General features: G+C 37.7%; 2 pseudogenes; both read left to right on the top strand.

Moving 5' to 3' along the window:
- Positions 1-671: 671 nt before the first annotated feature.
- On the top strand, positions 672-34154 carry LOC130462915 (cysteine-rich receptor-like protein kinase 10; annotated as a pseudogene).
- A 2270-nt stretch (positions 34155-36424) lies between these two features.
- On the top strand, positions 36425-55560 carry LOC110779108 (cysteine-rich receptor-like protein kinase 44; annotated as a pseudogene).
- Positions 55561-72089: the final 16529 nt, after the last annotated feature.

The raw sequence follows: 72089 nt of genomic DNA on the forward strand, positions 1-72089 counted from the left end.
TAGAAACAAAATAAAAAATAAACACGGGTCCTAAATAATTTGTGAAATTTGTAAGAAGTTATCAATATTATTAAGGAATACATCAACAACATTTGTTTTGATAAGGAAAGAAAATCCGGATGGATACCTAAAATCATCATTTCAGATGAATTACAACGACTCTGAGTAAATTTGACAGTGAATGAGGAGAAAATACATCAACAACATTGATTGGAAGAATTTCGGATATGAAATTTCATATACCATTTTAGATTCCCAAAAAGAGTGACATTCAAGAACAGAAGAAGTATGTCCAAAATAAAAGTTTTGCAAGATCCCATTTAATTCTTAATTTTAGCATATGTTTGTAAAGATTCTCAAACTAACAATAATAAGAATCAAGATAACACTGATATTTATAGGAAGAATCAAACAAATAGTAAGCTAGGTGCAATTATATTTCAATTATATTTGGTTCACTATTTACAATATTTGCATCAAGAATGATGCTCTCATAAATTTTCTTTCAAGGAAAATACTAGGGCTTCTCTAGGGTTTGCCTTGTGGAGCCTATTTTTTCCTTCTTCTCATCAAGAAGTGAGATTATCGACCCTGGTTAATTGGATTACATTCCTCAATTTATCCCTTTGTAGCGTGGATTTTTTGATCATCTTGGCAGATTATCGAGAGTTATGGCGGATAGCTTGGAGTTGAAACTCAAGGGGATGACGTTGACGGAGGAAGAGGAGGAAATTATTGTATGCGAAGAGGATGAAGATGATATTATCTCTGAACAATTGAGACTCTGCTTGGTGGGGAAGCTACTCACGCGAAACCCTTTTAGTATTGAGGCCATGAAGAACACGTTGAGGTCAGCCTGGAGACTTAGTAAAGGTACTAGTATAGGACCCGTGCGATGCACGGTTTACAAATTTTTAACTTTAAGTGCGAAGTTAAATTAGTTTAGAAAAAAAAGTGAATTTTTCATTCTCATTTACACCCGTCACCCGTAATTTCATGATAGGTATAAAAATCAATTAACATCCTATACTATCTCTTTTTTTTCTTATCGTGTTACCCGTACCCATTTGATTACATGCCTCATTAGTCTTTATTAGAGATGGATAGTGAGTCGGGTCTGACCTAGCCCATCCTGACACAGCCCATAGTGGGTAACGTGGGCCCACTTATGATCCATGACACAATGTGTCGTGGGTCGAGTTTTTTCAACACAATCCATTTCGACCGACCCCATCGAACTCGACACAGCCCACCACGGCAACCCGACCCATCCAACCTAACACCTGAACCCAACCTACCCAATACACGAACTCAACCCACCGAACCATTTCTAATTTAAACTATTTTGTATGTTTAAAATGCTAAAAAAAAAAAAAAACTTTTATTGTTTAAATAAACATTAACCACATTTATGTGAGTATGTGAATAACATATATTAATTCATTTAAAATCATATAAAATATGTAACTTTTTTACGCTTAAAAAATCGTCTAAACCCACCTAACCCACATCAGATCCTAAAACTCGTCTAAACCCACCAGACCCACCTAATACACCTGACCCATCGGAGTCAAATTTGGCCTAAACATGTCGTACCCACCAAACCCATCGGACCCACTCGACACGCACAGCCCACCACGACCCTTGTAACCCACGACCCATCATGTACTTTGTCCATTTTTTCTGACACAACCCACGACTCAACCCATCCTGATTTAACCATGGAGGTTTGTGTGTTAATTATCCCCGCCCCATGACCCACCAAACTCACTCATGAGCCATCCAACACGCCACGTTGGTCATCTCTAGTTATTATCCCACTATAATGCATTTTATCCGAAATTTCTTTACCTTACAAAGTAACTTTAAAATTTAAATTAATATGAATCTATATAAACTGTGCAGTATATCTACTTACTTTTGAAAATGTTGAACTTATTGTATTAACAAAATATTTTATTAACTATTAAAATTATGGAAATATTCGGAACAAATGATTATAACTTATATTACATATGTGTTTTCTTCACCCTTGAAAAAAAGTTATATGTTCAGATATTATGTTTTTTTTTAATTGTGTTACCTGTATAATTTTGTTGCCCACCTCATTTTGTTAGTTGCTCTATTTCAAGTTTACTCTATTGAAATCAGTTATGATCAAATCCAATAAGTTTCATTAGTTCTATTAGATTTAATTAAGTCCAAATCCAATAAGTTTAGATAAATTTAAATTCATTTTAATTAATGATGGATAAATTTGTTATTGCCCTCATTCAGTGTATTTTATCAAAAAAAAAAACAAAAAAACAAATAAGGGTACATACACATAAATATTTTCATCTCCACTCATCACATATGTCAAACCTAGCCCTAGACGGTTGGACTCGACATTATTTTTTGGTAAGAGAGTTTTGAATTTTAAACTCTATTCACAATTTGGTTGTCTAGTTACACTATAGTTTAGACACATATACCTTATAGATATTCTCCTAATTTTAATGATGCATAAATTTGTTATTGCCTCATTCGGTGTCTAATTTTAAAAAGAAAAACAAATAAGGGTACATAAAAAAAACTTATTTTCATCTTCATTCATCACATGTGTCAATCACAGTGTTATCCTCGTCCACCCTTCACTTCGATAGTCATTTTATATTTACATCATTACCTGCTCACTTAACACCTAGTCCACTATTTACATTATTCAGCTAGTCATGAATTTGGGGCTGGTCGAGGTCTCCACACTCGTACTCCTCTAAACTTCTCATCCCTATCCCCGTCACCCACGATAGGAAATGTACTCACCCCTCCCAATCTCCTTCTGAACGGGTAAAAAATAAAACTCATCCCCGTTCTATTACCCACACGCGTATCCACACTCGCCTCAAACTCACCCCTGGACTCAACATTGTTTTCTTTGATAAGAGAGTTTTGAATTTAAAAATTATACTATAGAGTCTTGTACAATTCCAGGGTCTTATTCGAATAATTGAGTAAATAAAAAAAATATTATAATTATACTCTCTCCTCCGAATTTAATTGTTGCAATAGTCTTTTCACGAAGTTTATGTGATAAGTTATTGTAAGCTTATACATTATAATTTAATAGAAAAATATGTATGATGGGAGATGTTGGGAATTTATTTTTATAGAATTCAAGTATAAGAAAGGCAAATCTAGGGGCAACATAGCTCCACATCGATTTCCTTTATCCGAAATTGTGCGCAAAGATTTTTCATTAGATCATAACGTAAAATAAAGGCAATTATATTACCTATCAAATAAATAAAAGACAAAGAGACTAATTAAATTAAATTAAATTAAATAACTCTTAAAAAAAATTCATTTAAAAGATTAAGTAACTATTAAATAAAAGGATAAGTAGAAATTATAAATTCGAGAAAGAAAAGATACAAACTTATTAAATGTTAATTTTTCAATAAACATGTTTTACTTAACCTTGATAAATACTACTTCGATACTAATGCAAAGGTAAATATATATTTGCTATACATATTCGCAATTCATATAGGACACATATTTTAAATAAAATTGACAATGCATACAATTGGTCATTAGTAAATCCCACCCGCTTGGGACAAATTCACAATGGTGGAAGTCTCCCAACAACCCGCACCAATTGACGATTTGACATTTCTGTATTCAATCGATAATCTGCTTTACTGGCCTCTCGGCTAACTTTTAAATATATTTACATAAATTTATTATTAAAACTATTTGTATTATTAGATATAATATATACTGATAAAAGTATTTAAAAGTGACTATATTATTAGGATTAGGCGAGTGTTCTCCAATTCAATAAATCAAAACTCTCCATATCACCATAAATTCAAACTCGCCATATCACCAAGATCGGTACATGTTATCATTTGACACTCACACCAACACCAAATCTCTATTTATTATCCATTTTAGGCAATCATCTATTTTATCTTCATCAACAATCCAATCTAAAATTCAAGTCCTCATCATCATCAAGGTGTGATACACATTTGTATATTAATTTTTCCCGAAATTATATATAATGATATTGCAATCGATCGCTTACAATTTAATTTGATAATTTCGAATAAAATAAATTGATGAATAAGTTAAATGCAATTTCCCAATCATATATCATGTTTAGTTCAACGTATTTTGACGTATCACACAAAAGTAAGACAATTTCGAATAAAATAAGTTCACGCGAAGTAACTTGAGATAAAATAAGTTCAGATAGATTAATTCAAACAAAGTAGGTTGAACGAAATTAAATAGAGTTTTACTACGTAATTAAATTTTTATAGACTATGACTCCCAATATATTTTTTAAGGATAGAACACTTATTTTCACGGTTGCCAGTAAGTAATTTTAGCTAATAATATTTTGTAGTATTTTGTAAATATCTATTAAGACGGTCCAACAAAATATTACATGACTATGTGCACATAAAGTATTAATAATCAACAAAAAACAGAGAAAGTAAAGTGTGTGAATATAATAGGTAGTGTAAAAATCAAAGAGTTGCATATAAAAAATTGAGATATTACTTAGTTATATCTGGTTTTTTTCATATGCGGAATATTTTTTTGAATAAAAAGATTGTTGAAAAGGTTAAATATGTTATTTTTTCCTTATTAGTTTTAGGATGCATGACTTTTCTATATTAAAAAGAATCTATTTAGGTGAAAATGTAAAAATGAAAATAATGTGGAGGTCAAGGAAGATATGTTGGCGTTAACAAATATCTTAAAAGTATTCATTGATTATAGGGATTCATAGCTAAGACATTTAGTCAACTTTCGTAGCCAAAAATGAAAATATACAGTGGTTTTTATTTTAATTATCATATTAAAAGAGAGGCCAATCAATGAGTGACATTTGTCATCACTACATTGATTTCTTCTCTTTTAGTATAATATATAGATAGATGGTGGTTCGAGAAATCGATCGTAATATTTTTATGTTCCAATTCTTTATGCTCTCTGTTCTTGCCGCACGACGGTTTGTTATCGGGTTCAAATTTTAATCGGGTTACTGTTTTCGAGACGGTTCGGGTTCAGATTCGGGTTGAATATTATCGGATCGGATTGAATATCGGGTTCCAGCTTACGGGTTATTCATAATACGGATTGGATTAACCCAACGGATTCAACGGTTTGGGTTGAGAATTGACAGCTCTAGTGAATATTGTTACATTAATCTCAAAAAATGCTTTCATTAGTAATGAAATTTCATGTTTTGATAATGCGATAAATGTTTGTATAGGGAAAAGAATCTCAGCGACTGTGATTATTGCCATCGTCATTCCCATAGTGGCTATCTTTGTGGCACTACTTGTAATTTGCATTTATTGCACCAAATACAAGAAAACTAAGAAATATGACACTGCTGAAACTGGTAAGCTGGTTATATTCCCTATCTATCGTCAAACCAAGATGAAAAAGAAATACTGTACTTTCATGGCTAATTTATACTTCGTGTATGTTTTCTTTGGACATGATGATATTGAAGGTGAAGGTTTCACAACCGTCGAGTCATTGCAATTTGATCTAGCAACGCTTCAGTCTGCAACAAATAACTTTTCAATTGATGATAAATTGGGGGAAGGCGGATTTGGCGGTGTCTATAAGGTAAGATTTGCATAAGCTAACTCTAGCTCTCGTGTCCACAATAGTACAGAGATCGGGATAATGTGACTACTAAGTTAAATTAAATGATTTAGTACGTTTAATCAATAAGGTATTGCATGATCTAATGGTTAAGACAGAGAGAATGTGTTTAATGGTATCAGGTTTGAATCACTACAAAACTTTGTATCTTTTATGACAACCTAATAACGACGGGTAAAATTCTGATGCAAAAGAGCTTTTGCGCCGGGGATAAGAACTCAACAACGACTGGAACAACCGTCGCAAATGTTACGACGGTTTAACGACGGGATTTTCCATTAACGACGGCCCTCTTTTATGACGGGTTCGCGACGGAAAGTCCCGTCGTTAATCAACAATTATTGACCTTTAGCGACGGGATTTTCTGCGTTAATAGTACAATTTCTTGTAGTGACATCTTGTGTATTTGTATTTCTCTTGTGGTTCATTCTCAGCAAAATAAAAATTGATTTAGAAGGTTTACGTTTTATTGCACAGGGTACACTATCAAACGGACAACGGATAGCAGTGAAGAGATTGTCTATAAACTCTAGTCAAGGACTACAAGAATTCAAAAATGAAATCTTAGTAGTAGCCAAACTACAACACAAAAATTTGGTGAGGCTATTGGGATTTTGTTTCGAAGGGCAAGAAAAGTTACTGGTTTATGAATATATGACCAACAAGAGCCTTGCCAATTTTCTTTACGGTACAATTATACATTTCATTACTTGCATATCTGTTTAGAACTTTTCTTTCGTTCTAATTTTTACATTGTTTTTTAAGCACAACAATTGTAATGTACAGATCCTTGTTAATAATAATGCAAAGTTTTTTATTTACTTAGAAAATAATTATGTGGAGGAAACAGTGTTTATCACTGGCGCACCGTGGCAAATGCATCTTTGCCGCACCCGACTTGTGGGATATGCTGACATTGATTGAGATTTGCATTGCTTTGTTTTTATAATTCCCTAATGATGACGTAGGCTTGGTGGAAGACTTTTAATTATATCAAGATTCTCCCACAAAGTTATCAGACCATCCAATTCCTATTTGTTAGATGATAAATCATCATGGTGCGGCTGGGATCTCCGTTTCCCATACGGAGTATATATATTGTTATAATAAAAACATATATTAGATTAACCCAAAAACACAATACCAAAAAAACACAAACCCTAAACCCTATTAAAGATCTGAGCAGTTATTGAGCAGTTCCATCTTCTGAGTTCGGGTGCACGAATTTAGAGGAGGAGGATTGTGTTAACCTTGGGGGGCGTTCGTCACTTGAGAGCCTGTACCGGTAGTGGCGAAATTCGCTTCTAAGTCAGTGTCCTTCATACCACTACACAGTCATTGTAATCCGGATATTATCAATCAAGTAAAGTTATTAAATTTCTCTTATTTATTTGATTTCAATACACTACAACATAAACGATCAAAAGCAACGCCCTATAACCGTTGCAAAAAGGCAAAAAACCGTTGCAATATGCCTATTGCAACGGTCTTCCAACCGTTGTTGTTGCTCGCGTTGCATTAGGTCAAATGCAACGGTTCTTTTCACCTATTGCAATGGCCTTCCACACTACACTATTGACCGTTGCAATAGTCCTATTTCAACGGCGTTTTACTCATAATGCAACGGCCTTTGCATTTCACTAAGAACCGTTGCATTACATTTATGCAACCATCATCCAGACCTAATGCAAAGGTCTTTCTATTTGCTAGAAACCATTGCATTAGGTTTAGCAACTACTCTTTTGTGATAATGCAACGCCTATATTAAGCACAGGTCAAATCCCTGAAATTTCAAATTTGATCTAATTCTAATTATAATAAGAAAAAACAAAAATTAATGACCATAAAAATTTAATTTCATTAAAAAGATTAATAATATCTACATGTCCAATGGTTTGGCAATATACAAAAAGTAGTACTACGTTAGTACTACGGTAGTACTTACATAAATAACCTAAAAAAAAGAATATTATATACTCTCATTTTACATTGGTTGAGAGTTGAGATCTTGAGATCACCAAAATATTACCATAAGAGCTAACTAATTACACATGTAAGATACACCACCAAACTCTGTTTCTGCCTAGCTTGTAAAATCCATTTGTTCTTCACAAACCTTAAAATAATAATTAATACTTAGAAAATAAGGGCATCAGATACTACTCCATCTCCAAAGAGATAAAAATGATAATAAACATGTGTCTCAAAGTTAAAAAAGACAATGGATCCAAGGCTAATAAACATGATAACTAACTACACTCCTATGATCCGTGCAATATACTATTAAATATATGTTAATATTATTGGTGACACAAGCAGCTATGTGATTATTACAAAAAGCTACAACTCCATTAATAAGTGATCTAATGGGAGCCTACAAACTAATACCTGTATGATCTTGAAGCCTCAATAATAATGTTACTCATGTGGTACCACATATCATTCGGAAAAAAAATCAAGCCCACCTGTATGATAAGTAGTAAATTGTACAGTACTCTTAATTATCTTACCATGCATCAAAAAGAATAAATGACTCACTGTACCAAATTAAAGATCTATTTCATAGAACCAAAAACGACATTGTTTTCATCGACCTTTGCTTCTCTATACACTAAAAATCCCTTTTTATTGCATTTTTATTAGAGACAGTGCCAAAAGAAAAGACTCTACAACGCCGAAATGCAGTAAGATAGATTCTTGCTATCATATGCTTGTGCATAATGTAACATGTAAGAGATGAGAGCCCAAAAGCAAATAAACCATATCCAATAATCCAAACGGGAATAATACCTTATTCTTCTTATTTCTATGAAAGTCTTTCAAATCTTCATCAACATCTTATTTCCTCTCCTGCAATTAGAAAGGGTAAGAAAAATAGATTTCAATATAACTACAAAACACAATGGATGGAAAACAAAAGTCCTTATCCTTCCCTCGCAAGAAATCAACAAACCGATTATACTCCATACATCCGTATTACGGGTGCAACTGAAATATGTAATCTTACAATTACCAAGATAGTTAGCATTACAATATTCAGACTCTGAAATTTATAAGGGACATTAACAACAGAGTTAAGAGAAACGAACAACAAGACAAAAAACAAATAAACCTAGAGTTCAATTTATGGTTCTACTGGTTGCTAGAAGGCAGAACACAAACTAAATTGCAATAGAGTATTATATTGTGCCTATTTGCCTAACAAGGTAAACCAAGGAACTAAAGACACTTAGAGCCTTCAAGGATCCAACAGATTAGTAACAACAATGAGAAATTTCCTAACAATTGATAATGCATAAGCTTCCCTGCCAGCTGAATAAGCAACGCAAATCCGTTAACAAATCAATTTTTGCTCCACGTTTTATTGTAAAAATATTATTGCAGATTTTCTTTTTACATGATATGATTTAAAAATTTTGCATAATCCTAAAAATAATAAAATAGTATAAAGCAAGAGAAAGTTTAACATACAGTCATGTAACAACTCTACACAAATCATTCCATGTTCCATTCCCAATAGACATATGATCATTAATGAGCAACAGTAAAACAAATTTCACCACTAACTTTAATATTCATCATATATTTGTCTCTGCTCTAATTTGCAGATCAGTTTGGTAGTTTTGTACCAATTAAAATGATAAGAAATAAAAGGAGCAACCTCGTGTGCCGGTCTAACAGATAAGAAGCAATCAAAAGGGCCCTTCTACTGAATCTACGCTCCAAAAGATATGGACAAGTATGTCTAACTCTACTACAAAGTTAATGTGAACAAATCAGATCAAAGGCAACCAAAGGGCTTTTTATCCCAAGTTAAATTCTTGGAAGGCCCCTTAATATCATAATACTACTTAACCTAGCTGTTTATTTCTAGGTCACTCTGGTCTAGTGGTAAAAACTAAAGGTCCCCTCCCTTTAAATTGTTATATCACAACAGGTAGAAAGAAATAGTAGTATAATTAAACTTCTAGTTGTATACGAGCAGAATTGTAGAATCCATCAACTAAGAGTTTTTTGTTGGTCATATTTAGGCTAAAATAAGGCATTTTTTATTGGTTTTCCCCAAAATTTATGTACATTTAAGGCTCATTTGTTCGTGAACCTTAAATGAAGAACTTCAAATTACTATAAATGCCTCAATTGTAAAGGCATCCACATTATTCACATAATTGTCTTTTAACACTAGAAATAAATTAAAAAAAAAAATCTCTGATCCGAATGCCTGCATGAGTTGATTGTCATGACGTTTATTTATCATATAATCATTCCCTAGTTAGTAATCATAAGCTTAACTTTGGAAAAAATGAAACAAACAAATTATCCCACATCATCTCTAGGCTAACATTCAGATACCTTATGTAATGCTAATCAGGCAATGTGTTTGCCAATAATAGATTCCAAGTTTCCAACCAACATAATCAATGGACTCCTGCTTCTTTTAAAACATACCACAAACAGTAGCACACAACTCAAAGCTAACATAATTAGCACACCAAAGAATTGACATACTTTATGTTAGGTTATGATACATATGACAATTCATAAATCATGCGGAAAAACCATAAACCCAGGAAAACATATTATTTACACATAATCATTTAGCATAGATTAGATGCATACTATTTGTTGCGTGCCTTCCCTAGCTGCGCCCGAACCGAACAAGAACAAGTCTTTAGGACTCCAAGTGTCGTCCCTCCGTAGATAGTCCACAGCACGTCCGGATCCGCCTTAAGATTGACCAACTAGAATCGCCCTTAAGGTACTATTATTTTCGGCACTTTATAGGCAAATGTGTGACTGAATTTTTCTCTCAAAAACTCACTTTGAATACTTTGAAACTTGTGTTATAAATTGTGAGCCCTAGCCTCATATTTATAGCGGTATGGAAAGGGAATCGAAATCCTATTCAGATACAAATTAATCAAACCTAGAATCCTACAAGAACTCTAATTTAATTAATTTATCAAATAGAATTAGGAATTTAATCATTAACCGAACTCTGCATGTTTTAGGAAACGTGCACGAACACAAACACTTGCACACACACGCACGGCAGCCACGATGGGCCCCATGCGTGAGCGCGAGCAGCAGCCCACTCAGCGCCCGCGCGCTCTGCGCGCTGCGCGTGCTGTGCGCGCTGTGCGCGCTGCGCGCTGCGCGCAGCCTGCTGGGCCTGGCCTTGCGCTGGGCCTGGCGTTGCTGTTTGTGCGGCGCGCTTTGGCTTGCTGGGAGATGGCCTGGCTTCGTGCTGGGCCTCGTCCGGCAGGCCTCGTCCGATGCTTATTCGTACGATGCGCTTCCGATTCAATTTTCCGATTCCGGAATTTATTTCCGATACGAACAATATTTAATATTTCCGATTCCGGAATTAATTTCCGTTTCGAACAAATATTTAATATTTCCGTTTCCGGAATTATTTTCCGATTCCGGTAATATTTCCGATTCTGACAATATTTCCGTTTCCGGCAATATTTCCGATTCTGGCAATATTTCCATTTCCGATAATATTTTCCGACACGTACCATGTTTCCGTTTCCGGCAACATCTACGACTTGGATAATATTTATATTTCCGATACGATCCATATTTCCGTTTCCGGCAATATCATCGTTTCCGGAGTATTCATTCCTTGCCTGTGACGATCTTAGCTCCCACTGAAACCAAGATCCGTCGGTTCCGAATATTCATAGATGGAGTATTTAATGCTATTAAATACTTGATCCGTTTACGTACTATTTGTGTGAACCTACGGGTTCAGTCAAGAGTAAGCTGTGGATTAATATCATTAATTCCACTTGAACTGAAGCGGCCTCTAGCTAGGCATTCAGCTCACTTGATCTTACTGAATTATTAACTTGTTAATTAATACTGAACCGCATTTATTAGACTTAACATAGAATGCATACTTGGACCAAGGGCATTATTTCCTTCAGTCTCCCACTTGTCCTTAGGGACAAGTGTGCATTTCCTAATTCCTTTGTCGCTCGATTCTTGCTCTTGAACATAAGGTAAGAGTTGTCATCCTTATTATGTCCAGAGGTGTTCCTCGGTTTCAGAGTTCAACTGATCAAATAAACAGATAATCATAGCCTATGATTCATCCGAGCACGGCCATGCATTTCACAGTTTCTAGCTCTCCGAGTGGCCTTGTACAACTTTTAAGCATCTCATCCCGATTTATGGGAGGACAATCCCAATCTTGCGATCTTGAGATTAGACTTCGTTTGATAGGTGATTACCTGAGCGTTGCCTTTATAGCCTCCTTTTACGGTGCGACGGTTGGTCAACGTCAAAGCAACCAGTTCTCAAACAAGTAATCTTCAAATCACTCAGGTATTGAGGATTTAGTGTCTAATAATTTAATGAAATTTACTTATGACAGACTTTCATCTCTTACAGTAAAGTTTCATAGGTCTCGTCCGATACTAGTCTTCCCAAAGTAAGTATCTATGCAAATGATTATGACATTGCCATGTCCACATAGTTCAAGAAACAGAACTACTAGTCATCTTGCATTCTAATCGTCTAACGTTTTCTATGCGTCCAATTTTATAGAAAACTCCGATTAGGGACCATTTTCAACCTTTGACATTCAAGTTCACTTGATAGACATTTCTTAGTCACAGGACTGGTCCTGACAGTCTATCTTGAATATATCGTCAAATTGAAGGGACTCATCATTTAATAAACCACAAATTAAATGGATAAATGAATTCTTTTCATTTATTGTGAATGATTAACCAATAATGTTTTACAAAGATTTAAACTCTAAAACTTTAAAACATTAAACAGAGACATCAAAGCCATTCTCCAATATGCTTGATTCCCATAGCTGCAGTGTGCGAGTTGTGCTTCGCCTGCGGCAGAGGTTTAGTTAATGGATCTGATATGTTGTCATCAGTTCCAATTTTGCTTATCTCGACTTCTTTTCTTTCAACGAACTCTCGTAGAAGGTGAAATCTACGAAGTACATGCTTGACTCTCTGGTGGTGTCTAGGCTCTTTTGCCTGTGCAATAGCTCCGTTATTATCACAATACAGGGCTATTGGTCCTTTAATGGAGGGGACTACACCAAGTTCTCCTATGAACTTCCTTAGCCATATAGCTTCCTTTGCTGCTTCATGTGCAGCAATGTACTCCGCTTCAGTTGTAGAATCCGCAATGGTGCTTTGCTTAGCACTTTTCCAGCTTACTGCTCCTCCGTTGAGGCAGAAGACAAACCCAGACTGTGATCTGAAATCATCTTTGTCGGTTTGGAAACTTGCGTCCGTATAGCCTTTAACAATTAATTCATCATCTCCACCATAGACCAGGAAGTCATCTTTGTGCCTTTTCAGGTACTTCAGAATGTTCTTGGCAGCAGTCCAATGCGCCTCTCCTGGGTCTGACTGGTATCTGCTCGTAGCACTGAGTGCGTACGCAACATCCGGGCGTGTACATATCATAGCATACATTATTGAACCAATCAATGATGCATATGGAATCCCATTCATTCGTCTACGCTCATCAAGTGTTTTTGGGCACTGAGTCTTGCTTAGAGTCATTCCATGAGACATGGGTAGGTAGCCTCGCTTGGAGTCCGCCATCTTGAACCTATCAAGCACCTTATTGATATAAGTGCTTTGACTAAGTCCAATCATCTTTTTAGATCTATCTCTGTAAATCTTGATGCCCAATATGTACTGTGCTTCTCCTAGATCCTTCATCGAAAAACATTTCCCAAGCCAAATCTTGACAGAGTTCAACATAGGAATGTCATTTCCGATAAGCAATATGTCGTCGACATATAATACTAGGAAAGCAATTTTGCTCCCACTGACCTTCTTGTATACACAAGATTCGTCCGCGTTCTTGATGAAACCAAAGTCACTGACTGCTTCATCAAAACGTATATTCCAGCTCCTGGATGCCTGCTTCAATCCGTAGATTGACTTCTTTAGCTTGCATACCTTTTTAGCATTCTTTGGATCCTCAAAACCTTCAGGCTGTGTCATAAACACAGTTTCTGTTAAAACGCCGTTTAAGAAAGCAGTTTTGACATCCATCTGCCATATTTCGTAATCGTAATATGCAGCGATTGCTAACATTATTCGAATAGACTTTAGCATTGCAACTGGTGAAAAGGTTTCATCGTAATCCACACCGTGGACTTGCCTGTAACCTTTTGCAACCAATCTAGCTTTGAAAACTTCAAGTTTCCCATCCTTGTCCTTTTTCAGTTTGAAAACCCATTTGCTTCCAATGGCTTGGTAGCCATCTGGCAAATCGACCAAATCCCATACTTGGTTTTCAGACATGGAGTCTAATTCAGATTGCATGGCTTCTTGCCATTGCTTGGAGCTAGGGCTCGTCATAGCTTGCTTGTAAGTCGCAGGTTCATCACTTTCAAGTAATAGAACGTCATAGCTCTCGTTCGTCAAAATACCTAAGTACATTTCCGGTTGAGATCTATATCTTTGCGATCTACGCGGGGTAACATTTCTAGATTGACCATGATTCTCACCAGATTCTTCTAAAGATCTCTGAGTTTCATCCTGAATGTCATCTTGAGCATTCTCTAGAGTTTGTTGTTCGACTCGAATTTCTTCGAGGTCTACTTTTCTCCCACTTGTCATTTTGGAAATGTGATCCTTCTCCAAAAAGACACCATCTCGAGCAACAAACACTTTGTTCTCAGATGTATTGTAGAAGTAATACCCCTTTGTTTCCTTTGGATAGCCCACAAGGATACATTTGTCGGATTTTGGATGAAGTTTGTCTGAAATTAATCGTTTGACGTATACTTCACATCCCCAAATCTTAAGAAAAGACACATTTGGAGGCTTTCCAAACCATAATTCGTATGGAGTCTTTTCGACAGCTTTAGACGGAGCTCTATTTATAGTGAGTGCAGCTGTATTTAGTGCATGTCCCCAAAATTCTAATGGAAGTTCGGCCTGACCCATCATTGACCTGACCATGTCTAGCAAGGTTCTGTTCCTCCGTTCTGACACACCGTTCCATTGTGGTGTTCCAGGAGGAGTCAATTCTGATAGAATTCCACATTCTTTCAGATGGTCATCAAATTCATAGCTCAGATATTCACCGCCTCTATCAGACCGCAGTGCCTTAATCTTCTTGCCTAATTGATTCTCTACTTCACTCTGAAATTCCTTGAATTTGTCAAAGGATTCAGACTTATGCTTCATTAGGTAGACATAACCATACCTACTGAAGTCATCAGTGAAAGTGATAAAGTAGCTGAAACCACCTCTAGCATTTGTACTCATTGGTCCACATACATCTGTATGGATTAAACCCAATAGTTCATTTGCTCTTTCTCCAACTTTAGAGAAAGGTTGCTTCGTCATTTTGCCAAGTAAACACGATTCGCATTTACCATAATCCTCTAAGTCAAATGGTTCTAGAATTCCTTCCCTTTGAAGTCTTTCTAAGCGTTTCAAGTTTATATGGCCTAATCGACAATGCCACAGATAGGTGAGATCTGAATCATCCTTTTTGGCCTTTTTGGTATTTATGTTATATACTTGTTTGTCGTGATCTAATAAATAAAGTCCATTGACTAATCTAGCAGATCCATAAAACATCTCTTTAAAATAAAACGAACAACTATTGTCTTTTATTATAAAGGAAAATCCCTTAGCATCTAAGCAAGAAATTGAAATGATGTTTTTAGTAAGACTTGGAACATGGAAACATTCTTCCAGTTCCAAAACTAGCCCGGAGGGCAACGACAAATAGTAAGTTCCTACAGCTAATGCAGCAATCCGTGCTCCATTTCCCACTCGTAGGTCGACTTCACCCTTGCTTAACTTTCTACTTCTTCTTAGTCCCTGTGGATTGGAACATAAGTGTGAGCCACAACCTGTATCTAATACCCAAGAAGTTGAATTAGCAAGTATACAGTCTATAACGAAAATACCTGAAGATGGAACGACTGTTCCGTTCTTCTGATCTTCCTTTAGCTTTGGACATTCTCTTTTGTAATGGCCTATTCCATCACAATAAAGACAGCTTGATGTGGACTTGTCCTGCTTTGATTTAGCATTGCCCTTGGACTTTCCACCTTTCTTGAATGGTCTCTTTCTAGCCTTGAGTAAATCTTTGGCTTCACAGTCCAGTACTATTTCAGCCTTTCTGACAAGGTGAATAAATTCTGCAACTGTTTCTTCTCTTGGTTCACTTAGGTATAGTTGCTTGAAGCGACCAAACCCACTGTGTAGTGAATTGAGCAAGACAGAGACTGCCATCCTTTCGCTTATTGGTGTTCCTAGTAGACTTAGGCGATCAAAATATGAACACATAAGATCCACATGGAACCTCAGTGGGACGCCTACCCTTTGTTTAGTGCGAAGGAGCTGAACATGTGTTTCTTGGACCTCCATCCTATAACACCTGTTGGGAGAACTAACCTTTAGACCAGACATTGATTCAATCAACTCATGGACGTTCAGGTCCCTGTCCTCCGTACTTCCACGACAGATATCCCTCAGATTCTTGATGAGCGTAAAAGGTTCATAGGCTACAAACCTTCTAGCCCAATCATCAGGGATATTGTTCAGCATGAGACTCATAACCTTTTTGAGATCCGCATCCCAGGCGTAAAATCTCTCAGGGGTCATGTCTCTGGCATAGTAGCTTGGCATGGGATGTGACAGTACATACTCAAGTCCATTGAGTTTGACTATTTCAACTAGCTTAGCTTCCCATTCAAGAAAATTTGTCAGGTTCAGCTTGACCATAAGCTCAGAACCCATGATGATGTTTTGATTGTTGTTTGCCATATTAAAACTACAATTGAAAAGAATAAACAAATAAATAACCATTCACAGTTCCTCTTAATAAACTTAAATTCTAGCATACATGCATAATTCAATGTTTATTAAGCATTTTATTCAAATTATGTGTTCCGGCAGGTGTGAATAAAATGATTCCAAGATCCTAAAATCATTGAAGAACTAAGCACAGTTTGTCGACTTAATCCTAGAACATCTTAGGTAAGCAAAAGCCTTTTGCTAATAGTCTAGAAACTATTCTTGGTTGATAGGTACGTCTAAGAACTTATTAGGTAAACCTATCGATTTTGCCACGACATAAAAGGACTCCTTACTTATATCGTTGAGTTTCACCAAAACTAACATGTACTCACAATTATTTGTGTACCTTGCCCCTTTAGGACCAATAAGTAACACCTCGCTGAGCGAAAACTATTACTAGATTGATGTAAAGGATATCCAAGCAAGTGTATATTTTGGCATGGCACCTTTTAACTCAATTTTTAAGTTTGGAACTTAAGGCTCTTACTATGTTGGTTAGATTTTAAGTGAACTAAAATCCTTAATCATGCAACATAATCAAGCTTTTGATCTCATGCATTTTAAGACATATTTAAAGCAATAAATAACTTAAAACATGCATAAGATATTTGTGATCTAGTATGGCCCGACTTCATCTTGAAGCTTTGACTTCAAAGTCCGTCTTGAAAATCTCCGTGGGAGGCACCATTTTCTTCAAATAGGATAAGCTATAACTAATTACAACTATTTGATGGTTCGCAGACCATATTTGAATTGAAAAATAACTTTGGTACTTTAGACCAATTACATTCAAATTAATGGTACGCAGACCATATTTTCTATCCTATTTGGGCCATACTAGTCACTTCATAACCTGCAAAACAGTACATATACAATATATACCATTCACCCATTCATTATCATGAATGGCCCACATAGCTGGTTAGTAAAACACATTATGCATCACGTAAAAATTTGCAGCAATTAATCAAGGGCACCAATAATCTACCAATTATTCAGTCCTTATTAATTCTAATCAAGTTGTTTTAACCTTAAGGATTTGTAGACCTAATCAAGAGTTTATGACCAAAAAAAACGCTCCCACTTAAACCAATAAATTCATATGCTTTACCAATTTTAAACATAAAAATGTATTTCTAGTCTAACCGGAAACATACAAATTTAATTAAAATTTAAAGCTCATATAAATTTATAATTGAATCCAAAAAGTTTATTTTAATTTCAGTCGCATTTAAATTAATTCATGATTTTAATTTTAGTAAAATAATTAGAATAAATAACATTTATTATAATTATAATATTCAAAATTAAAATCCAAGAAAATAATTTAAATTATTAATTTTAAAATTAATTAAAATTACGTGAACTTAAATTTTCAAATTAAACATTCAAAACGATCTAATCGTAACGCAAACACCCTACGCGTTGCACGCCCATGGGCCGCACGCACACAGCCATTGCTGGCCATGTGCGCGCAGCCCATGCGCTCGTCGCATAGCTGCTGCATCCCTATCGCAAGCCTCCGCACGCATTGGTGCTCGCTGCGCGCGCCAGCGCTCATCGCACGCGGGCTATCGCTCGCAGTGCGCGCGCGACATCGCTCGCTGGGCGCGCGAGCCATCGCTCGCTGGGCGCGCGACATCGCTCGCTGGGCGGGCGACATCGCTCGCTGTGCGCGCGAGCAATGCTAGGCGCAGCGCTCGTGGCACGCGAGCTTGCGCTCGCTGCGCGCGAGGCTGCGCGCTCTTGTGCGAGGCAGCGCGCGTTGTGGCGCAGCTCGCTTGCTGCCCACACGCGACTGCCTTGGCTCGCCCTACGCCCATGCCCATTCGTCCATTGGTCGTGGCACACGACACAAGGCAGGGGTGCTGCCTTGTGCTCGTGCACTACGCCCTTGCTCATTGCATTCGTGCCGCACGGGCGACGAGCTCCCTTGCTCGTCGTCGCATGCCCGCATTATACAACACCCCTTAAGGGTAACACGAAGCGTCCATTGCTTCGTGCGTGCAAGTTATATGAACGAATCGCATAAAAATTTAAAATTTATATTTAAAATTAATGACAAATTAATAAATAATATTAATTTCATAATTTTAGGGCGAAAAATCGAAAATTTATTATCCAATTGATTTCCGATTGTTATGGATTCAAGTCTAGGTCATAAAAATTTAAAATTTATCGTAAATTTACAATTTTTATGGTGGTTTTTAATCATAGGTTTCTAATTAAATTACAATTAATTATGAAAATCAAATTAAATCTAAATTATTCTAATTTTCAACAAATTAATCATAATTACAAATTAGATTGCATAATTAACAAGACTAGGCATTCAAACTTGTTAAACATATGCAGTAGGTCAATCAAAAATTCAAGATTTATCAACAAGAATCGCAAATATTTAATTTAACATCTTAAATTTACGAAATTTTGCATTCGAAAAACTAAAACCTTCGAAAAGTCATAGTTAGGCTTCGAATTTGAGAATTCTGGGTTCGGCAGAAAAATACTGTTTTTGTCAAAATTTTAGAATGCCTTTTACATGCGGAATTGACACAAAAATCACTCAATTCGGATGAGTAACGAAGAAACTGCCGAAAAACTGCGTACGTATAATTAAATAAACGCAATTTGCAATTAATTAACAATTACGAAAATTAATCACCCCTTTTAATTCTTGCAAATTTGTAATATTTAACCATGTTCATGCAATTTAGATTATGAAAATAATAAGGGGCTCGTGATACCACTGTTAGGTTATGATACATATGACAATTCATAAATCATGCGGAAAAACCATAAACCCAGGAAAACATATTATTTACACATAATCATTTAGCATAGATTAGATGCATACTCTTTGTTGCGTGCCTTCCCTAGCTGCGCCCGAACCGAACAAGAACAAGTCTTTAGGACTCCAAGTGTCGTCCCTCCGTAGATAGTCCACAGCACGTCCGGATCCGCCTTAAGATTGACCAACTAGAATCGCTCTTAAGGTACTATTATTTTCGGCACTTTATAGGCAAATGTGTGACTGAATTTTTCTCTCAAAAACTCACTTTGAATACTTTGAAACTTGTGTTATAAATTGTGATCCCTAGCCTCATATTTATAGCGGTATGGAAAGGGAATCGAAATCCTATTCAGATACAAATTAATCAAACCTAGAATCCTACAAGAACTCTAATTTAATTAATTTATCAAATAGAATTAGGAATTTAATCATTAACCGAACTCTGCATGTTTTAGGAAACGTGCACGAACACAAACACTTGCACACACACGCACGGCAGCCACGATGGGCCCCATGCGTGCGCGCGAGCAGCAGCCCACTCAGCGCCCGCGCGCGCTGCGCGCTGCGCGTGCTGTGCGCGCTGTGCGCGCTGCGCGCTGCGCGCAGCCTGCTGGGCCTGGCCTTGCGCTGGGCCTGGCGTTGCTGTTTGTGCGGCGCGCTTTGGCTTGCTGGGCGATGGCCTGGCTTCGTGCTGGGCCTCGTCCGGCAGGCCTCGTCCGATGCTTATTCGTACGATGCGCTTCCGATTAAATTTTCCGATTCCGGAATTTATTTCCGATACGAACAATATTTAATATTTCCGATTCCGGAATTAATTTCCGTTTCGAACAAATATTTAATATTTCCGTTTCCGGAATTATTTTCCGATTCCGGTAATATTTCCGATTCTGACAATATTTCCGTTTCCGGCAATATTTCCGATTCTGGCAATATTTCCATTTCCGATAATATTTTCCGACACGTACCATGTTTCCGTTTCCGGCAACATCTACGACTTGGATAATATTTATATTTCCGATACGATCCATATTTCCGTTTCCGGCAATATCATCGTTTCCGGAGTATTCATTCCTTGCCTGTGACGATCTTAGCTCCCACTGAAACCAAGATCCGTCGGTTCCGAATATTCATAGATGGAGTATTTAATGCTATTAAATACTTGATCCGTTTACGTACTATTTGTGTGACCCTACGGGTTCAGTCAAGAGTAAGCTGTGGATTAATATCATTAATTCCACTTGAACTGAAGCGGCCTCTAGCTAGGCATTCAGCTCACTTGATCTTACTGAATTATTAACTTGTTAATTAATACTGAACCGCATTTATTAGACTTAACATAGAATGCATACTTGGACCAAGGGCATTATTTCCTTCACTTTATCTGCTCATAAACCAAATAAACCTATCAAGCAAGCCAGGTTCAGTCCAATGTATAAGGAGTCCGGATTATAAGCCAACCAAAAAGGAGTCAAGAGTACGCAATCGTACAACCTAACCAATGTATAAGGAGTCCGGATTTGGTCAAGGCATACACATCCTTACTAGTTAAAGGCTAACCAAATACAGGAAGGCATATGCAGCCTCCCCATTTAAAGGATATTACCCTAACAACCTCGATCAATTCTCAAATAATAACATTTAAAAAATAGGAAATACAGAAGCAATAGCAATGGCAATCGTAAGAAGGATAGATCAACAACTGAACAACATACAACCAAAGTTGCATAAACCAACCAAAAAGATCATTAATTACACATCCAACTATTAAAGTTCATAAAAGCACCGTATACAGACTAATAGAAACATAAATTAAACAAAACATTACTCTATTAAGTATAAACCCAAGAAAAAGCCCGAGTTAATATCCAATATTGATCAATCTCACACACACAAACAACAAAACCCGGAAAAGAACACAAACCTTAGGCAAAGGAGGCACCACCATAGCTTAAGGCTCATTTACACTCCCAATTTTGAACTAATGAGCCTAAGTTATCATTTAAAGCCTTTTACATGTTTTATGCGGCACACTAAAGGTATCTAAGACTAATTCGTATCTATTTATGTACATTTAAGGCTCATTTGTTCGGTATAGGTCATATTTAGCCCAAATTGGCATTTTCGCTCCCAACTTTGAACTAATGAGCTTAAGTTATCATTTTAAACCTTTAAATAAACATTATTCAAATCCAACTAATTAATAGCTAAAACAGAAAAAACCTCACTAAATAACCAATGTAATTATTCAACTAATTATTCAAATCCGAAGCCCAAACCTATAAATTTACAAACCCCCTAATATTCTACTATGTTTGAATTAATAAACATATTCTACAAACAAACCCGAAGCCCCAAATCTACAAATATACCAGATTCTAAAAGTAAAAAGTATAAATAAATATCACTTCATGACCATACTCATATATATATATATATATATATATATATATATATATATATATATATATATATATATATATATATATATATATATATATATATATATATATATATATATATTTATTATAAAGGACTTATAACCAAACACAACAACCCACTAATCTTCTACTAAATTGGATTAATTAATCACTAATCCTAGAAGTCTCTGCCTTGCAAACCAAAGACTAACACTTGAAAGAATTAACCAATAGATAATCAAACTAATACTCAAACTAATACTTGAAGTCTCTGCCTTGCAAACCACTTCATTCTTCATCTCCATAGACAATCAAACTAATACTTGAAAGAATTAAGCCAACGTAAATAATAATCATAAAAAAGGAACAAGGTTACCTTGGTTGGGTGAGGGAGCCGCGCGCAAATGGGGTAGAGGAGCCGGCCAGCGTTGGAGACGACACTTCCCTGTGCGTTTTAAAGTTACCTAAAAAGTTAGGGTTTTGAAAAATTGAACCACGATAAATGAAGCAAAAGGAACAAAGATTACCTGGTTGGGTGTGTCGAGGACTCGCGAGAAAGATGTTGATGGCGGCGTCGGTGGGGGTGGGGTGGGGTGGCGGCGTCGGTGAGGGTGGCTGCTACGGGTTCTAGTTCTTCGCTGCTACGGAGGACGCTGATGGGCTTCTTTAACCTTTCAATAAGAGTCATTGATTCAATATTAGAAAATAGAAGATAATATTAGGGAAACTAAAAATTAACACTGAAACAAATTAAAGAGGAAAGAAAAAGAACGAACTTGTATGAGAGCAAAACGAACAGCTATGGGTGAGGACACGAGGTGGTGGAGAATGCTGGAGATTGAACTACGGGAGTGACGACTGGTGAAGACGATTAGGTAAAAGGTGAAGGGAGGGTTTGGGACTTGAGAGAGATTTCTGAAAAGAGGGTTCTGGAAAATATCCTATGTGCACGTGTCTCGATTTGTCCGTCCTTACCACGATAACCGTTTCAATAGCTAAATCCATAGTTGCATTTGAGGGGCTATTACAACGGTCTACAAATACCCGTTGCAAAATACCGTTGCGTTAAATATAACCGTTGCATGACCTGTTGCAATAATATAAACCGTTGCATTAGATCGTTGCGATAGCTTTAACCGTTGCACTTGCCTGTTGCATTAGCTTTAACCGTTGCAATGTACCATTGCATTTGCTCGTTTATGTTGTAGTGATAGCCTTTATTTCTTACAATTTAGAAGCGAATTTTTACTATTGAAATCATGTCTGGATTACCGCAATCTCGTTTGATGTTGGATCTGTCAAAATTGGAACCACTCGATGGGACTAATTATAAGAGGTGGTCTCAAAAATTGCTGATTTATTTTGAACAAGCTGATATTGATTATGTGTTGTTCAATGATCGTCCTATCCCCACAACCTCAATTGAAAAAACTATTACTGTTCTTGATACACCTGTTCAAACTGGAAAATCAACTAGTAGTACAACTGCTACGAGTAATGAGGAGTATGTTAAAAAGTATGACAAAGACAATAAGGTTGTTAGGGCTCACATGGTGTACCACATGACTATCCCAATTTTTGATCTCTGTATTAAAGAAAAATCGGCTAAGGCAATTTGGGAATCTCTTGAGAAAAAGTATGGTGCAGATGATGCTGGGAAGAATTGAAGAAGTATGTTACTGGAAATTGGCTTAACTTTAAGATGGTTGATACTAAGCCTGTCATGGAGCAAGTCCATGAATATGAGACCCTAGTTGCTGAAGTTCTTGCTGAAGGCATGAAGATGTGCAAAATTCTTCAGGCCAATGTATTGATTGAGAAATTGCCTGATTCCTGGTCTGACTACAGGAATCGTCTGAAACATAAGAAAAGGGATTTGACTCTTGTTGAGTTAGTGAGTCATATGAAAGTTGAAGAAGCAAACCGGCTCAAAGATACCCCATTGAAACCCAAGAATGAACTTGTTGTGAGAGCTAATCTTGTTGAAACTAATGTTAATTATGATAAGAATGCAGGTCATGGTAACTTGAACAGGGGACAAAGTTCAGGAAACGCAAAGAAAGGCAAGTTTGTGCAGAAAGGGAGAATTGAGAAGAAGTTCACAGGCGTGTGCTATGGCTGTGGAAAGGAGGGACCGTACAAGTACCAATGTCGGAACAAGAAGAGCAATAGCAAGGCTAAACCAAAGAGTGAGGCTCATATTGCAGAGACAGATGATGTGATAGCTGCTTTGATTTCTGAGGTGAACCTGGTGGAAAACATAAATGAGTGGATCGTTGACACAGGGGCTTCGAGGCACTTCTGTGCCAACAAAGACATGTTCGTGGAATTTGAGAAAGCTGAAGAGGGCAAACAAGTCTACATGGGAAATTCAAGCAGCTCTGAGGTACTTGGCAAGGGCAAGGTGCTTCTCAAGCTCACTTCTGGCAAAACACTAGCTTTACACAATGTACTGTATGTACCATCCCTTCGTAGGAATTTAATTTCTGGTGCTTTGTTAAACAAAGTAGGTGTTAAGTTAGTTTTTGAAGCTAACAAGCTTGTTCTGACTCGCAATGGCGAATATGTAGGAAAGGGATACCTTAGTGGGGGTTTATTTGTTCTTAACTTTTTATTTGATTCTACCATGAATAAGAATTCTTCTTCTGCTTATATTGTTGAGTCCATTGATCTGTGGCATGGTAGACTGGGACATGTGGGGGTGAGCAAGTTGAAACGTATGAAGAGCTTAAATCTACTCCCCAATATGATAATTGCTGGACACAGTAAATGTGGTGTATGCGTTGAGTCAAAGTTTGTGAAGAAACCGTACAAACCAGTCACAAAGAGGGAGACAACATTGTTAGAGTTAATTCACACTGACTTGGAAGATTTCAAGAACTTGGAAAGTAGAGGTGGAAAACGCTATTACATTACTTTCATTGATGATTTTTCAAGGTATAGCAAAGTCTACCTTTTAAGGTCTAAAGATGAAGCAGAGTCCAAGTTTCTGGTGTATAAAGCAGAGGTAGAAAATCAGTTAGATCGAAAAATCAAAAGGGTACGATCTGACAGAGGTGGAGAATATGGGTCGACATTTCTAAAGGAAGTGCGCGAGAAGGAAGGCATTATTCATGAGGTGACAGCTCCCTATACCCTACAGCAGAATGGCATAGCAGAAAGAAAGAATCGAACGTTCAAAGAAATGATGAATGCAATGCTTTTGAGTTCAGGTCTTCCTGATAACTTGTGGGGGGAAGCAGTGCTATCTGCAAACTTTGTGCTGAACAGGGTCACTCACAAAAAGCTGGACAAGACTCCGAATGAGTATTGGAAGGGTTATGCTCCTAACCTAAGCTACTTGAAGGTGTGGGGATGTTTGGCAAAAGTAGGTTATCCATCTTTCAAACGGCCTACTGTAGGATCGAGAACATTTGATACTGTGTTGGTAGGCTATGCAGAGAACAGTGCAGCATACAGGTTCATGAGACTTGATGATCACTCTATATGCGAGGCTCGTGATGCTGAGTTCTTCGAGCAGGTATTTCCTTTGAAAGATAACATTGCTGCTAATGATTCTTCCTTTGTTACCCCTCTTGCAGGACAGTCTTCTCAGGCTGGACCTTCTGCAGAACATATTGAAACTTTTCCTATGGTTGACAATCAAATGCAACCTAGGAGAAGTAAAAGGCAAAGGACAGAAACAAGTTTTGGACCTGAATTTCTCACAGCGTTCCTCGCGGAGATGGAAAGTATGGATGGTTTGGATGAAATAATGGTGTGTCTACAGGTAGTAGATGATGATCCCAAAACCTATGAAGAAGCTATGAGGTCCGTTGATGCGAGTTTCTGGAAGGAAGCGATCAATAGTGAACTTGAATCTATCTTGACAAATCAAACCTGGGAGTTGGTGGAGCTCCCGAAAGGGAGTAGGGCCATAGGATGCATGTGGATTTTCAAGAGGAAAAAGAAGATTGATGGTTCAGTTGAAAGGTTCAAGGCCAGGCTTGTGATTCGAGGATTCTCACAGAAGTTTGGTGTTGATTATTTCTATACTTACTCTCCTGTGACTAAGATAGCTACTATTCGTATCTTATTTGCGTTAGCATCTGCATTTAATTTGATTGTTCATCAGATGGATGTTAAAACAGCTTTCCTAAATGGAGATCTGGAAGAGGAAATCTACATGGAGCAACCCCCTGGCTTTGTAGTTCCTGGCATGGAGAATAAGGTATGTAGATTGAAAAAATCGTTATACGGTTTGAAGCAGGCACCGAAGCAATGGTATGAAAAATTTCATAACACTATCCTTAGTTTTGGCTTTGTGGTGAATGGCAGTGATGCGTGTGTCTACACAAAGATGTTTGGTACTGAATGTGTGATTATATGCTTATATGTTGATGATATGCTATTATTCAGTGCTAGTATAGATGCCATAGATGAAAATAAGAACTTCTTGTCCTCCAAATTTGAGATGAAAGACTTGGGTGAGGTTGATGTGATACTTGGTGTGAGAGTCACTAAAATCGACAAGGGCTACATGTTGTCTCAAACCCACTATGTGGAGAAGATCTTGAAGAAGTTTGATTGCTTTGATGTGGTGCCCGTGAGGACGTCGTGTGATCCGAACAAACATCTGTTCAAGAATAATGGAACGAGTGTTTCTCAGGAGGAATATGCCAAGGTGATTGGCAGTCTTATGTTTCTGATGAATTGCACTAGACCTGACATTGCTTTTGCTGTAAGTAGACTTAGTCGTTATACCCATAATCCAAGAGGGGAGCATCGGAGTGCTCTTAAACATATGTTGAGATATCTTAGAGGCACCATGGAATGGGGTTTAAACTTTACAGGTTTCCCATTAGTTCTCGAAGGATACTGTGATGCGAACTGGGTGACAGACAGTGATGAGGTGAGCTCAACAAGTGGGTATGTTTTTACCTTGTGTGGAAGTGCAATTTCATGGAAGTCATCTAAACAAACGTGCATAGCTCGGTCTACCATGGAGTCGGAGTTCATTGCTTTAGATCTTGCGACGCAAGAGGCCGATTGGTTGAGAAACTTGTTAGCAGACATTCCATTATGGGGTAAGCCAACTCCTTCTGTACCTATTCATTGCGATTCACAAGCTGCCATAGTTGGTGCGAAGAATAGTGTGTATAATGGCAAGAAGAGACACATTCGTGTCAGACATGAGTCTGTAAGACAGTTTATTGTGAATGGTGTGATTTCTCTGGAATATGTTAGAACGGAGAAGAACCTAGCGGATCCTTTTACAAAAGGGTTGGACAGAAGGAAGGTACTTGATTCATCAAGACGTATGGGTTTGAGAGATACTAAACCCGTGTGGTGAGCCATCCCGAAAGGGATGATGTATGTGAGTTAAAAGCTATGGATGTATCTAGCCTCATAGACCGAGGTCACTTGTCTAAGTGATGTCATGAGATGCTCTGTAGATACGGTACTTCTTTGTTTAGCCTCACAGACCGGGACCATTCGAGTTAATGGTGTCGTGAGAAGATCTATATAACTAGCCTCACAGACATAGGCCACTCGAGCTAGTGGTGTCGTGAGATGACCGGTGAGTTGTATAGATGGAAGGTTGAACTTAAATGTTCTTAATGTTCGCGGAACACCTACGGTGAATGTGAAGGGATGGCCTCCTTCTATGAGTGATGGGATATCTCTCTAGAGCGTTCACTAAGAGTCCCAAGATGAGCGGCCGTGTTATTTATCGAGGAATTGCTCAAGCTCTTATGGCAAGGTACGTGTTGTCGGGTAACTTTAATAATCTAGGAGTTCAATCCTTTGGACACTTTCTAGACCGTTAAACACCCCACTCCACTATGTGTTAGTTCAAACCTTTGGATACTAACATTTAAGTACTTAACCTATATTTTACTGCTCAGTTTCTCTTAGCCTTAAAAAGCTTTGCCGGGGGATTGACTAAGATTGTTAATAATAATGCAAAGTTTTTTATTTACTTAGAAAATAATTATGTGGAGGAAGCAGTGTTTATCACTGGCGCACCGTGGCAAATGCATCTTTGCCGCACCCGACTTGTGGGATATGCTGACATTGATTGAGATTTGCATTGCTTTGTTTTTATAATTCCCTAATGATGACGTAGGCTTGGTGGAAGACTTTTAATTATATCAAGATTCTCCCACAAAGTTATCAGACCATCCAATTCCTATTTGTTAGATGATAAATCATCATGGTGCGGCTGGGATCTCCGTTTCCCATACGGAGTATATATATTGTTATAATAAAAACATATATTAGATTAACCCAAAAACACAATACCAAAAAAACACAAACCCTAAACCCTATTAGAGATCTGAGCAGTTCCACCTTCTGAGTTCGGGTGCACGAATTTAGAGGAGGAGGATTGTGTTAACCTTGGGGGGCGTTCGTCACTTGAGAGCCTGTACCGGTAGTGGCGAAATTCGCTTCTAAGTCAGTGGCCTTCATACCACGACACAGTCATTGTAATCCGGAGATTATCAATCAAGTAAAGTTATTAAATTTCTCTTATTTATTTGATTTCAATAGCCTTTATTTCTTACAATCATGAAGGTCAAGGACTACTTGACTGGGCTACGCGCTACAAAATTATAGGAGGCATAGCTCGAGGGATGCTTTATCTACATCACGATTCTCAACTAAGAATTATACATCGAGATCTTAAGGCAAGTAATGTGTTGTTGGATGCCGATATGAATGCCAAAATTTCAGACTTTGGAATGGCAAGAATTTTTGTAATGGATCAAAGCCAAGACAAAACAAGTAGAGTTGTTGGAACATAGTGAGTATAATTCCGAATTTTCACTTGCACTACAACAAAATAAGCTTTTAATAGTGCTTTTTTCAATGAAAGACAGCGCTTTTAAAGCGCTGTGAATTAGCAGCGCTGTTAAAATAATAACAGCGTTTTTCAAAAGCGCTGTTAATATTGCCTCATTTATCAGCGTTTAATAAATAAGCGTTATTAAAGCTCTGGTATGGCAGGAAATTTTATGTACTCAACAAATAATTTAATATAAATTAATTAATAGCATTTAATTAAAATGCGATGTTATTAGATTTAATTTTAATTATCAAGTACCTGTAAACAAAAGGTTAAAACATTTTAGAGCCTATGCAGCAGCAGGATAGTGTAAGAGTTAAATATATATGTTGCTCCCCACAAAAAAAAGAAACAAATTGAATATATATAAAATCCGACTTCATTTGTATCATGTCAAATAAATGTCTCAAAGTCTCAAACTTAAAATCATATGTGCCTAAATACACACTAGAAAAGAGAAATATGTATCCTTGTCATATATAACTTCTTTTAATTCTAAATCAACACACTAAAATTAGAACGTTGTAGACAATTTCCAGTCGTAAACATAATTAATCCACCACAATATTCACACGAGATCGAAGAACGTGACGCGTCCATTGAGGTCTGACTTCATAAATTTGTCCTTGATCATGATTCAGAACATTGCAACCATGAAAGTACTACAAAATGAGAAAATACATAATTAGTAACAACGCATATAATAATGTCTAGGCATAATGGAACAAAGAAAAATACACACATCTTCAAATATTCGAGTTTGCTTATAGCCAGCCGATGATCTCTTTCATGAATCTCATGATATAATATCCACAATCCATGGCATTGCTGGGAGAAGAACATTGTGTGTTACACTTGAGTTTAAATATAAGATTCAAGTCAATTGACTTAAAATGCTGGAACTGTTGCTGGATTTGAAGGAGGTTATGATTCCTATTTGGAAGATGGAGAATTCAGAGAGTCGCGCTATTGGGAGGATAATGATGGTGGGAAAGGGGAAACTGAACATGTCGATTTTGATTCTGATAATAGGGATGGAAATGTCATTTATGAAGCTGCTAATGATGATTTTTCCCAATTTTCAGGAGAAGTTATGGTTGGGGAGTGTGAGAAGCAGAGTTATTGATCAAATAATCCACCAAATCTTAATCAGAGCATTTAGGAAAGCTATTCTCTGCAGTTTCAGAGTTTCTTGTCCAATGTGGATGACATGGAAGCAATGTGTACAAAGAGGGAATGTTGAGCCCTGAAGGCATGTTCTGTAACAAATAATTCTAACAAGGGGGGGATGGATCACAAGGCTAACATGTCTAGTATAAAAACAGATAGCGTGGGAAAATGGGACAAAACAGACAGTGCTTCTTATACTAGGCCTCAAGACCACCCTTATGCCAAAACATACTTGAATTTGGAAATAAATCAAGTCTAGAGAAATGTATAATTCCAAAAAATTTAGAAATAAATCAAGTCAAAACATGTACACCTTTATGCTAATTAATGTGCAAAAATAGCAAACAATCAAATCCTTCATATGTTGCGTTTCTGGTATAGTCAGATTCTAAAAACTACTATTTGATTTATTATCTCCCAAATTTGAAAGTTCGTAATGGACAAATTCACGAACTCTCCACTTCGCTTATTTATCCTTGTGCTCGGCCTTTAATTTTTGTCGTGGGATCATCGTCTCTAATCAAAGCTAATGATGACAGAAAACAAAGTTACGTTATTTGTTTCTCCTGCTAAATTAAACTATCTGGTTATGGTTAGTTAAAAGTTAAAAGTTTCTTATTAGTGTAGGTTTTTATTGTATACATGAGCTCTACTATGGAGGATTACTCTCTTAATTACATCTGAGTACCGCATTGATGTTCTCTATAATTTCGAGGATCAGAGGTGACTCTATATTTCGTCACATACTTATTTTAGAGTTTATCACTTGAAAGAGTACTTATCTTAAGGTTGATACTTGTTCTAGTCGGACCACTATGATACTATATGCATAATTGGGTTGCGCGCCTCCTCAATTCCTGGAAATGGGCTCATCAATCTGGCCAAGCCAGGCGAATTAGTCATGATCAACTTTAACTTGTTCATTGCATAATGATCATAAGCTTATTATATAATGACAGACGTGATTATTTTCATTCTACATTTTACGATTCCAAAATAGGGCAGAAGAGTCCTTGGTTAGAACTTACCCAAGTAACCACTAACTAGAAAATGGGACAAAACTGAAGGTGCTTCACTACTTCTTATACCAGGCCTCAAGACCACCCTACACAGACAAGGCACAAGCAGGACAGAAGTAGCACCCTACCCACACCCAACTGCAGAATCCAGATATCCAACCCCCCAAGTCGGCCAAGAACTAAGTTGATCACTCGTCTCTCTAACAGAACAAACAACCAGCAGAAATGTAGAATGTCAAAAACAAAAGAATATCCAACAAAGGAGAAATAAGTAACTTACCTGTATACGATTTTACGCAATTTATATTGAACAAAAGAATATTCAATAAACACCAACATATTTCAAATCCACCCAAGACAAGAGACAAAGCGTACAAGTACCTGACAACCACACAAAAGAAAAATTACAAAGCCAATGCCACACAATATGCTGCCAATTAATGAAACTAACCATATCTCTTTCCCATTTCTGAAACTATAAGTCTATATCCATCTCAAAACAAAACATCTAGGAGAAAGCTAATTAGCTAAACCCGTAGTCTTGGTTATTTGCATACTTCTCTTAAGATAGTGTCACTGTATTTCTCGCCACCAAAGAAAAAAAATAAAGATGTCATAAGTCATTCAATAGTTGCTTAGCCTTGACATATATCTGATATTAACATATACGAGAATCACAGTTTTAGGCATGTGTGTAAAGATTTGGAGGGTTTCCTTATTTTGATGGTAGTTTTAGTGAAATTACTCATTCTATATACTGAAGGGGCCAAGTTTAAGTGGATTCTTCTGAACAAGGAATGTAGGGTTGGTTGCACTTTATGAAATACTCTGTAAATCATAAATTTTCCTACCTTTCTTGGTTCTGTCATTATGTATTGATTCATGGATTCACTGGCAATAATCATGCCCTTGTGTTGCTAACTTGTAACCACACAACAATATATAAACGAAGCAACTGCACAACAACAACAACAATAACAATAACGACATTGTAACTCCAATTCCTAAAATAATTTTTCTAAAATTCACAGAATCAAAAAGTTTCTAACATTCACAAAATCATAAAGGTCTAATAAACCCTAACATCTAGTATAATTAGGCGATAAACAAGCATATCAAATTGCTAATAAAACTCGCAAAATTTACAATGGAAAATCCTGAAAAACATAATTGAATTGCTAATTAAGAAGACACTCACAATTGATAATTCAACCACACGTAGCCGGAATATATGCTCGCCAGATAATAAGCCGCCGCCGAGAAGCGTTCGCCGGAAGAAGAAGCTAAAATACGAAAATATATGGATTTGGATTCAAGGAAACTCTGTAATATTGGATTTGGGAAATTTCGGTTTGAGTGAACTTGGATTGGGGTTAAACTCTTGAATTCAGATCGGGATTGAACTCTTGAATTCGATGTTAACTGTGGAAGTCGTGGTGGAAGGAGGAAGGGGGATGGAGAACGTGGGAGGGATTAAAGGGTTTGATTCTTTAATTTGGTTTCTCGGTATGTGAAAATTATTACTATAGCTTTTTTTAGATAAATGATTATAGCTATAAAAAAAAGCGCTGTATTATATTAAAGTGGAAATTAAAATGGTTTCATTTAACAGCAATATAAAATAAAGTGCTGTTATTCCATTCAAATAATAGCGCTTTGTGATAAGCGCTACTGATTTGGCGCTGTTAATTAATGTTTTTGTTGTAGTGTTGCAAACTGTTCGAATTAGAAGTATAAAAATTATGCCATTGCTTAATATATATGACACCTCTTGCAGTGGCTACATGGCGCCCGAGTATGCATTGCACGGACAATTCTCTAATAAATCAGACGTTTATAGTTTTGGAGTCTTGGTCTTGGAAATTATTAGTGGCAAAAGAAACAATACATTTTATGAATCAGGAAAAGCTGAGGACCTTCTAAGCTATGTAAGTATTAAGTATTGGTAGCATTTGAATTTAAGTATTTCCTCCCTCTGTCCCTTAATACTCGACCTGTTTTGACCGGACACGCTTGCCAATGTATAACTTTGACCACCAATTTCTTTAATTACATATTATAAGAACTTATAAATTATTAATATTTTGAAAATATATATTAAGATGAATCCAACAATATATTAAATACTAACATTTGTTTTCATATACTAGAAATAAAATAGGGTCAAAGTGAATTATGTGAATAGTGCAAAAAGTCAAAGCAGGTCGAGTATTAAGGGACGGATGGAGTAGATGCACAATTTTGAATTTCTATAATATTTATATACTAAGTTTGACCATCAATATCTTTAGTTAAATACTTCCTCCGTTTCTGAAAGTTCTTTACTCTTTGAAATATGTGTCCAAAATATGAAAAATTTGACCATAAATTCTTACTATTATATACATGAAAACGTCACATGTAAGATTTTGTTAGATTGGTCTTGGTATGTATTTTCAGAATATCAAGTTTTTATAATTTTTCTATATACGAAATTGGATATATTAGTAGTTAAATATTGCATTGGAGTCCGTGCAAATAGTAACTGTAAAAAACTTTCTGAAACGGAGGTAGTACAAAGTATTAAATAAATATCAATTACTTTGAAAATATATATTGACATTAACCCAATAATAATTAAAATACGGAATTTGTCTTCATATATTGGCAATGAATGTGGTTGTTAGAAAATATCTTGAATCAGTCAAGTCTCCTTACTACAAAGTCCCATCACGATAACTTTTATTGTGGACTAGGCTTATATGTTTTAAGGTTATTTTCTGGTGTTCCGCATCTTTCTAGAGAGTACGAACTCTTTAGATTATAACATAATAGTATTCCGTAATTCGTAACCCTCAAGATCAATAAGGTTTTCATATTCTATGCATGTGGACATAGCTAACATATTGTTAGTGAATCATTGTAAACCTTTGTTTTTTTTATTTACGTTGTTAATTGTCTTTTTTGTTTCTATTACAACATTAATCAAAGTTAGTAAATAAATAGTGTAAAAAGTCAATATGATACATTTACAAAGAAATGGAGGAAGTAATTGTTTAATTAGTTGATAGATAATGAGAAAAATGGTGATTTGACTAGGTTTTTACTAGAATATTTTAAACTTTGCAGGCATGGAAACAGTGGAGAGATGGCATGCCTTTGGAATTCGTAGATCGAACGATAAGAGACTCGTGCTCAATGGATGAAGTTATGAGATGCATACACATTGGTTTGCTATGTGTTCAAGAAATTCCAGATGATAGACCTACTATGGCAACCGCAGTCCTCACATTAGACAGCTACTCGGTTACTCTTGCGGTTCCCGTAGCTCCGGTTTTCTTCACAAAGAGTAGAGTTTCAAATAAGGATTGTGCATCGTCTGATCAGTCATCAGCCAAGTTAGCACGTTGATCGGTAAATGACGTCAAAATCACCGAGCCCGAACCTAGGTAGAAAATATCAGAGAGAGAAATGGATGCGCGTCAAGAATCACTGTCATTGCCGGTTTCATAAAGTTTTTACGGCATCTGTGATAGTGTAAAGCTGATCTTGGGGTTTCAAGCATAAGCTTAACCTTTTGGTTGAGATGATCCTCTGGACAATATGATTATTTTGTTGTTAGTATAAACTTATTTATATTACTCGGTAGTATGTAATTCATTTTTCATAAACTGATCGGGTGATATAAGAGAAGAGCGCGCTTGAGAACGTATATATATGACAAGTATCATCCTAAAACTAATTGATGATAGGTGAAATATTCTACCAATTTTATATGTTAGTCTATCTCTCTATATTTTAAGGGTACGTGTAGTCTTTTATCCTTGTAAAGTGATTACAATCATGTGATGTTTCTTGGGTTAGAGCACGTAACTCGGCACTCTCCTTCACACGTGCCATTTCAATTTGGCCCAGAGTATTAACCGTCAAGGTCCAAGTCGTGAGATTGACTCTGATACGATGTTAAACTGATCGGGTTATACATAAGCTATACAAGAAAAGAGATTGGTCATAGTAAATACTCAAAGTTCAGAAATCAAGTTTTTTATGCAAGCATTGCATGCAACTACTGTATACATGATTTGGAGGAGCAGAAATAGCAGTTTCTGGAGTAGAGTTGTGCCTACATTGCAACATACCTTATCTGGCTTGAAGCAACTTGTAAAAAATAGAGTTTTGGTTGTTATGCCTAAGAGTGTAAGTAGGAAAGATAGTCAATGGTTTTTGGCTTTGTAATCAGTGGAGTGTTGGGGCTGCTGACTCTAGGCTAAATGGTGCAACCTAGTTGGTTCGTTTTCCTTGAGTTAGCTTAGGTTGTAATCTGTTTTGAGCTAATATTATCTTACTTTCTTAGGAAAAAAAAAGGAAAAGAGATTGGCCATATATAAGTCTGACGAGGCTCTATCCTAAAAGCCAATTGGTTATAGAAAAGTAGCCGTTAACTCATATACTACCTCCGTTTCGTAAAGATCTTTATTGTTACTATTTACACAAATATTAAATTAAATGTAGAAAACTTGGTTAAATATAATAAAATATGAATAAAATAAGAAAAATATGTAAAAAAGTATTTGTGTTTTAAGGAAAAAATAATAAAGTTAAAGAAAATTGGGAAAAATTATTCATGTTATCCTCCACACTTCCATTTTTTCACCGCTTTCTCTCTCGGAGGTTCTGTTGTTGCCCAGTTATTCCTTAAGTTTTTTTCTTCATCCTTCCCATCTCAATTTCCGGGGGTTTCGTGATTGAGTTGTACGGTCTACTAAAAACCCTCGCTTAGACGTTTCCATATATACATGAGGTCATGAGCCCCATAGTATAATAGAAGATCATACGAGATTTAAAAAGTATATGACACACTTAAACATAAACTATTAAACTGACGTAAGACTAGATGGACTCCTTATTTTCCTTCCTATCACTACAAAAACGCCTCATATGCCACATTACAATAATACCAAAACAACCCATCTCTAATCACATTTTACATTATCCATAAAAACACTATAAAAAATTGTACCATTAACGACGGAAAATTCCGTCGCTAAAGGTCAATAATCGTTGATTAATGACGAGATTTCCTGTCGTGAATTTGTCATAAAAGGGGGCCGTGGTTAATGGAAAATTCCGTCGTTAATCCGTCGTAAAAGACATTTGCGACAGTTGTTCCCGTCTTTGTTTGGCTGTTAGCCCCGTCGCAAAAAACTTTTGCGACGGGATTTTGACCCGTCGTAATTAGGTTGTTGTTAAAGGTACAAATTCTTGTAGTGAAAGTTAATATTTAAAATATATTTATTGAGACGAATCTAATAAGACAACACATAATTATGTTTTTTCCTAAATATAAATCACAAAAGAAAATAAAAAACCTTGTGTGATCAGTGTCAAAATCTAATTATGTCATCTAATAAGAAACGAGTAAGTATATGACTATGTAAAAGATAGAGTTTGACTCATTCAACTCTCATATTAAGTGAACTCCTAATGGCTGTTATTTGTTTGAAAATTCTATTCGAGTTATTCCAACTGAAGACCAAGTATACAAGTAATAGTCTTAAGTCAACAATGACGTATTAGTTTAGGATATAACGTTAGAGAAAGGTTTGAAAGCATAAAAAACGTCATCGTGTTAGCATTTTCTTTGTAGGACCAAACAGACTGATTGAAAAATATATATTATTGTACGTTACAAAGAAGTTGTGGAACTTATCGATGCGAAGGTATTGCATTAATTTGTTCATATACTTTGTTTAATGGCTAAAGAAATAGGATGGTTTTCTCTATTCCTCTCAACCTATTTGCCAATTATATTCTCGTTCATTTTCAAATCAGTAAACGCTCAGTGGGGAAGTTACTGCCCAAGTAACACTATGTTCGCAAACAATAGCCAATATCAAGCCAATCTAAACACCGTCTTAAGTTATCTCTCCTCCAACGCTACCAACCCCAAAGGCTACCATCAAGCGGTTTCTAGCAACAACGACAACACGAATAGCGAGGTTGTCTATGGCCACTTCCTCTGCCAAGGGGATTTGAGCCCAAGCTCATGCCATGACTGTGTTACCACTGCCACTACGTATGACCTCCCTAAGAAAAACTGTCCTAATGGAAAAGTTGCAATGATATCGTACGACACGTGTATGGTTAGGTATTCAAACCAATCCTTTTTTGGTAAAATGGACGGATGGCCAGGGTGGCTATTGTCGAATGATAATAATGTGACGGGGAACATTGTTGCGATTAAAGCGAAAATTAGAACAAACTTATCTGATTCGATGAACTGAACGAAGAACAATTGTTGCGTCGTGGACACCCACTGTCCTAAAAGACGATTCCGCGCTACCTCCCGGTGCAGTAGAACAGAATGCGGTCGCCCTTCAGGATTAGCGCAACTCCGACATTGTGTGCACTCACAAAGCCGGATGGAGTCAGAACGTATGCCCAAAACCGAGAGCAATTTTGTGTGAGAGTAAGAATGTGTTTTCGTATTTTGTGTGTATGATTTTCTGTGTGAAGGGAACTGAAACTCTGATTTAAATAATTAGAAGGAAAGCATTGCAACAGACAAAAACGGCTGAGGGAATGAATGTTGCAACAGCCAAAAACGGTCAGAGACATTGAATGTAGTAACGGACGTAATTAATCCAACGGTTACGTAATCAATACAGATTCCCGTAACAATGACTTAAGCAAAACGGTCCAGTTACCAAAAAGAATAGGGTTGACCCACAAAACCCACCCCACGCCCGCGAACCGCATTCCCAAGTACCAAGTACCAAGTACCAAGTACCAAGGCCCAAGTCCCAAGTACCAAGGCCCAAGTCCCAAGGCCCACGGCCCACGTGTTAGGTTATGATTCATATGACAGTTCATAAATCATGCGGAAAAACCATAAAGCCAGGAAACATATTATTTACACATAATCATTTAGCATAGTTTAGATGCATACTCTTTGTTGCGTGCCTTCCCTAGCTGCGCCCGAACCGAACAAGAACAAGTCTTTAGGACTCCAAGTGTCGTCCCTCCGTAGATAGTCCACAGCACGTCCGGATCCGCCTTAAGATTGACCAACTAGAATCGCCCTTAAGGTTCTAATATTTTCGGTTAGGTAGGCAAGAATATTGGCTGATTTTTCTGCTTAAAAATCTTAGTTTTGAATACTTAAAACTTGTGTATAAATAATGACCCCTAGGCCTTTATTTATAGAGTTATGGAAAGGGAATCGTAATCCTAGTAGGATACGAATTAATTGAAATTAGAATCCTACATGAATTCTATTTAATTAATTTATCCAATTAGGAATAGGAATTTAATCATACACTAACTCTTGTAGATTTAGGAATCACGCATGAGCACAAACTCACACACACACGGCAGCCACAAGGGCTGCCCATGCGCGTGCGAGCAGCAGCCCACGCAGCGCGGCCCACGCATCCGTGGCCTTGGCGCGCGCTGGGCCTGCCTTGCGGTAGGCCTGGGCGCTGCCTTGGCTGGGCTTGTGGCGCGCGTGCTTGCTGGGCGATGGCCCGGCTTCGTGCTGGGCCTTCGTCCGGCAGGCCTCGTCCGATGCTAATTCGTACGATACGCTTCCGATTAAATTTCCAGTTCCGGAATTTATTTCCGATACGAACAATATTTAATATTTCCGATTCCGGAATTAATTTCCGTTTCGAACAAATATTTAATATTTCCGTTTCCGGAATTATTTTCCGATTCCGGTAATATTTCCGATTCTGACAATATTTCCGTTTCCGGCAATATTTCCGATTCTGGTAATATTTCCATTTCCAATAATATTTTCCGATACGTACCATGTTTCCGTTTCCGGCAACATCTACGACTTGGATAATATTCATATTTCCGATACGATCCATATTTCCGTTTCCGGCAATATCATCGTTTCCGGAGTATTCATTTCTTGCCTGTGACGATCTTAGCTCCCACTGAAACCAAGATCCGTCGGTTCCGAATATTCATAGATGGAGTATTTAATGCCATTAAATACTTGATCCGTTTACGTACTATTTGTGTGACCCTACGGGTTCAGTCAAGAGTAAGCTGTGGATTAATATCATTAATTCCACTTGAACTGAAGCGGCCTCTAGCTAGGCATTCAGCTCACTTGATCTCACTGAATTATTAACTTTGTTAATTAATACTGAACCGCATTTATTAGACTTAACATAGAATGCATACTTGGACCAAGGGCATTATTTCCTTCAGTCTCCCACTTGTCCTTAGGGACAAGTGTGCATTTCCTAATTCCTTTGTCGTTCGATGCTTGCTCTTGAACATAAGGTAAGAGTTGTCATCCTTATTATGTCCAGAGGCGTTCCTCGGTTTCAGAGTTCAACTGATCAAATAAACAGATAATCATAGCCTATGATTCATCCGAGCACGGCCATGCATTTCACAGTTTCTAGCTCTCCGAGTGGCCTTGTACAACTTTTAAGCATCTCTTCCCGATTTATGGGAGGACAATCCCAATCTTGCGATCTTGAGATTAGACTTCGTTTGATAGGTGATTACCTGAGCGTTGCCTTTATAGCCTCCTTTTACGGTGCGACGGTTGGTCAACGTCAAAGCAACCAGTTCTCAAACAAGTAATCTCAAATCACTCAGGTATTGAGGATTTAGTGTCTAATAATTTAATGAAATTTACTTATGACAGACTTTCATCTCTTACAGTAAAGTTTCATAGGTCTTGTCCGATACTAGTCTTCCCAAAGTAAGTATCTATGCAAATGATTATGACATTGCCATGTCCACATAGTTCAAGAAACAGAACTACTAGTCATCTTGCATTCTAATCGTCTAACGTTTTCTATGCGTCCAATTTTATAGAAAACTCCGATTAGGGACCATTTTCAACCTTTGACATTCAAGTTCACTTGATAGACATTTCTTAGTCACAGGACTGGTCCTGACAGTCTATCTTGAATATATCGTCAAATTGAAGGGACTCATCATTTAATAAACCACAAATTAAATGGAAAAATGAATTCCTTTCATTTATTGTGAATGATTAACCAATAATGTTTTACAAAGATTTAAACTCTAAAACTTTAAAACATTAAACAGAGACATCAAAGCCATTCTCCAATATGCTTGATTCCCATAGCTGCAGTGTGCGAGTTGTGCTTCGCTTGCGGTAGAGGTTTAGTTAATGGATCTGATATGTTGTCATCAGTTCCAATTTTGCTTATCTCGACTTCTTTTCTTTCAACGAACTCTCGTAGAAGGTGAAATCTACGAAGTACATGCTTGATTCTCTGGTGGTGTCTAGGCTCTTTTGCCTGTGCAATAGCTCCGTTATTATCACAATACAGGGCTATTGGTCCTTTAATGGAGGGGACTACACCAAGTTCTCCTATGAACTTCCTTAGCCATATAGCTTCCTTTGCTGCTTCATGTGCAGCAATGTACTCCGCTTCAGTTGTAGAATCCGCAATGGTGCTTTGCTTAGCACTTTTCCAGCTTACTGCTCCTCCGTTGAGGCAGAAGACAAACCCAGACTGTGATCTGAAATCATCTTTGTCGGTTTGGAAACTTGCGTCCGTATAGCCTTTAACAATTAATTCATCATCTCCACCATAGACCAGGAAGTCATCTTTGTGCCTTTTCAGGTACTTCAGAATGTTCTTGGCAGCAGTCCAATGCGCCTCTCCTGGGTCTGACTGGTATCTGCTCGTAGCACTGAGTGCGTACGCAACATCCGGGCGTGTACATATCATAGCATACATTATTGAACCAATCAATGATGCATATGGAATCCCATTCATTCGTCTGCGCTCATCAAGTGTTTTTGGGCACTGAGTCTTGCTTAGAGTCATTCCATGAGACATGGGTAGGTAGCCTCGCTTGGAGTCCGCCATCTTGAACCTATCAAGCACCTTATTGATATAAGTGCTTTGACTAAGTCCAATCATCTTTTTAGATCTATCTCTGTAAATCTTGATGCCCAATATGTACTGTGCTTCTCCTAGATCCTTCATCGAAAAACATTTCCCAAGCCAAATCTTGACAGAGTTCAACATAGGAATGTCATTTCCGATAAGCAATATGTCGTCGACATATAATACTAGGAAAGCAATTTTGCTCCCACTGACCTTCTTGTATACACAAGATTCGTCCGCGTTCTTGATGAAACCAAAGTCACTGACTGCTTCATCAAAACGTATATTCCAGCTCCTGGATGCCTGCTTCAATCCGTAGATTGACTTCTTTAGCTTGCATACCTTTTTAGCATTCTTTGGATCCTCAAAACCTTCAGGCTGTGTCATAAACACAGTTTCTGTTAAAACGCCGTTTAAGAAAGCAGTTTTGACATCCATCTGCCATATTTCGTAATCGTAATATGCAGCGATTGCTAACATTATTCGAATAGACTTTAGCATTGCAACTGGTGAAAAGGTTTCATCGTAATCCACACCGTGGACTTGCCTGTAACCTTTTGCAACCAATCTAGCTTTGAAAACTTCAAGTTTTCCATCCTTGTCCTTTTTCAGTTTGAAAACCCATTTGCTTCCAATGGCTTGGTAGCCATCTGGCAAATCGACCAAATCCCATACTTGGTTTTCAGACATGGAGTCTAATTCAGATTGCATGGCTTCTTGCCATTGCTTGGAGCTAGGGCTCGTCATAGCTTGCTTGTAAGTCGCAGGTTCATCACTTTCAAGTAATAGAACGTCATAGCTCTCGTTCGTCAAAATACCTAAGTACCTTTCCGGTTGAGATCTATATCTTTGCGATCTACGCGGGGTAACATTTCTAGATTGACCATGATTCTCACCAGATTCTTCTAAAGATCTCTGAGTTTCATCCTGAATGTCATCTTGAGCATTCTCTAGAGTTTGTTGTTCGACTCGAATTTCTTCGAGGTCTACTTTTCTCCCACTTGTCATTTTGGAAATGTGATCCTTCTCCAAAAAGACACCATCTCGAGCAACAAACACTTTGTTCTCAGATGTATTGTAGAAGTAATACCCCTTTGTTTCCTTTGGATAGCCCACAAGGATACATTTGTCAGATTTTGGATGAAGTTTGTCTGAAATTAATCGTTTGACGTATACTTCACATCCCCAAATCTTAAGAAAAGACACATTTGGAGGCTTTCCAAACCATAATTCGTATGGAGTCTTTTCGACAGCTTTAGACGGAGCTCTATTTATAGTGAGTGCAGCTGTATTTAGTGCATGTCCCCAAAATTCTAATGGAAGTTCGGCCTGACCCATCATTGACCTGACCATGTCTAGCAAGGTTCTGTTCCTCCGTTCTGACACACCGTTCCATTGTGGTGTTCCAGGAGGGGTCAATTCTGATAGAATTCCACATTCTTTCAGATGGTTATCAAATTCATAGCTCAGATATTCACCGCCTCTATCAGACCGCAGTGCCTTGATCTTCTTGCCTAATTGATTCTCTACTTCACTCTGAAATTCCTTGAATTTGTCAAAGGATTCAGACTTATGCTTCATTAGGTAGACATAACCATACCTACTGAAGTCATCAGTGAAAGTGATAAAGTAGCTGAAACCACCTCTAGCATTTGTACTCATTGGTCCACATACATCTGTATGGATTAAACCCAATAGTTCATTTGCTCTTTCTCCAACTTTAGAGAAAGGTTGCTTTGTCATTTTGCCAAGTAAACATGATTCGCATTTACCATAATCCTCTAAGTTAAATGGTTCTAGAATTCCTTCCCTTTGAAGTCTTTCTAAGCGTTTCAAGTTTATATGGCCTAATCGACAATGCCACAGATAGGTGAGATCTGAATCATCCTTTTTGGCCTTTTTGGTATTTATGTTATATACTTTTTTGTCGTGATCTAATAAATAAAGTCCATTGACTAATCTAGCAGATCCATAAAACATCTCTTTAAAATAAAACGAACAACTATTGTCTTTTATTATAAAGGAAAATCCCTTAGCATCTAAGCAAGAAACTGAAATGATGTTTTTAGTAAGACTTGGAACATGGAAACATTATTCCAGTTCCAAAACTAGCCCGGAGGGCAACGACAAATAGTAAGTTCCTACGGCTAATGCAGCAATCCGTGCTCCATTTCCCACTCGTAGGTCGACTTCACCCTTGCTTAACTTTCTACTTCTTCTTAGTCCCTGTGGATTGGAACATAAGTGTGAGCCACAACCTGTATCTAATACCCAAGAAGTTGAATTAGCAAGTATACAGTCTATAACGAAAATACCTGAAGATGGAACGACTGTTCCGTTCTTCTGATCTTCCTTTAGCTTCAAGCAATCTCTCTTCCAATGCCCCTTCTTCTTGCAGTAGAAGCATTCGGATTCAGAAGTGGGTTGACTGACCTTCCTCTTTGCAGATTTGGCGCCAGTTTGCTTAGTTGGGCTGGCCTTGTTGCCACCTTTCTTAGCATTCCTCTTCTTTCCAGATTTCTTGAACTTGCCCCCACGCACCATAAGCACATCCTGCTTATCACTTTTGAGCGTCTTTTCAGCGGTCTTCAGCATACCGTGAATCTTAGTGAGCGTTTTGTCCAGACTATTCATACTGTAGTTCAGTTTGAACTGATCATACCCGCTATGAAGAGAATGGAGGATGGTGTCTATAGCCATTTCCTGAGAAAATTGCTGATCCAGCCGACTCATATTCTCAATGAGTCCAATCATTTTGAGAACATGTGGACTTACGGGCTCGCCTTTCTTAAGCTTGGTCTCAAGAATTTGCCTATGAGTCTCGAATCTTTCGACTCGAGCCAGATCTTGGAACATGTTCTTCAACTCACTGATGATTGTGAAAGCATCTGAGTTGATGAACGTTTTCTGCAGATCCGCACTCATGGTGGCGAGCATTAGACATTTCACATCCTTGTTGGCATCAATCCAACGATTGAGGGCTGCCTGAGTGACCCCGTCGCCTGCAGCTTCGGGCATCGCCTCATCTAGGACATACTCCTTTTCTTCCTGCATAAGAACTATTTGCAAGTTCCTTTGCCAGTCAAGGAAGTTTTTCCCGTTCAACTTCTCCTTTTCGAGAATTGATCGAATGTTGAATGAATTGTTGTTTGCCATATTAAAAACTACAATTGAAAAGAATAAACAAATAAATAACCATTCACAGTTTCTCTTAATAAACTTAAATTCTAGCATACATGCATAATTCAATGTTTATTAAGCATTTTATTCAAGTTATGTGTTCCGGCAGGTGTGAATAAAATGATTCCAAGATCCTAAAATCATTGAAGAACTAAGCACAGTTTGTCGACTTAATCCTAGAACATCTTAGGTAAGCAAAAGCTTTTTGCTAATAGTCTAGAAACTATTCTTGGTTGATAGGTACGTCTAAGAACTTATTAGGTAAACCTATCGAATTTGCCACGACATAAAAGGACTCCTTACTTATATCGTTGAGTTTCACCAAAACTAACATGTACTCACAATTATTTGTGTACCTTGCCCCTTTAGGACCAATAAGTAACACCTCGCTGAGCGAAAACTATTACTAGATTGATGTAAAGGATATCCAAGCAAGTGTATATTTTGGCATGGCACCTTTTAACTCAATTTTTAAGTTTGGAACTTAAGGCTCTTACTATGTTGGTTAGATTTTAAGTGAACTAAAATCCTTAATCATGCAACATAATCAAGCTTTTGATCTCATGCATTTTAAGACATATTTAAAACAATAAATAACTTAAAACATGCATAAGATATTTGTGATCTAGTATGGCCCGACTTCATCTTGAAGCTTTGACTTCAAAGTCCGTCTTGAAAATCTCCGTGGGAGGCACCATTTTCTTCAAATAGGATAAGCTATAACTAATTACAACTATTTGATGGTTCGCAGACCATATTTGAATTGAAAAATAACTTTGGTACTTTAGACCAATTACATTCAAATTAATGGTACGCAGACCATATTTTCTATCCTATTTGGGCCATACTAGTCACTTCATAACCTGCAAAACAGTACATATACAATATATACCATTCACCCATTCATTATCATGAATGGCCCACATAGCTGGTTAGTAAAACACATTATGCATCACGTGTTAGGTTATGATTCATATGACAGTTCATAAATCATGCGGAAAAACCATAAAGCCAGGAAACATATTATTTACACATAATCATTTAGCATAGTTTAGATGCATACTCTTTGTTGCGTGCCTTCCCTAGCTGCGCCCGAACCGAACAAGAACAAGTCTTTAGGACTCCAAGTGTCGTCCCTCCGTAGATAGTCCACAGCACGTCCGGATCCGCCTTAAGATTGACCAACTAGAATCGCCCTTAAGGTTCTAATATTTTCGGTTAGGTAGGCAAGAATATTGGCTGATTTTTCTGCTTAAAAATCTTAGTTTTGAATACTTAAAACTTGTGTATAAATAATGACCCCTAGGCCTTTATTTATAGAGTTATGGAAAGGGAATCGTAATCCTAGTAGGATACGAATTAATTGAAATTAGAATCCTACATGAATTCTATTTAATTAATTTATCCAATTAGGAATAGGAATTTAATCATACACTAACTCTTGTAGATTTAGGAATCACGCATGAGCACAAACTCACACACACACGGCAGCCACAAGGGCTGCCCATGCGCGTGCGAGCAGCAGCCCACGCAGCGCGGCCCACGCATCCGTGGCCTTGGCGCGCGCTGGGCCTGCCTTGCGGTAGGCCTGGGCGCTGCCTTGGCTGGGCTTGTGGCGCGCGTGCTTGCTGGGCGATGGCCCGGCTTCGTGCTGGGCCTTCGTCCGGCAGGCCTCGTCCGATGCTAATTCGTACGATACGCTTCCGATTAAATTTCCAGTTCCGGAATTTATTTCCGATACGAACAATATTTAATATTTCCGATTCCGGAATTAATTTCCGTTTCGAACAAATATTTAATATTTCCGTTTCCGGAATTATTTTCCGATTCCGGTAATATTTCCGATTCTGACAATATTTCCGTTTCCGGCAATATTTCCGATTCTGGTAATATTTCCATTTCCAATAATATTTTCCGATACGTACCATGTTTCCGTTTCCGGCAACATCTACGACTTGGATAATATTCATATTTCCGATACGATCCATATTTCCGTTTCCGGCAATATCATCGTTTCCGGAGTATTCATTTCTTGCCTGTGACGATCTTAGCTCCCACTGAAACCAAGATCCGTCGGTTCCGAATATTCATAGATGGAGTATTTAATGCCATTAAATACTTGATCCGTTTACGTACTATTTGTGTGACCCTACGGGTTCAGTCAAGAGTAAGCTGTGGATTAATATCATTAATTCCACTTGAACTGAAGCGGCCTCTAGCTAGGCATTCAGCTCACTTGATCTCACTGAATTATTAACTTTGTTAATTAATACTGAACCGCATTTATTAGACTTAACATAGAATGCATACTTGGACCAAGGGCATTATTTCCTTCACCACGGCCCACGGCCCGCGGCCCACGGCCCACGGCCCGCGGCCCACGGCCCGCGGCCCACGGCCCGCGCCCGGCACGGCGCGCGCGTGTGTGTGATGTGTCCACCCATACCATTCTCACACTTTCTTAAACAAGAGTTACACTCATTCCCCAACTAATAAACAAGAGGAATATGAAGAGTTTTTCCAATGTGGGACTCTTGAATTTTCACTCACCCTTTTTTCCTTTGTGTTTCCCAATGAGAATTTCCAACAATCCCCCACAGGTTCGAATATGCGGAAAAGAAAGAAAAGAAAGGAGAAGGATATTGGTTTTGGGCAAACAAAACAATTGAATAGGTGTCAATGTCTTTCGACTTGAATTAACACTTAGTGACATTTAAGCTATGATCTCTTTCCTACCAAGTGACTTTCGTATTGAACTTGATAGGGAGATAGAAACCCGTCACTTAAAGCACGCAACTGAATATGTATGACATTCTGACTCCGCGAATAAAGTGACGCCTTATACTGGCCATACGTCCGACCTGGATATGCTCATAGGTGCTCTAGAGAATAGCCCACATCGCAATTCTCATAGGAAGCGGCCACACTTCCACACCTACGTAGGTGAATCCCATCAAGTGTGAGCTACATTCACACCACCAAACATATGGTATGGGTTCATTAAGAGCCGTATGCTCAACCTCTTTCCTATTGTAGCAAGCACATTATAACATCTAGGGGATGGACAAAAAATAAAATTTTGTGCTTCCGAATTATAACAATAATGTCGTCCTTTGAACTCTGTGAGTAGGAGTTCATTATTTTACAATTCATTCAACGGGCTTCAGGCCCATCCCTTCCGATGTTTCCAAAACTAGTTTTCTACATAGGCCTTTCGTTAACGGATCCGCAATGTTCATTTCAGACTTTACATAGTCTAGTGATATCACCCCACTTGACAACAATTCTTTGATGGCCTTGTGCCTCAAACGAATGTGCCTTTTCTTCCCATTGTAGGCATGGTTGTTTGCCACAGCAATAGCCGCTTGCGAATCACAATGAAGTGCAACTGAAGGAGCTGGCTTCCCCCACAGCGGAATATCTGCAAGCACATTTCTCAACCATTCTGCCTCATGACCTGCCAATTCAAGAGCAATAAACTCAGATTCCATAGTAGACATAGCAGTACAAGATTGTTTACAAGATTTCCAAGACACAGCTCCACCCCCTAGGGTGAAAACATAACCACTGGTAGAGTTAATTTCATCATTGCCAGAAACCCAGTTAGCATCACAATAGCCTTCCAAAACTCCTGGAAACTTGGAGTAGTGCAAACTCCAATCCATGGTACCCTTAAGGTACCTGAGCAATCTCTTCAAAGCATCCCAATGTTCATGACTTGGGTTATGAGTATACCTGCTTAATCTACTCACAGAATAAGCAATGTCAGGTCTAGTGTAGTTCATCAGAAACATAACACTACCAATAATCTTAGCATATTCAGATTGGCTAACAGGATCACCATTATTTTTCCTTAAGTGGATGCTTGGATCATAGGGAGTCCTAACTGGATCGACGTCAAAAGAGTTAAATTTTTTAAGTAACTTTTCAACATAGTGAGCTTGGCTAAGACAAATGCCATTTGGAGTTCTCTTGATTTTCACTCCTAAAATCACATCTGCCTCACCCATATCTTTCATTTCAAACTTAGAACTTAGAAAACTTTTTGTCTCATTTACTCGATCCAAATTAGTCCCAAAAATTAACATATCATCCACATAAAGACAAATAATCACACAACCATCAGAATCATGCTTAGAGTAAACACAAGAATCACCTTCATTTACATGGAACCCATTACCTGTCATAGTCTTGTCAAATTTGTCATGCCATTGCTTTGGAGCTTGCTTAAGCCCATACAAGGACTTGACTAATTTACAAACCTTATTCTCTTGACCAGGAACAACAAACCCTTCCGGTTGAACCATGTAAATTTCCTCATCCAAATCACCATTTAAGAATGCAGTTTTAACATCCATTTGATGCACAACAAGATCATGAATGCAAGCAAGAGCAATCAAAGTTCTAATAGTAGCAATTTTAGTGACAGGAGAATAAGTATCAAAATAATCAATACCATGCCTTTGGGTGAATCCCCTTACCACAATTCTAGCCTTATACTTGTCAATGGATCCAGTGGATTTCAATTTTTTCCTAAAGATCCATTTACAAGTAATGGGCTTGCAACCCCTAGGCAGATCAACCAACTCCCAAGTATTGTTACTTAGGATTGACTGAAGTTCACTATCTATTGCCTCTTTCCAAAACACTGCATCAACAGATTTCATAGCCTCTTCATAGGTCCTAGGATCATCTTCCAAAATAAAGACATAAACAAAGTCATCATCAATCAAGTAAGGTTCAGTTAAGAAAGCAGTAATAAAATCATCACCATAACTGGTTTCCTTTCTTGCCCTCTTGCGATTGTTGCGATTAAAGCGAAAATTAGAACAAACTTATCTGATTCGATGAACTGAACGAAGAACAATTGTTGCGTCGTGGACACCCACTGTGCTAAAAGACGATTCCGCGCTACCTCCCGGTGCAGTAGAACAGAATGCGGTCGCCCTTCAGGATTAGCGCAACTCCGACGTTGTGTGCACTCACAAAGCCGGATGGAGTCAGAACGTATGCCCAAAACCGGCTGAGGGAATGAATGTTGCAACAGCCAAAAACGGTCAGAGACATTGAATGTAGTAACGGACGTAATTAATCCAACGGTTACGTAATCAATACAGATTCCCGTTACCAAAAAGAATAGGGTTGACCCACAAAACCCACCCCACGCCCGCGAACCGCATTCCCAAGTCCCAAGTCCCAAGTCCCAAGTACCAAGTACCAAGTACCAAGTACCAAGGCCCAAGGCCCACGGCCCACGGCCCACGGCCCACGGCCCACGGCCCGCGGCCCGCGCCCGGCCCGGCGCGCGCGTGTGTGTGATGTGTCCACCCATACCATTCTCACACTTTCTTAAACAAGAGTTACACTCATTCCCCAACTAATAAACAAGAGGAATATGAAGAGTTTTTCCAATGTGGGACTCTTGAATTTTCACTCACCCTTTTTTCCTTTGTGTTTCCCAATGAGAATTTCCAACAAACATGACCCGTTATAAGGAACTGATATATAACATGATGTACAATGTGATTGGCGAACAAGCTCCCATTGGCTTGCAGAAGAAATTCGCAATTGATTCTGCAAGTTATAATACGACCTCACATGACTCCCAAACCATATATGGGTTGGGGCAGTGTACACCGGATTTGACCCCAAGTGATTGTCATAGATGCTTGAAGAATGGTATTGCGCAGTTGGAGGTGGCTACAGGTTCGCGATATTGGCAGCCTAGTTGTGTTGTCCGCTATGAGATATATCCTTTCTTTGATTTATCATCGCTCAATCCCGCACCTCAGCCTTTGCCAGCACCTCCACAACAGTCTCCCGCCAGTAATTCCATCTACTCTAGAGGTACGTTAAATGTAGTCCTGTTGCAGATTAGTAAATTGACTGTTACCTACATGTGAGTTGTCTCATAATTAGAATGGTCTTAAACATTTCGTTGGTCATGTTCTAATCTTATACTAATCTTAAAAATGTATGGCCCCCTAATCAAAATCAGAATGTTGCGATTAGAAAAACAGTAATTAATTGGCTGAAGTAGAAAATTTTAAATAAATAAAAACGAAATTGCATCACTGATTACAACCAAAACGAAATTTCATCGGAAGTTAGAACTCCAGTGATACTAATCGATCAAGTAATAGGTCTGGTCCAACCAACTAAAAAAGCTTTGATTCAAAATTACAACAAAAAAATTCCAAAATTACATCAATAATTCAATCTAACAAGTAAAAATAAGAACACAAATTGTAAGAGCGCGTCTCATGTGTGATCAACCATACCAACAACTTGATAGTGTGACGAACGTGCACAACTCTTTCACGCACAACTACTATATATGGATCGAGAAGGTTATTGACTAGTGTTACTTGACTTTCTATGTTGTATTACTTATACATTGTATTCGCTGTTACTCTTCTTGTTTTATTGCAATTTCTTGAATTTAATTTTAAATGTTTCTTGTATAAAAATATATGGCCTAAAAATTACAGAGTATAAAGTTACCTCCCCTAAAACTATAAAAGTACTTCTCTTTAACTATAAACTATATCAGTAACTTTACTAAACCTATAAAAGTACCTCCCCTAAAACTATAAAAGCTTCTTACTTGAAACTATAAAAGTATATAAGTATCTTGACTAAAACGTACTATAAAAGTATCTAGCTTAAAACTATAAAAGTAACTGACATATAACTATAAAAGTAACCGACTTATACCTATAAAAGTAACTTTCCTAAAGCAAAACTGCAATTAACCTCCGTTAATGGGTTTTGAACGCGCTGAGCTTATTTATAAGTGTTAACATGCCACACCATCAAGTTGATGGTGTGACTGTAACATAGAAGACTTTAGGAAATTGTAATCTCATGAATACAAAACTACCTCAGCAAGTTTTTTAATTGATTGTTCTTCTACACATCCCAAATTACACTCCTTCTCAATTCCCAGAAAATAGAGCATTACAAATGATCGATAAAAAAATTAGGAATTACAATTTTGAATTGAAGAGAGAAAGTACAAATTTTCCTTTTAAGTAAATAAAAAAATTTGTGTGCCCCTGATCTATGGTATTTTACTGTACATCCAACCTAGGGCGTAAAAAGTAAAAAATAGAACTCATTCAAGGTAAAAAGTGACCCAAACCGAAGATAAAAGTGAACCCGATCAAAGATAAAAGTGAACCCGATCAAAGATATAAGTTACCTTATTCGAGGACCAAAATTACCTTTACTCAAGGATTAATGTGACCATAACCTATGAAAAATGTACACCCTAACAATAAACAATGAATTAAAGTTACTCTGATAAAGAGTGATATTGTTGTTACAAGTTATAACTATGACCAATATAACACCAACAATAAGAAAACACCAATACACAAGTGTGATATACGTTGTACACTATGTGGGGCTTGAACCCACACCATGTACAATATTGTACATTGATCTACCATTTGAGCTAATAGCCTTGAAAATAAGGTAACATATAACTACAATAAAGAAAAGTAATAACATCAATAATGGTAACCAAAAAAAATATAACATGCAGTGGCGGAGCCATGATTTTTGTTTTGGGGTGACGGTAGTGGCATATCCAGGATTTTTAGAGTGTCGTGTCTGGTGATCTTCAACAACAGACAATATATACTAAAAAAATACACCGTCCTAAAATTAATAAATATTCATAATACAATCAAATACCTACAAAATTATTACAATTATTCTCTATGAGTTTCGTGTCCCAGGTGAAAATTAAGAATAACTTTATTTAAGCGGGTATTTGAATAACCGTTTGATTTGAATTGAATTTGGATACTGTTATTCAAAACTCTAAGAGACCGTTTGTTTCCAAAGACATGTCTATCCCCATAGTTATAAGCGACGTTTTATCTGGTTTTTTAGTCACCTAAGAGATCAGTTCTAGATTATAACATGTCTCTTAGCTCTCAGCTAATTTATTTATTTTTAATCAATTTTTCTTTGGGGGTCGGTGGACCCCTTTGCACCCATATGACTCCGCCACTGAGAATATGTGCGAATAACCTTCCTTTCTTAGGCCGCCACACAGTATATTATCGTAAATCGGTCTTTTTGAAAAAATTGTGAAAAGTAAATATATAATGATGTTTCTCATTTAACCCAAAATGTATGTATGAAGGGAAAACTGTTTCGACAAAGGTGATTATTGCTATCGTCGTCCCCTCATTGGCCGTCTTGGTGGTTTTACTTCTAGTAAGACATATTTGCATCAAATGCAAGAAAAAGGAGTATGCCATTGCTGGTGAGATGAATATAATCCCTCCATTCACCCCACTACTTTTGGTTATAATGAGAAAAAAAAAATCTGATCCTTTTTTTTATGGCTAAGTAATCGTTTGTTGAATGATGTTAAGGTGAAGATGTTACAATCGCCGAGTCCTTGCGTTATGACCTAGCTACGCTTCAGTCCGCAACGACTAACTTTTCAAATGATAATAAGCTAGGACAAGGTGGATTTGGCGTTGTTTATAAGGTAATACTGCTACAAAAAACTAATTTTATAGAGATAAAGAGTTTTGTCTTTGAATATTTCAAATTTGTCTCAAAATGGTGATTAGAGACGGATTTAAGACGGAAAGAAGCGTCTCAATTGAGTTGAAAATTTTGAAACTGCATATACAATTCCATCTGAATATCAATTCAAAGACGTACATAATTTTAATAACCCGTCTCAAAATTCGTCTATAATAATGTGTAATTGTGTAGTGTACAAAGAAAAGTATAGCATATCACACACAGGATTTTCAAAAATCTTGTTTTTCTATAAAAAGTTACGGTATCGTATTTGAATGAAAATGATTTTATGCCATGAATTTAAGTATCATGGAATAGACAAAAATAAAACAATTGTCACTATCCGTTCTCTTTTGGCTGCAACATTTTGATTTACAAAAAACTGTCAAGTCGATATTTTCTAATATGAAAACATATTTTAAGGTTATACCTAGTAAATAACAATAACACAAAAAAATAAATTCATAAGGTTATAATTGAAAAAGTGATACTACCTCCGTTTCAAAAAGATCTTTGCGCTTTGAAAAATGTGTCCAAAAATCAAATCTTTGACCATAAATTTTCACTATTATATCTATCAAAAATTATCATGAGATATCTTGTTAGATTTATCTCGAAATGTATTTTATAAATATCAAATTTTTATAATTTTTTGTCATACGAAATTGGATATATTAATGGTCAAACATTGCACCGAATTCAGTGCAAATAGTAAGTATAATTTTTTTTTTGAAACGGAGGTAGTAGTATTTTTGAGGTGATGATTAACAAAATGACCTTATATTAATAATGATTCAATTTTCTACATCTTTTCCATAGGGGACACTATCAAATGGGCAACAGATAGCTGTAAAGAGGTTGTCTAAGAATTCCAAACAAGGATTACAAGAATTCACAAACGAGGTCTTAGTAGTAGCCAAACTTCAACACAAGAATTTGGTTAGGCTATTGGGATTTTGTATTGAAGGGAAAGAAAAGTTGTTGGTTTATGAATATTTGCCCAATAAGAGCCTTGACTATTTTCTTTTTGGTATTACCGAGCATTTCATAGTTCTTACCCTGTATATATACTCCCTCCGTCCCGTAATACTCGAAATGCATTCCTTATAAAGCCGTTCCGGATTACTTGTAACGTTTTTATAAATGTAAACTTTTATTAATATTATATCAAATTCCACTACCCCCACCTCCACCACCTTAGCCCTTTAAAAGTTTGACACATATCCCACTACCTATATTAAAAAATACCACACTACCAATTACCATCTAATTAAATAATAAGTCAATTACAATGCATTAAACTTTGTGCCGATCAAACCGTTTCGAGTATTCCGGGAAGGAGGGAGTATATTCGTATAAAACTTTCATTTACGTCATCAATTTCTTTTGCCTCGTCTTGATTTTAGCATTTATATTCTATCTCATCGATGTGTAGATCTTGAAAATCAAAGGCTTCTAGATTGGCGTAAGCGTTGTAAAATTATAAGAGACATAGCTCGGGGAATGCTTTATCTCCATCACGATTCCCAGCTAAGAATTATACATCGAGATCTTAAAGCAAGTAATGTCTTGTTGGATGCGGACATGAATGCCAAAGTTTCAGATTATGGAATGGCAAGGATTTTTGGTGTAGATCAAACCCAAGACAACACAAATAGGGTTGTTGGAACATAGTAAGTATATTTCAATTAAGATAAAGTTTTTTTTTTTTTTTTTTGGTAAAGGTAAAGTTATATTAACAATCTCACCAAAACTGTTACAAGCACCCCTTGAGGTAGTTCTTCAAAGAAGAACAAGGGGGAAAAAACAACTCAAAACACCCAAAACTCTATAGAGAGGCAATCCACTCCTTATCTATACAACTTACTTTCTTTCCTATGGTATGTATGCATCTATTTTTTACAAGAAACTTTATGTTGTTTACAGTTTTGTCCACTCAACATATTGTAGCTTCCCAAAATCCCTTGTTTCTCACCTGCCAGAGCAGGTACACAGTAGCAGCAGTTGCAGCTAGCACCACTTCCAACTGCATTCTCAACAGCCTTAAGCTTCTGATAAAGTTTTTTACTTACTACGTACCTTCGTTTCAAAATGATATTTACACTTTTCGCTTTATTCTATTTTTTGCCATGAAAATTTACTATTTTATGTCTCTTAATCCACACCATTTTCACTCACCCACATTTTTACCCATCTACCATACTTTTTTTATATTTTATTATATCCACCCACATATTTACACAATTTTCTTACTTTGTCTCAATATTTGTGCAAATAGTAACCTTAAAGATCATTTTAAAAAGAAAGTAATCCAAGAAAAGTATTGTATATATATACTATTCACTGATTTCTAGCAGCATGTAAATTAAGTTGAATCGTTTTCAAAAAGATCGAATTCATATAATGTTGTCGTCCCTTTGTAGTGGCTATATGTCTCCAGAGTACGCAATGCACGGAATGATATCAAACAAATCAGATGTATACAGCTTTGGTGTCTTAGTCTTAGAAATAGTTAGTGGCAAGAGAAACAGTTCATTTTATTTATCAGGCGAAGCGGAAGACCTTCTAAGCTATGTAAGTATATGTTTTTCATTTTTGAAAGAACGGTAAGAAAGATTATACTAATGACAACCTAATAACGATGGGTTAAAAATCTCGTCGCAAAAGCATTTTGCGACGGGGCTAACAACCTAACAAAGACGGGAGAAACCGTCGCAAATGTCTTTTACGACGGGTTAACGACAGGATTTTCCATTAACGACGGGCCCCTTTTATGAAGGGTTCGCGACAGAAAATCCCGTCGATAATCAACGATTATTGGCCTTTAGCGACGGGATTTTCCATCGTTAATAGTACAATTTTTGTAGTGCGATTTGACTAAATTTTATAACAAAATTTAAACTATATATGCAGGCATGGAACCAGTGGAGAAACGGGTTGTTCTCGGTTTTCATTGATCCAACCATAAGGAACTCGTGCTCAATGGCTGATGCCATGAGATGCATACATCTCGGTTTGTTATGTGTTCAAGAGTCTGCAAATGATAGACCAACTATGGCAACAGTAGTCCTCACATTAGACAGCTACTCAGTTACTCTTCCGGTGCCTGAAGCCCCGGGTTCTTCTTAAAGAGTAGAGTTTCCAATAAGGAGATTGGTTCTGATAAATCATCAGGCAAGTCAGCATTATCGGCGAATGAAGTCTCCATTACAGAACTCGAACCTAGGTAGATGAAAACCAGATAGAAATGGTCGTCAAGAGTCATTGATTCGACAATGGCATGAATGGCTTGTTCAACAATTCCACTTTCTATTATTAAGGGGGAATTAATATAATGTACATCATTTAATATTTAATTTGCGATAAGCATTATTTGTTTGTTATCATGCAAAGGGGAATTTTGTTGAGTAATATGTATAGTATTTTGATGATTATGATCAAACACTATAAGAAATTGTATTATTAACGAGGGGAAATCCCGTCGCTAAAGGCCAACAATCGTTCATTGATGATGGGATTTTCTGTCGCGAGCCCGTCATAAAAGGGGGTCGTCGTTAATGACAAATCATGTCGTTAATCCGTGGTAAAAGACATTTGCGACGGTTGTTACCGTCACTACAAGAATTTGTACCTTTAATGACAACCTAATTACGACGGGTCAAAATCCCGTCGCAAAAAGGCTTTTGCGACGTGGCTAATAACCAACTAAAGACGGGAACGACCGTCGCAAATGTCTTTTACGACGGATTAACGACGAGATTTCACATTAACGACGACCCCCTTTTATGACGGGTTCGCGACATGAAATCCCGTCATTAATAATCAACGATTATTGGCTTTTAGCGACGGGATTTCCCGTCGTTAATGGTACAATTTCTTGTAGTGCGTCTTTGTTTGGTTGTTATCCCGAGATTTTTGACCTGTCGTAATTAGGTAGTCATTAAAGATATAAATTCTTGTAGTAAAATGACGATTATCCAAATAATATGTGTATTGTTGAGATGTGCATGGAGAAGTAATGAAGTTCAATAAGTATTATTTAGTTGAAAGATTAACAAGATATACACAAGAAAAAGAAGTGAGGGAACTTCAAAAAGAGAATTCTAATTGTATTAGTTTACTATTAGACTTAGAATTTTTGTTCTTAACTCCATCTTGTATGTATAGTTGTCCTCGCCAATTTTATGGTTTCGATTATAACTAGCTAACGACTAACTGCGTACGTTTGAGTCTCTATGAATGTGTTAAGTGAAAAATAATTTGATAAAGAAATAAACCCGAAGAGTTAAGTCAATAAATCAAGTAGTAAAGAAGCAACAGAGTTCCTTAAAGGAACACAAACATAGCAGTTCACTATTACAAAAAACTCTTTTGGAGTCGCCTCTTAACCACCTATAGATTCCCCTCGACCCTCGTGGACGACTCCACACGGGGAAATTCTATAAGTTACCACTTTACATGTTGCATGTGACCCTATACTGTAGGTCAGTTTATGCGTCGCCTCCAAATGTTGGAGGCGACTCCATAGAGGAAATCTATGATTTGGTGTGTACTATGAGTCGCCTATTTCATTTGAGGCGACGTATGTGGTACTCTATGGTGTAACCTGTTTATTTAGGCGACGTATGTGGTACTCTATGGTGTAACCTGTTTTTTTCAGGCGACGCATATGGTGATCTATTGTGTCGCCTGCTGCGTTTGAGGTGATGTAAATGGTACTTTATGGTGTAGTCTACTTTATCTTAGGCGACGTATATAGTACTCTATGGTATCGCCTTCTTATTTTGAGGCAACGTATATGATACTTTATGTATCACAATTGGCTTTAGGATGGATCCATGTTGGGTTTATATTGTTGAGGTAAACACACCTCCTGAGGAAATATCGAATGACAAAACGAACTCCAAGCAAAATTCTACTGCTAGTTTGTTCAAAGTCACCAACTAAAATGCCCTAACTAATGATCTACCAATAGCAACAATTTCCAGCAATATCAACACCCCAATTTCCAACAATCACAGAAGATAATCAATTGAACAAGTTAATAATAAAGCAAGAACACACAATAATTTTAACGTGGAAAACCCCTTCGATGTGAAGAGTAAAAACCACGGGACCGATAAAGGAGTCCACCCAAATTGCTCTTATTATGATAAAGGAAGGTTACACAAACCCAATTCCAAGTCACAAAGTGGGCACTCAAATTACCCAACAATAACCGAGAACAAGAGCTACACAATTGAGGAAAGAATTGAGAAATATCACCAGAAAAACAGAGCTGATTCAAACAGCAATATCTCACAAAAGGAAGAAGTAAAAGACAATCCCTCCGGTGGAGATGAAGCCCAGGATGTCCCAAAGAATCTGGCAAAGTTTGAGCCAAATCAGACGGTGGATGATACTCCGATCAGAGTGATCTTTGAACCTGCTCACTGAAAAACGTGAAAGAAAGGGGCTACTCTTTTCACCACTCTTTTCTCAACTCCCTCACATACCTATGCTCCTTTTATTATTATTATTATTATTATTATTATTATTATTATTATTATTATTATTATTATTATTGCCCAGCTGAATGTAATTCAAGATGGCACACCAAAAGTCAAAAAGGATAAACTTCTCAAGGAAGCCTAAGCATTCAACAGTAGCAACACAATTTTGCTACAAATAAAATGGGCTTCTCCACATAGGAAGGGACCCATAAGCCCAACAAATCTCCCCCTCCCGACTATGTGGAGGTGGTTGCCATTCCGGCAATTGAACGACATGTCTCGAACTTGCCTCTTGGCAATGCTTTAGTCATCATGTCGGAGCCATTATCATCGGTGTGGGTTTTCTTAAGCTCAAGGAACTTAGCATCAAGAACATCCCGTATCCAATGATATCTAACATCAATATGTTTTGACTTTGCATGAAAAGTGGAATTCTTAGCAAGATGAATTGCACTTTGATTGTCACAATACAACACATACTTCTTTTGTGTAAATCCAAGTTGACGGACAAACCGCTTCATCCACAACAACTCCTTACATGCCTCTGTCGCTGCAATAAACTCCGACTCAGTAGTAGACAATGCCACACATTTTTGTAACCTTGACTGCCATGATACAGCCCCCCTGCAAAAGTGATCAAGTAACCTGAGGTAGACTTTCTTGAGTCTATATCACCTGCCATGTCAGAATCTGAATAACCAACAAGAGTAGGCTTGTCACTTCCAAAACATAACTTCATATCGGCGGTACCTCGAAGGTATCTCATGATCCACTTCACTGCATTCCAATGCTCTTTTCCAGGATTAGAGAGAAATCTACTAACCAAACCAACTGCATGAGCTATATCGGGCCTAGTGCAAACCATTGCATACATCAAGCTACCCACGACTGAAGCATAAGGGATATACAACATACTCTCCCCCTCCTCTGACGTAGTAGGACTAAGCTGAGAACTCAATTTAAAATGCATAGCAAGAGGTGTACTCACTGGTTTTGCTTTCTCCATGTTAAACCTCTGAAGCACCTTATGAACATATGCTTCTTGTGATAACCACAACCTTCGAGCCTTCCGATCACGAATAATCCTCATGCCTAAAATATTCTTTGCAGGCCCGAGTTCTTTCATAGAGAAAGTTTTGCTCAATTGTTGCTTCAAGCTATCAATTCTTTCCACATTTTGCCCTACAATAAGCATGTCATCAACATAAAGTAGCAAAATGATTAAATCATTGTCAGAAAATTTCTTCAAAAAAACACAGTGATCATTATAAGTCTTCTTGTACCCTTGCTCCCCCATGAAGGAGTCAAACTTGCGATACCATTGCCTCGGGGCTTGTTTTAGACCATACAAGCTCTTTTTCAATTTGCACACATATTCTTCTTTCCCCTTTACTTTGAAGCCTTCTGGTTGTTCCATGTAAATATCTTCTTTAAGGTCACTGTGAAGAAAGGCTGTCTTCACATCTAACTGCTCAATCTCTAAATTCAAGCTAGCAGCGAGACCCAAAACAACTCTAATGGAAGACATCTTGACAACCGGTGCAAAAATTTCTTCAAAGTCTACTCCCTTCTTCTGGTTGCAACCCTTGACCACAAGTCTAGCTTTGTATCGTGGTTTCTTAGCATTCTCATCATGTTTCTGCTTATAAATCCAACGATTCCTCAAAGCTCTTTTTCCCTTTGGTAGCATCACAAGATCAAAAGTATGGTTATCATGCAATGACTTCATTTCATCTTTCATTGCATCCAACCAATGTTGCTTGTCTTTATTATCCAAAGCTTCCTCAAAGGACTCAGGTTCTCCCCCATCAGTTAGGAGAACATATTCAGAAGAAGGATACTTAGCAGAGGGATGTCGATCTCTGGTAGACCGTCTTGGTTGAACTTCAAGAGGATCATGATTATTAAGCTCAACAGCATCATCACCGTTTTCATCATCTACAGGATCATCTACCTCAGGTACATCGCCTTCATTTTCATCACCTTGCACCTGATCGACCGGAGTAGGGGTAGTGGTCAAAGGAGGTAGATCCAAATCAACTAGATCATAATCACCATGAGATATAGTTGCTTCTGCCTTTTGTATATCTTCAATTGTTTGATTTTCAACAAACACTACATCCCTGCTTCGAATCAATTTCTTCTCTACAGGATCATAAAACCTGTAACCAAACTTATCAAGACCATAGCCCACAAAGATGCATTGGCGAGTCTTGGAATCCAGCTTCGATCTTTCATCATTAGGGATATGCACATATGCCTTGCACCCGAAGACACGCAAGTGATTATAAGAAACCTCCTTGCGGAACCTAACCTTATCTGGAACATCACCATCTAGAGAAACACAAGGAGATAAATTAATCACATGTGTAGCTGTAAACAAAGCTTCACCCCAAAAGTGTCTCGGTAACTTTGCCTCTGAAAGCATGCACCTCATTCTCTCTAGCAAGGTTTTGTTCATTCTCTCTGCCACACCGTTCAATTGCGGAGTTTTCTTTGGTGTAAATTGATGTCGAATACCTTGTGACTTGCAATATTCATCAAGTGGTCCAATGTATTCACCCCCATTGTCAGAACGGAGACACTTTAGCTTGTTACCTGTTTGCCTTTCAACCAAAGCTTGAAATTGCTTGAAAACATCAAGCACCTGATCTTTAGTTTTCAAGGCATAAACCCACAACTTTCTTGAACAATCATCAATAAAGGTAACAAAGTAAAGTGCACCACTAAAAGATTTGATTTTCAAAGGACTACAAACATCAGAATGAACAAGATCAAGCAAACCTGATTTTCTGGATGGAGGATGTTTCTTGAAAGAAACTCTATTCTGCTTCCCGGCAAAACAATGAGGACATTTGTCTAATTTTGCACTCTTCAAGTCAGGTAATACATTTTTCTTCATCAGACAACTTAGCCCCTTTTCACTCATATGACAGAGTCTTCTATGCCATAGCTTTGCTGGATCATCAACTGCTACATTTACACTATCTGTGGAAATTGTGGCTTGCATCAAGTACAAACTAGTCTGCTTCTTCCCTCGAGCTAGCACCAAATTTCCCCTAGTGAGCTTCCAGTGACCACTATGAAAAATGTTACAGTAGCCTTCATCATCGAGCTTGCCTGTTGAGATCAAATTTAATCGGATATCTGGAACATGCCTAACATTTTTGAGCACTAACTTTGCTCCAATGTCAGTCACCAAGCAAACATCACCAACTCCGACAACATGAGCCAAGCCATCGTTACCCATCTTCAATGCCCCAAAGTCACCAGGTGTATAAGATGTGAAGAATTCCTTCCTCGATGTAACATGGAGTGAGGCTCCACTATCGATCACCCAACTTGTCTCATATCTTGCAAGATTTACAGAACTCTCATCATGTACAACAATGAGATCATCTACAGTGGCAGCTCGATCATCACTATCATGATCTTTCTGATCATGTTTCTTATCTTGTTTGCCGTTACCTCCTTTGTGTTCTCTTTTCCACTTGTAGCAATATTTCCGAATGTGACCTAGTTATCACAATAATGACACTTCATATTTTTGTACCTTCCACGAGACTTGCTCCTGCTTTTATCTCTGCCACTCTGAGCTTTGTTTCTGTTTCTCCCCCTATTTTCAACAACATAAGCCTCCTCTGACGAAGATGACACACTATGAGATTTCTTCCTCATCTCCTCATTCAAAATACCAACCTTAGCAAAATCCAACGTGACCTTGCCATTTGGTGCTGAGTTACAAAGTGTCATTCTGAAAGTGTCCCATGAATCAGGAAGAGTACCAAGCAACAAAAGTCCCTGAATTTCATCATCAAACTTTATTTCCATTGCTGACAATTGTTGAATAATGCCATGAAAATTATTTAAGTGATCTGAAAGTGCCTTGCTCTCTCTGTACTTCAAGCCCAAAAATTGCTTGATTAGATACAACTTGTTGTTGCCCGACTTACTAGCATAAAGTGATTCAAGTTTCAGCCATAGGGACTTTGCATGAACTTCATCATTTATATGATTCAATAAATGACATTATCATCTACCCACTGGCGAATAAAACCACACACTTGTTCATGATCAAATTTCCATTGTTCATCAGTTTTACCCTCTGGTCTTTCAATGCTAAACACTGGCAAATGCCAACTCTTGACATACAACAAGTCTTTCATCTTCCTCTTCCAAAGGTGATAGTTAGTTCCATTCAAACTAACCATTCTATTAGTGTTAATATGACTAGAATCCATGTGGAGAAATAAACAATTAACTTTAGCTCTGATACCAGAATGTTGAGGTAAACACACCTCCTAAGGAAATATCGAATGACAAAACGAACTCCAAGCAAAATTCTACTGCTAGTTTGTTCAAAGTCACCAACTAAAATGCCCTAACTAATGATCTACCAATAGCAACAATTTCCAGCAATATCAACACCCCAATTTCCAACAATCACAGAAGATAATCAATTGAACAAGTTAATAATAAAGCAAGAACACACAATAATTTTAACGTGGAAAACCCCTTCGATGTGAAGAGTAAAAACCACGGGACCGATAAAGGAGTCCACCCAAATTGCTCTAATTATGATAAAGGAAGGTTACACAAATCCAATTCCAAGTCACAAAGTGGGCACTCAAATTACCCAACAATAACCGAGAAAAAGAGCTACACAATTGAGGAAAGAATTGAGAAATATTACCAGAAAAACAGAGCTGATTCAAACAGTAATAATTCCCAAAAGGAAGCAGCAAAAGACAATCCCTCCGGTGGGGATGAAGCCCAGGATGTCCCAAAGAATCTGGGAAAGTTTGAGCCAAATCGGACGGTGGATGATACTCCGATCAGAGTGATCTTTGAACCTGCTCACTGAAAAACGTGAAAGAAAGGGGGCTACTCTTTTCACCACTCTTTTCTCAACTCCCTCACATACCTATGCTCCTTTTATTATTATTATTATTATTATTATTATTATTATTATTATTATTATTATTATTGCCCAGCTGAATGTAATTCAAGATGGCACACCAAAAGTCAAAAAGGATAAACTTCTCAAAGAAGCCTAAGCATTCAACAATAGCAACACAATTTTGCTACAAATAAAATGGGCTTCTCCACATAGGAAGGGACCCATAAGCCCAACAAATCTCCCCCTCCCGACTATGTGGAGGTGGTTGCCATTCCGGCAATTGAACGACAAGTCTCGAACTTGCCTCTTGGCAATGCTTTAGTCATCATGTCGGAGCCATTATCATCGGTGTGGATTTTCTCAAGCTCAAGGAACTTAGCATCAAGAACATCCCGTATCCAATGATATCTAACATCAATATGTTTTGACTTTGCATGAAAAGTGGAATTCTTAGCAAGATGAATTGCACTTTGGTCACAATACAACACATACTTCTTTTGTGTAAATCCAAGTTGACGGACAAACCGCTTCATCCACAACAACTCCTTACATGCCTCTGTCGCTGCAATAAACTCCGACTCAGTAGTAGACAATGCCACACATTTTTGTAACCTTGACTGCCATGATACAACCCCCCTGCAAAAGTGATCAAGTAACCTGAGGTAGACTTTCTTGAGTCTATATCACCTGCCATGTCAGAATCTGAATAACCAACCATAGTAGGCTTGTCACTTCCAAAACATAACTTCATATCGGCGGTACCTCGAAGGTATCTCATGATCCACTTCACTGCATTCCAATGCTCTTTTCCAAGATTAGAGAGAAATCTACTAACCAAACCAACTGCATGAGCTATATCGGGCCTAGTGCAAACCATTGCATACATCAAGCTGCCCACGGCTGAAGCATAAGGGATATACAACATACTCTCCCCCTCCTCTGACGTAGTAGGACTAAGCTGAGAACTCAATTTAAAATGCATAGCAAGAGGTGTACTCACTGGTTTTGCTTTCTCCATGTTAAACCTCTGAAGCACCTTATGAACATATGCTTCTTGTGATAACCACAACCTTCGAGCCTTCCGATCACGAATAATCCTCATGCCTAAAATATTCTTTGCAGGCCCGAGTTCTTTCATAGAGAAAGGTTTGCTCAATTGTTGCTTCAAGCTATCAATTCTTTCCACATTTTGCCCTACAATAAGCATGTCATCAACATAAAGCAGCAAAATGATTAAATCATTGCCAGAAAATTTCTTCAAAAAAACATAGTGATCATTATAAGTCTTCTTGTACCCTTGCTCCCCCATGAAGGAGTCAAACTTGCGATAGCATTGCCTCGGGGCTTGTTTTAGACCATACAAGCATTTTTTCAATTTGCACACATATTCTTCTTTCCCCTTTACTTTGAAGCCTTCTGGTTTTTCCATGTAAATATCTTCTTTAAGGTCACTGTGAAGAAAGGCTGTCTTCACATCCAACTGCTCAATCTCTAAATTCAAGCTAGCAGCGAGACCCAAAACAACTCTAATGGAAGACATCTTGACAACCGGTGCAAAAATTTCTTCAAAGTCTACTCCCTTCTTCTGGTTGCAACCCTTGACCACAAGTCTAGCTTTGTATCGTGGTTTCTTAGCATTCTCATCATGTTTCTGCTTATAAATCCAACGATTCCTCAAAGCTCTTTTTCCCTTTGGTAGCATCACAAGATCAAAAGTATGGTTATCATGCAATGACTTCATTTCATCTTTCATTGCATCCAACCAATGTTGCTTGTCTTCATTATCCAAAGCTTCCTCAAAGGACTCAGGTTCTCCCCCATCAGTTAGGAGAACATATTCAGAAGAAGGATACTTAGCAGAGGGATGTCGATCTCTGGTAGACCGTCTTGGTTGAACTTCAGGAGGATCATGATTATTAAGCTCAACAGCATCATCACCGTTTTCATCATCTATAGGATCATCTACCTCAGGTACATCGCCTTCATTTTCATCACCTTGCACCTGATCGACCGGAGTAGGGGTAGTGGTCAAAGGAGGTAGATCCAAATCAACTAGATCATAATCACCATGAGATATAGTTGCTTCTGCCTTTTGTATATCTTCAATTGTTTGATTTTCAACAAACACTACATCCCTGCTTCGAATCAATTTCTTCTCTACAGGATCATAAAACCTGTAACCAAACTTATCAAGACCATAGCCCACAAAGATGCATTGGCGAGTCTTGGAATCCAGCTTCGATCTTTCATCATTAGGGATATGCACATATGCCTTGCACCCGAAGACACGCAAGTGATTATAAGAAACCTCCTTGCGGAACCTAACCTTATCTGGAACATCACCATCTAGAGAAACACAAGGAGATAAATTAATCACATGTGTAGCTGTAAACAAAGCTTCACCCCAAAAGTGTCTCGGTAACTTTGCCTCTGAAAGCATGCACCTCATTCTCTCTAGCAAGGTTTTGTTCATTCTCTCTGCCACACCGTTCAATTGCGGAGTTTTCTTTGGTGTAAATTGATGTCGAATACCTTGTGACTTGCAATATTCATCAAGTGGTCCAATGTATTCACCCCCATTGTCAGAACGGAGACACTTTAGCTTGTTACCTGTTTGCCTTTCAACCAAAGCTTGAAATTGCTTGAAAACATCAAGCACCTGATCTTTAGTTTTCAAGGCATAAACCCACAACTTTCTTGAACAATCATCAATAAAGGTAACAAAGTAAAGTGCACCACTAAAAGATTTAATTTTCAAAGGACCACAAACATTAGAATGAACAAGATCAAGCAAACCTGATTTTCTGGATGGAGGATGTTTCTTGAAAGAAACTCTATTCTGCTTCCCGGCAAAACAATGAGGACATTTGTCTAATTTTGCACTCTTCAAGTCAGGTAATACATTTTTCTTCATCAGACAACTTAGCCCCTTTTCACTCATATGACAGAGTCTTCTATGCCATAGCTTTGCTGGATCATCAACTGCTACATTTACACTATCTGTGGAAATTGTGGCTTGCATCAAGTACAAACTAGTCTGCTTCTTCCCTCGAGCTAGCACCAAATTTCCCCTAGTGAGCTTCCAGTGACCACTATGAAAAATGTTACAGTAGCCTTCATCATCGAGCTTGCCTGTTGAGATCAAATTTAATCGGATATCTGGAACATGCCTAACATTTTTGAGCACTAACTTTGCTCCAATGTCAGTCACCAAGCAAACATCACCAACTCCGACAACATGAGCCAAGCCATCGTTACCCATCTTCAATGCCCCAAAGTCACCAGGTGTATAAGATGTGAAGAATTCCTTCCTCGATGTAACATGGAGTGAGGCTCCACTATCGATCACCCAACTTGTCTCATATCTTGCAAGATTTACAGAACTCTCATCATGTACAACAATGAGATCATCTACTGTGGCAGCTCGATCATCACTATCATGATCTTTCTGATCATGTTTCTTATCTTGTTTGCCGTTACCTCCTTTGTGTTCTCTTTTCCACTTGTAGCAATATTTCTGAATGTGACCTAGTTATCACATTAATGACACTTCATATTTTTGTACCTGCCACGAGACTTGCTCCTGCTTTTATCTCTGCCACTCTGAGCTTTGTTTCTGTTTCTCCCCCTATTTTCAACAACATAAGCCTCCTCTGACGAAGATGACACACTATGAGATTTCTTCCTCATCTCCTCATTCAAAATACCAATCTTAGCAAAATCCAACGTGACCTTGACATTTGGTGCTGAGTTACAAAGTGTCATTCTGAAAGTGTCCCATGAATCAGGAAGAGTACCAAGCAACAAAAGTCCCTGAATTTCATCATCAAACTTTATTTCCATTGCTGACAATTGTTGAATAATGCCATGAAAATTATTTAAGTGATCTGAAAGTGCCTTGCTCTCTCTGTACTTCAAGCCCAAAAATTGCTTGATTAGATACAACTTGTTGTTGCCCGACTTACTAGCATAAAGTGATTCAAGTTTCAGCCATAGGGACTTTGCATGTACTTCATCATTTATATGATTCAATAAATGACATTATCATCTACCCACTGGCGAATAAAACCACACACTTGTTCATGATCAAATTTCCATTGTTCATCAGTTTTACCCGCTGGTCTTTCAATGCTAAACACTGGCAAATGCCAACTCTTGACATACAACAAGTCTTTCATCTTCCTCTTCCAAAGGTGATAGTTAGTTCCATTCAAACTAACCATTCTATTAGTGTTAATATGACTAGAATCCATGTGGAGAAATAAACAATTAACTTTAGCTCTGATACCAGAATGTTGAGGTAAACACACCTCCTAAGGAAATATCGAATGACAAAACGAACTCCAAGCAAAATTCTACTGCTAGTTTGTTCAAAGTCACCAACTAAAATGCCCTAACTAATGATCTACCAATAGCAACAATTTCCAGCAATATCAACACCCCAATTTCCAACAATCACAGAAGATAATCAATTGAACAAGTTAATAATAAAGCAAGAACACACAATAATTTTAACGTGGAAAACCCCTTCGATGTGAAGAGTAAAAACCACGGGACCGATAAAGGAGTCCACCCAAATTGCTCTAATTATGATAAAGGAAGGTTACACAAATCCAATTCCAAGTCACAAAGTGGGCACTCAAATTACCCAACAATAACCGAGAAAAAGAGCTACACAATTGAGGAAAGAATTGAGAAATATTACCAGAAAAACAGAGCTGATTCAAACAGTAATAATTCCCAAAAGGAAGCAGCAAAAGACAATCCCTCCGGTGGGGATGAAGCCCAGGATGTCCCAAAGAATCTGGCAAAGTTTGAGCCAAATCGGACGGTGGATGATACTCCGATCAGAGTGATCTTTGAACCTGCTCACTGAAAAACGTGAAAGAAAGGGGGCTACTCTTTTCACCACTCTTTTCTCAACTCCCTCACATACCTATGCTCCTTTTATTATTATTATTATTATTATTATTATTATTATTATTATTATTATTATTGCCCAGCTGAATGTAATTCAAGATGGCACACCAAAAGTCAAAAAGGATAAACTTCTCAAAGAAGCCTAAGCATTCAACAATAGCAACACAATTTTGCTACAAATAAAATGGGCTTCTCCACATAGGAAGGGACCCATAAGCCCAACAAATCTCCCCCTCCCGACTATGTGGAGGTGGTTGCCATTCCGGCAATTGAACGACAAGTCTCGAACTTGCCTCTTGGCAATGCTTTAGTCATCATGTCGGAGCCATTATCATCGGTGTGGATTTTCTCAAGCTCAAGGAACTTAGCATCAAGAACATCCCGTATCCAATGATATCTAACATCAATATGTTTTGACTTTGCATGAAAAGTGGAATTCTTAGCAAGATGAATTGCACTTTGGTCACAATACAACACATACTTCTTTTGTGTAAATCCAAGTTGACGGACAAACCGCTTCATCCACAACAACTCCTTACATGCCTCTGTCGCTGCAATAAACTCCGACTCAGTAGTAGACAATGCCACACATTTTTGTAACCTTGACTGCCATGATACAACCCCCCTGCAAAAGTGATCAAGTAACCTGAGGTAGACTTTCTTGAGTCTATATCACCTGCCATGTCAGAATCTGAATAACCAACCAGAGTAGGCTTGTCACTTCCAAAACATAACTTCATATCGGCGGTACCTCGAAGGTATCTCATGATCCACTTCACTGCATTCCAATGCTCTTTTCCAAGATTAGAGAGAAATCTACTAACCAAACCAACTGCATGAGCTATATCGGGCCTAGTGCAAACCATTGCATACATCAAGCTGCCCACGGCTGAAGCATAAGGGATATACAACATACTCTCCCCCTCCTCTGACGTAGTAGGACTAAGCTGAGAACTCAATTTAAAATGCATAGCAAGAGGTGTACTCACTGGTTTTGCTTTCTCCATGTTAAACCTCTGAAGCACCTTATGAACATATGCTTCTTGTGATAACCACAACCTTCGAGCCTTCCGATCACGAATAATCCTCATGCCTAAAATATTCTTTGCAGGCCCGAGTTCTTTCATAGAGAAAGGTTTGCTCAATTGTTGCTTCAAGCTATCAATTCTTTCCACATTTTGCCCTACAATAAGCATGTCATCAACATAAAGCAGCAAAATGATTAAATCATTGCCAGAAAATTTCTTCAAAAAAACATAGTGATCATTATAAGTCTTCTTGTACCCTTGCTCCCCCATGAAGGAGTCAAACTTGCGATAGCATTGCCTCGGGGCTTGTTTTAGACCATACAAGCATTTTTTCAATTTGCACACATATTCTTCTTTCCCCTTTACTTTGAAGCCTTCTGGTTTTTCCATGTAAATATCTTCTTTAAGGTCACTGTGAAGAAAGGCTGTCTTCACATCCAACTGCTCAATCTCTAAATTCAAGCTAGCAGCGAGACCCAAAACAACTCTAATGGAAGACATCTTGACAACCGGTGCAAAAATTTCTTCAAAGTCTACTCCCTTCTTCTGGTTGCAACCCTTGACCACAAGTCTAGCTTTGTATCGTGGTTTCTTAGCATTCTCATCATGTTTCTGCTTATAAATCCAACGATTCCTCAAAGCTCTTTTTCCCTTTGGTAGCATCACAAGATCAAAAGTATGGTTATCATGCAATGACTTCATTTCATCTTTCATTGCATCCAACCAATGTTGCTTGTCTTCATTATCCAAAGCTTCCTCAAAGGACTCAGGTTCTCCCCCATCAGTTAGGAGAACATATTCAGAAGAAGGATACTTAGCAGAGGGATGTCGATCTCTGGTAGACCGTCTTGGTTGAACTTCAGGAGGATCATGATTATTAAGCTCAACAGCATCATCACCGTTTTCATCATCTATAGGATCATCTACCTCAGGTACATCGCCTTCATTTTCATCACCTTGCACCTGATCGACCGGAGTAGGGGTAGTGGTCAAAGGAGGTAGATCCAAATCAACTAGATCATAATCACCATGAGATATAGTTGCTTCTGCCTTTTGTATATCTTCAATTGTTTGATTTTCAACAAACACTACATCCCTGCTTCGAATCAATTTCTTCTCTACAGGATCATAAAACCTGTAACCAAACTTATCAAGACCATAGCCCACAAAGATGCATTGGCGAGTCTTGGAATCCAGCTTCGATCTTTCATCATTAGGGATATGCACATATGCCTTGCACCCGAAGACACGCAAGTGATTATAAGAAACCTCCTTGCGGAACCTAACCTTATCTGGAACATCACCATCTAGAGAAACACAAGGAGATAAATTAATCACATGTGTAGCTGTAAACAAAGCTTCACCCCAAAAGTGTCTCGGTAACTTTGCCTCTGAAAGCATGCACCTCATTCTCTCTAGCAAGGTTTTGTTCATTCTCTCTGCCACACCGTTCAATTGCGGAGTTTTCTTTGGTGTAAATTGATGTCGAATACCTTGTGACTTGCAATATTCATCAAGTGGTCCAATGTATTCACCCCCATTGTCAGAACGGAGACACTTTAGCTTGTTACCTGTTTGCCTTTCAACCAAAGCTTGAAATTGCTTGAAAACATCAAGCACCTGATCTTTAGTTTTCAAGGCATAAACCCACAACTTTCTTGAACAATCATCAATAAAGGTAACAAAGTAAAGTGCACCACTAAAAGATTTAATTTTCAAAGGACCACAAACATTAGAATGAACAAGATCAAGCAAACCTGATTTTCTGGATGGAGGATGTTTCTTGAAAGAAACTCTATTCTGCTTCCCGGCAAAACAATGAGGACATTTGTCTAATTTTGCACTCTTCAAGTCAGGTAATACATTTTTCTTCATCAGACAACTTAGCCCCTTTTCACTCATATGACAGAGTCTTCTATGCCATAGCTTTGCTGGATCATCAACTGCTACATTTACACTATCTGTGGAAATTGTGGCTTGCATCAAGTACAAACTAGTCTGCTTCTTCCCTCGAGCTAGCACCAAATTTCCCCTAGTGAGCTTCCAGTGACCACTATGAAAAATGTTACAGTAGCCTTCATCATCGAGCTTGCCTGTTGAGATCAAATTTAATCGGATATCTGGAACATGCCTAACATTTTTGAGCACTAACTTTGCTCCAATGTCAGTCACCAAGCAAACATCACCAACTCCGACAACATGAGCCAAGCCATCGTTACCCATCTTCAATGCCCCAAAGTCACCAGGTGTATAAGATGTGAAGAATTCCTTCCTCGATGTAACATGGAGTGAGGCTCCACTATCGATCACCCAACTTGTCTCATATCTTGCAAGATTTACAGAACTCTCATCATGTACAACAATGAGATCATCTACTGTGGCAGCTCGATCATCACTATCATGATCTTTCTGATCATGTTTCTTATCTTGTTTGCCGTTACCTCCTTTGTGTTCTCTTTTCCACTTGTAGCAATATTTCTGAATGTGACCTAGTTATCACAATAATGACACTTCATATTTTTGTACCTGCCACGAGACTTGCTCCTGCTTTTATCTCTGCCACTCTGAGCTTTGTTTCTGTTTCTCCCCCTATTTTCAACAACATAAGCCTCCTCTGACGAAGATGACACACTATGAGATTTCTTCCTCATCTCCTCATTCAAAATACCAATCTTAGCAAAATCCAACGTGACCTTGACATTTGGTGCTGAGTTACAAAGTGTCATTCTGAAAGTGTCCCATGAATCAGGAAGAGTACCAAGCAACAAAAGTCCTGAATTTCATCATCAAACTTTATTTCCATGGCTGACAATTGTTGAATAATGCCATGAAAATTATTTAAGTGATCTGAAAGTGCCTTGCTCTCTCTGTACTTCAAGCCCAACAATTGCTTGATTAGATACAACTTGTTGTTGCCCGACTTACTAGCATAAAGTGATTCAAGTTTTGGCCATAGGGACTTTGCATGAACTTCATCATTTATATGATTCAATAAATGACATTATCATCTATCCACTGGCGAATAAAACCACACACTTGTTCATGCTCAAATTTCCATTGTTCATCAGTTTTACCCTCTGGTCTTTCAATGCTAAACACTGGAAAATTCCAACTCTTGAGTCCTTGACATACAACAAGTCTTTCATCTTCCTCTTCCAAAGGTGATAGTTAGTTCCATTCAAACTAACCATTCTATTAGTGTTAATATGACTAGAATCAATGTGGAGAAATAAACAATTAACCTTAGCTCTGATACCAGAATGTTGAGGTAAACACACCTCCTGAGGAAATATCGAATGACAAAACGAACTCCAAGCAAAATTCTACTGCTAGTTTGTTCAAAGTCACCAACTAAAATGCCCTAACTAATGATCTACCAATAGCAACAATTTCCAGCAATATCAACACCCCAATTTCCA

Source organism: Spinacia oleracea, chromosome 6, assembly GCF_020520425.1.
Source record: "Spinacia oleracea cultivar Varoflay chromosome 6, BTI_SOV_V1, whole genome shotgun sequence".
Lineage (NCBI taxonomy): Eukaryota > Viridiplantae > Streptophyta > Magnoliopsida > Caryophyllales > Amaranthaceae > Spinacia > Spinacia oleracea.